This window comes from Amblyomma mixtum, chromosome 2 (assembly GCF_055824585.1).
Source record: "Amblyomma mixtum isolate Tamu chromosome 2, ASM5582458v1, whole genome shotgun sequence".
Classification (NCBI taxonomy): Eukaryota; Metazoa; Arthropoda; class Arachnida; order Ixodida; family Ixodidae; genus Amblyomma; species Amblyomma mixtum.
In genome coordinates, this window is record NC_143013.1 from 122,867,496 (window position 1) to 122,939,584 (window position 72,089).

Sequence of the window (72,089 nt, forward strand, 5' to 3'; positions counted from 1 at the left end):
TTGTGTCCACCTGTGTTATAGGGGACGTGGCCGTTCAAAGTGATATCTTGTTTTCTTTGCGAGTCACTCTTTGCACACTATAGATCTTCGTCGATTGTAGACCTGTTAGCTTAACCTGGCGACTTTTGGTGCGTGTTCTTCTCTATTCAAGTGGACATGTGGTGCTTAATTTTTAAGTTACGTTATTTGCTTAGCCAGTGTTAAGTCATCGATTTGCATTAGCGGTCTATCCAAGCGTTGGATCAATTGATGCCTCTGTCAATTAGTTCGCCACGCCTTGTTACTTTGACCTCTTAATTTTTCTTTCGCCTCGGACAACATAAAAAAAAATTTAAGTCAAAATAGGTGGCGTTGTGGTTCAAATATAGAAGCTTCTTCTTTGAGCGCATGGTTGTATTTTCGCATAGCTCTTAATTTGGTAACGCTAATGGTTTCTTCCTCGCTGCCAGAAAAGAAACTGAGAAGTGAAACGCATCCAGCGTAATAAACATGAAGTTTTTTCACGTTTTCCTGGAAATAATGTCGCCTGAATGCTGGAGCCCTCGGGGGCCTCTTTGTAGCCAACGTTTCTGCTCCAGAGTACGTCCTCTCTGTTCATGCAGTAGGTGACTTTTTATTAAGTGGCAGGAGGAGGGCGAGATATCACCCAAACGTTGTGCGAATGACTTGCTCTGTCCTTCTCACGCAGTTACAGTTTTTGATCTTCGAAGTCACAGCCAATATCCTAATTCTTGCGAGCGCCACCTTTATGCTTGGGAACCGCGCTTGTAAGTTCGCAGGCGGAAGAGTTCAGAATTGTGCGCTCGCGCTCCTTGAGGTGTTTGCCAGTCTGCCGTATTGGGAGTACACCCCCCCCCCCCGCTCTTCCCCCCTCCATGGTTTATTTGTGCGGAACATTATGAGATGTCGAACTTTAATATACTAGAGAGTAGCACAGGGTGACTTTTTTGTCAGTCTTACGTGCGCTCATCCGTACTAATACTGTCTACTAACCCTTTAAAGGAAGGCATTTAGGGCAAATTGAAGTTTGCCAGCTTTGATTTGTTTTTGTTCTGACGGCAAAGCGTATAGTTTCAGTGAGAACTGAGCGCTTATAAGCTCGGCTATGTTAAAGTTGTCGCAGCCGCAGGTCGCTTTTCTCCCGTGCAGTAAAGTGAATCATTTCATGTTCAAGGACGAGAGGCATTGAGAGACGGGGACGGGCGGCTTCCTGTCGGTCTATGTCTCTTTTTCCTTTCTTGTTTCACGCCATGCACAACGGTGACCAACTGGCCCATCTGGACTTCCGAACAAGAAAATCCGTTTTAAGCTTTACGTCACATCTTTGAGTTTATGCCACAATATTCTTTCACTCCCGGTCGCTGATTGCACTCGTTCTACGAGTTTGAACTCTGGCAGAAAAAACGTTTTTTTTTAAAATCAGAATCGCCCACCAACTAATGCATCCATTCCTGCTGAGAAATTATCAAAGTATCAGAGATTCACGCACTCGGCCTATAGTAAGAAACTGACAAATTTTCAAAGATGTTATACCGAGTATGACGTGCGAAGGCACTTTGTTTCGAAATAGCGTGACGATTGCGTAAACATTGCTTTAACTTGTGCTTCGAAATTTCCTCACTCTTACCTAGACATTGCATTACATTGTCGTCTAAGACAATCCCCTCTAATTTTTGTCCCAGCTCACCGTCTCCTAGCCACACCGTACTCAATCATTTTATCTCAAAGGTCAAAGCTTGAAGCTCACAGCTCGAAGCTTTAGAACTCCATCGGTTTTTTTCATTACTGCTACTGAAGCTGTGATTTTGCAGTAAAACTAAACGTTTATGTTGTTGTCCTGTATGTATATTTAATTTGCACTGCTGAAAAAATTAAGGCTGCACGAAATAGAAATACCTCAGTTAGGAAAGCATCTTATCACAAAGATTCATTAATGCATGAAACTGATACCTCTCAGTTTTGCACGAACAAAAAGAAAGTGTTGTTCTTAGCGTTCGTTTACAACAAGCAAAACGGCAGATATCCTAAGTGCCGAACTCAGCCGAAATAATAGTCTTAACTGGCAGCAGTTCATGCGTATCTAAATTAAGATCATTAGACTCACACCCCTTAATGGACTAAGTATTATTGCTGCCTGTTTGCGTATGTTGTTGCAATTATTTCTTACAGTTTGTACTTGTGATAAAGATAATGATCGAAATGCAATGGAAAGTTTTGTGAGCGCACTACCCCTTTCAACTTTTACCCGCGCTTGCCTCCGCAGATGAAGACTACGGTCACCATCACCATACATGCGGCGCACATCTGGTTCACCGCGACCGAACACTTCTGCAAGTCCACGGGATTCTGACGGACTGGCCAGAAGGCTTATGTTAACGACACACAGTAGTGTCGTCAATTCACACAAGCTCATATATTGCACGAGGAACATTTTGTCTGTTTTTGATCTTTGCACATTTTCATGTTCTTTTGAAAATACAGCAGAATGGTTGTGTTTGCGTCATCCAGTATAAGATGATCATAAAATTTGGAGCAAGTTTACCTCACCTAGGTCTGTAGTAGTTACCTTTTTTTGTAATTCTGCATTCTTTCATTTCAAAAGTGCGTCTTTGTTGTTCCGTATTAACCCAAATTCACCGCTCAGACGTGGTCATCGCATTGAAAAGTTGTACTAGGAGCTGCTATGCATGTTTATATGTCAGCAGTAAAGCGCAACAACATAGCGGGGCAATGATGTAACGCATGTTAACACACATTACACAGAACTCCAAACTTAAAACTCTCTTATATATATCTTCTGTGAAATGCGAAGTTAACGTAGTACAGTCGTAAGCACGTCTGTCTAGGGCGCTCGAAGGACCATCTTTTGGCTGCATGAGCGACGCCTAAAGGAAACGGCTTTTTTTTTCGATTGCCTGCATCTGAGCACGTGTGAGGACGCTGATGACACTTCCTTCACATTTTCCGCAACACTGGACCGCAGCTGGGATCGAAAACGATCGCCGGTGAATGCGCTTAAGGCCGAGAAACCAAAGCCCAAATAACTATTATCGGCGCGCGCGGCAACAAACGTTTTCCTGCAGCGTATATTTCGGGCTAACTCGGACGCATCTGTCCAGCATTTATCTCATTCTAAGGAATAGTAAATGGTCGCATCACAGATCCTACGTCCTGAAGTAGTCTTAAAGAAGACAGAAGCTTGAATCTCCTTTTCTTTACCCAAGCCACGAGCCTTTCTAATGACTTCAATACGACTAGAGAATTGAGACTTTCTGCCAAACTAATTCAGCACTGCGGCCCGCCGCGGTGGCTCAGTGGTACGGCGCTCGGCTCCTGACCCGAAAGACGCGGGTTCGATCCCGATCGCTGCGGCCGAATGTCGATGAAGGCGAAATTCTAGAGGCCCGTGTGCTGTGCGATGTCAGTGCACGCTAAAGAACCCCAGGTGGTTGAAAATTTCGGAGCCCTTCACTACGGCGGCCCTCATAGCCTAAGCTGCTTCGGGACGTTAAACACCAATAAACCAAACCTAAACCAATTGAGCACTGCCAAGAGTGGCGGCCATTGTGTTCTTGGAATATTATGGAGCACGGCTGCTGCTATCGCCGCCGCCGCTACCGCTGGGTTCAATTCTTCGCGGGTGCAGCTAAGGCAAATAAAGACGTCAGTACCTTGGTCTGTTTACGCCGTTGTCACATCTAATTGACTATATCAAGTGCAATCTTGGTGCTGTTAGTGTTTGCATGATATGTATACATTGCAATGTTGTGCCACATGTACAAGCGGTTCCCGTTCTACAGAACTCCGTCGTAATCGGCACTGTAACCGCAAAATGAGGTTGCCCACCTACCATCTCAGTCACGTGGGCTTGAACTGTTAGTGTGTCAGCAGACACACATCAGAAGCAGGACAACGAACGGCTTTTTCTGTGAATGTAGACTTGAGCACTTGGGCGCTTCTCCTATCCCTGCCCTTTGCGTCACGGCTAAATCAGACCGACAAGGAACTGGCCGAGTCGACGATTGTTCGTTTGGTCTACTATTCGACCCGTGTCAATGCAAGGAGCAGAACCTTGGCCACAGTAAAGTTCAGGTTCTTTATCTTCCTTGCACCAGAGGTGCCCCGCCAGAGACGGTTTGTTCACTTGAAGACTGAAGCTTGATCTTCGCACCAGGGGTGCCCCGTCAGAGGCGGTCTCACGATCAGTTGAGATGCAGGGGTAAGGCGAATACTTGAAGGTTTATATACAGCTATTTACATTGCATATACAAGTTTAGGCACTCAAGACGGCAAAAAGATACACAACAACAAAAAAATGGAACTGGCTAATACTAGAGGAGGCCCCTACTCGGCGTAGCCGAAGATGCATAGCATCTCACCTTAGCCCAGAACCCTGTTTCTGGCGCCGGAGCCCGGTTTTAAAGACCTCAAGGCCCGGCCCACATTTGGTAGCAGAATCATTTACACTCTTCATATGAATGGCTAATCGAGAGCATGGCCAGCCCTCCAACTACCGCAGGGTAAATCACCCTCTCCGCCACAAAATAAAAACAAAAACAAACAAAAATACACATTCGTGCCAGCACGTGCGCGAATCGGTACCGCGGGGCGTACTTCCCGGCGCGTTCGCGAGCGGCCGCGTTCCAAAAAAAGGAGACGCTTCGCTTTGAGCACACCCAGCCGCGTTCTGATGACCCCGTGTACACTACCGATCCCTTACACGCCCTTCCCAAAATTCTACAAAGGGCTCAAATGCCACTTTTAGAATTACAACAAAGAAGGGATCGGTACGGGTCACAAAACCACCCTGTGGGTGACATGCCGCAGCTACACAAGCACTGGCATCCACAAAACCAAAAGCAAAAAATGCACACGGGCACCAACACAACATTACGCAAGATGCTTAGGGGCACCAAGAAAACATAAGCAAAATGCACATTCCAATACACACAGTGGCATGCCTGCCGTGCTCTGTAACACGGCGTCCAAGTTGGTGGGTTGCACCCTGTTCACCACCTCCAAGTACACACTCGTCCTCGCGAATGGGCACACATGCACACACACACTCGCAACCGGAGCGTACATTGGCACTCATATTGGGTCCGTAAGCGGCCACGTGAGCCTCCTTAGACGCACCGCGCGTCCCTGTGTGCGCTCGAGCCAACACGTGTCTCGATCGACACGATTAACGCCTAATGGCCGCTATGCTCATTAGACTGGTGTCACAGCGGGGCAAGAATTCAAAAATTGCTGCTCTCCAGGATCGAAAACGTCCTGATCCTCGATAATTTCAAATACCTCAGCACGCGACACACTTGAGGGCAAGCTTTCTCCGTCGCGCCGGTTCGAACCGCGTACTGCGTGAGGAACATAGCGCCTGTCCAGTCTAATCATATCATGGCGACCACTCTTGCCACACGTGATTTGGCGTTCTGCAGCACGGAACGTACTGTTCCCCACGCCGACTTCCAAAGTGAATGCCACGTACCTGCCTCCTGTTACTCTGCCTCGCTTGGAGCCATTGGCACCCTTCCTGCACGGGCAAACCTTGAAATTGCCGCTCCCTGCTTGATCAGCGCCTGCCGACTTCGTGGCATCGTCTAACTCTGAGGCTGCATGAGATCCCTCGCAGTCAATTGACCCTAATTTGCCTTGTGGCAAGTCGCCACTCATTTCCGGGTCCTCAAATGACGTAGCCGGACACACATCGGGTGCGTTCGACAATTGCGCGGCGCTCAGCCCGGTAGGCCCGGCAGGCCCACCTCCGCACTCTGCCTCGGATGGAGCGTCCCTGCCATCACTAACGCTACGGGACACTTCACGCCCTATGACCGACACAGTGTGCGGTTGCGGCAACGCTAGGTTTCCTGGTGTCACTAGTTCACCGATCTGACGCCTGTCGTCGCTGGTCGTTTCACGACGAACCAGCTGCTCTTTTTCGCAGCTTGCGTGGGACCGAGTTCTTGGAATCGTCAGTGACCTCCAACAATCCTGAGCTCGCGTCCGCGTCCCAGGTGTCATTTGGTGTAGAGCTAACCTGTGCAGCTGGAACGTCGGAGTGCGCGTTCACCGCCTTTAATACCGCGACGCTGCGTTCCGTCACGATACTTCCTTCAACTGTGATTCCAGCTTCGCAGAAATCTGGCTCACTTTTTACTTCTGCCTGGCTGTTTTCTTGACCTGTGCTTGACAGGCATATGCCTTTGCCTTCCAGCACTGGCGGCCTCTCCGCTCGGTACTCGGAGCAGTTCTCCCTGGCTAGTTGACTAGCTCTCCTAGACTCTTTGAGCTTAGCCAGCTCGAGCTCTAGCTGCTGGCGCCTTGCTTCTAACACCTGCAAATCCGGAGGTTTTTCCTCGCATAGCGGCGCCTTTCCTCCATTCACTTTTGCAAGCTCTGTCTGAAAATAAGCCAAGCGCGCCTTCGCCAATTACACTCGATACCTCACATGGAGTGAGGGCCGGCATGGATAACCCTCCATACCGCCGTCTGTACTCCTCAACTGTCCTACCGGCTCGAACACATGCACAGGGACGTTAACAATGCGACGAAGGAAACTCACAGTTTCGACGCGTCGATCCGCATTGCCAGCTCCTTGGCGTCGGAGTCCACCGCCACTTTCACCAGACGCTGCGATGAGCTGTCGCACGCCGCTGGTCCTGTGCCCGCTGTCGTGACTTGCTGTGACCCGCCGGTGACCGTCAAGTTCTCGACGCGCTGCTTTCCTTCACCGGACGCAGTCTCGCCTCGCTGGACTACTCCCGTGGTCCTTGCCGCTGTCTCTTCCTGCAGGTCCGTTCTCGAACGCTGACCTGTTGCCTTGTCGTCGCCTTTTCCCCTGCCTTCAGTCTTCTTCCTGCGCCGTCTTCCGATGGCCGCAGGATCCTCGTCGACTGCGCCAGTAAATTTCACAGGTTCTCTATCTTCCTTGCACCAGAGGTGCCCCGCCAGAGACGGTTTGTTCACTTGAATACTGAAGCTTGATCTTCGCACCAGGGGTGCCCCGTCAGAGGCGGTCTCACGATCCGTTGAGACGCAGGGTTAAGGCGAACACTTGAAGGTTTATATACCGATATTTACAGCATACACAAGTTAAGGCACTCGAGACATATTAAGCAGCAAAAGGACAAACAACAAAAAGGCGGAACTGGCTAACACTAGGGGAGGCCCCTACTCGACGTAGCCGAAGATGCATAGCACCTGGACTTAGCGCAGAACCCTGTTTCTGGCGCCGGAGCCCGGTTTTAAAGACCTCAAGGCCCGGCCCACATTTGGTAGCACCCAATCATTTACACTCTTCATATGAATGGCTAATCGAGAGCATGGCCAGCCCTTCAACTACCGTAGGGTAAATCACCCTCTCCGCCACAAAATAAAAACAAAAACAAACAAAAATACACATTCGTGCCAGCACGTGCGCGAATCGGTACCGCGGGGCGGGGGGACACCCGTACTTCCCGGCGCGTTCGCGAGCGGCCGCGTTCCAAAAAAAGGAGACGCTTCGCTTTGAGCACCACCAGCCGCGTTCTGATGACCCCGCGTACACTACCGACCCCTTACAGCCACTCACAAACTTCGCGCTGACAGGCTGCCGGAAAACTGCTCGTTGCCTTATATCGAGGACAGGTACGAAGGCAAAGCCGCAGTTGTCGCCATCGCTGCGGTAGCCCGCCCACTATTCTACAGCGCAGGCAATCCGGCCATGTTATATGGCGGGTCCGTCTTCTCCGTCACCTTTTATTGGTCAACGCTTTCGACCAAGAGGGTTCCCAATGGCACACCGGCGGGTGGCTTGTCATTTCGCTGCTCAGCACGCGCTCTCGGGCTGTCTTCAAGGCAATAACAGGTGATTTAAAAACTGCGGCGAGGGATTTCGTACAACAACTCAAGTCAACTTTTTTTTCCCCAGAAATACCAACGGTGCACGCCGCCTACTCCACTTTCCTTGACGCAGACAGTGAAGGTTGGAGTTCCAATGCTGATAATCACTGAGGGGAAAGTATTAAGGCGCAAGCCATTAATGGCTCATGCTCGCAATGTCCGTCCGTGCGCTGTTATAGTGCCAACTGTGACCTCTCCTCCGCGCAGCGCCGCAAACTTCCTCCCCTTCTTAACAACCGGCGCGCCGGTGGGAGGCGTAGCTGTGCATAGCAACCGTGACGTCACACAGCAGCGGTAGAACGAGCGCGCGCGCGTCGGCGGTGGCAGCTGCACCACCGCCTCTCCTTGGCCAGACGTCTCGCTGCAGTCGAGTGATAGAGACGCATGGCTCCGAAGCGGCCCAGTGATTCCGCGCCAAGAGGTTCGGGGAAGCGGTAGTGGGTTGGCCACAAGCATTTTTCTGACATGTTAAATCGATCTTTTGAACGTAACCAAGTGGTGTGTGCACTGTTTCTGGATGTCAGCAAGGCTTTTGACAGCGTGTGTCACAGTGTGTTATTGTGTAAACTGTCCAAGTTAGGCTTCCGTGGAGCGTTTCTTTCGCTTTTGGAAAATTTTTTACTGCAGAGAACGCAATATATCTCCATTGGCCGAGCAAAGAGCGCTTCTTTGTTAATTAAAGCTGGCGTCCCGCAAGGTTCTATAATTAGTCCCCTGTTATTTAACGTCTACGTGAATGACCTTTCGAACTTTGTTCCTGTAGGCCTGTACCAGTACGCTGACGATACTGTACTTGTAACCCAGTCACCGAACTACTCTGACTCAATTTCTTCTCTTCAAGCTGCAGCAATAATTTCTATGGACTGGTTCTCAAACAACCTAATTAAAGTTAACAGCTCTAAGACTCAGCTTATATGCTTTCACAGCCCGATGAAGAAGGTAGATTTAAACCATCACCTTTTCTTGCACGGATCTGATTGTTCCCAATGTCAATGTGTACCCTTGAGCTATACAAATACAGTGAAATACCTAGGATTATACTTTGACAGTGCTCTTTCATGGAATTATCACTTGTCCCACGTTTGTAAAAAGCTCCGAACCGTCTCCTGTGTGCTTTACAACATCAGGTACTACATGCCGCTTTCAATACGCAAAGTTATCGTAAACGCCCTTGGTTATAGCATACTGCGCTATGGCATAACGATTTATGGTCACTGTGCAGTTCGCTGGAGAGAGAGAGAGAGAGAGAGAAAACTTTTATTGCTCTTTCAAGAGATTCGCGGAGATGAAGACTTCTTGGTCGTCCTGCTTGGGCGCTGGCGACTTGAGTCTTCGAGCAAGGGTGGGCCCTCAGTCCAGGGCTCCACTGAGTCGGAAGTGCAGGATTAATTCTCTCCTACGATCTTTATTAAAAAATATCGGCTATGATTTAGGCCTTCCCTCCAATTCTGATCTCTTTAAGGTATTTTCTCTACCTGATTTTGATCGCCTTTTGATGGAAACGATCGTCCTGAAATATTTTTGGCTTAGTGACGATAAGATTCCGTATGTTCCCACACGGTCTCTTCGACCGAAGGAACCTTTTTGTATTCCCCGACGGTTTACAAGATATGGAAGGCGTGTAAGAGATTATTACGTTCCCTTTCACTTTAACAGGTTACCTCCAAGTGTTCGCCTGGCAAACACTAAATACAAAATAAAAAAGATGCTGCGATACATTAATTAGAGGGTTTACGACATCATGCATGTGCTTTACCACCTGTCAAGTAAATCTTGTGATTTCATTGGTTACTGCTGTATTTATTGCACTGATCTGAGGTATTGTCATGCCACTTTGGTTTTTCTTCCTTGCGATTTAATCTGATGAGGATTTTTTTCCCTTCATGTAACATGAGTCTTGTGTCTATTTTGTTCTCACCCTCATACTAATTTGATGTCCGTTATTTTGAATGTGTTTTTTTTTGCCTGTGTGTATGTCTGCGCGGTTCCGCTGCCTGTCGGGCTCTGCCGCTATTGGCAGGCCGGATTTCTGTACATTTTTTTTAAATATTTGGCGCAATAAAGTATTATTATTAAAGTATTATTCACCAAGCACACTTTAGAATTTCGAAAGTGTCTGCGGCAATTTTTTGTGTGACAATCTACTACAATGCGTACACCCTAAAAGACGCCAAGAACCCTCTCCCGGTTCACTGCATCGAAACTGTGTGCTATTTTTCGGCTTTTGGAAAGGCCTTCATCTGCCGAGAAGAATCTAGGCTAAACCTAGGAAATAAGTGCTCGTTTTTCGACTGATGCGAGTATTTCTTTCACGTGAAGACATTTGAAATATGAAGACGTCACTATGAGCTTACCATCGAGTGCACTCTTACCATAGAAATTACCATCGAGTGCACTCTGTTCACGCGGTAATTTTATTCCAGCGCATCACCTCTTGTGAATTAGGAACCGGCGAGAAATGTGGAAGGCTTGAGTTGTTTCCTCCATTTTCTTCTTTCCGTGTTCTCTGATCCGGTGCATGTGCTTTAGGACTCACAGGTGCTTGCACATGTTTTAAGAGATTTGCGGTTAGGTATGGTGTCGCGACGGAGAAAATTTTTCAGTAATCACTATGAGAACTGGACTAAAAAATTTGCAATAATTTCCACTTTAGCAAGGAAACCGATACGGCTGCGCAGCGCCTGTCCTTATGTTGGCCCGGCAACTACGACACTTCTCGCGAAGCTCGTTTTGTAATCTACTCACGCGGTTATAACGGCCGAGGCAAAAAATCGAAGTATTCTTGCAAAAAATTCTACTGTGTATACGGAAAGGTGCATTGTCACGCAGCGATTTCAAACAAGCTACCGAGAATGGAATTTGTCTGGAATGCAGACGTTCCACTTGGTACCATCTGTGCTTTTATGAGATGCTGTTTTCATAGTATCGCACTTTGTACAAAAAACTGCTTGCAATACTACGCGAATTATGTGTATTTTTCTCTGTGTTAGGTTTGGCGGGAGGCTGCCCATCTTCTAATTACGTGCATTGTTCGCATGCTTTGACAATCGGCAGTCATTTGATTATATATCTCTGGATCATGGTGAAGCGTTCAGTTATCATTATGTTGTCTTCTTCGCGAAACTTTTTTGGCCCCTCAATGTTTCGTGTACCTCGTAAGATAAGACGATACAAAGTTTTATTGCCACTCAGTAACTTTATGATTCGAGTGGAAAAACTTTCTCTTCTTGAGCAAACATTTATATTGCCGCCAATGTTTGTAGCGTTTGTTCATTCTTCAAAGCGGCCGGCACGCCACTTTATCGCTCTGTTTGTGATGCAAGACGCACCAATGTTTATCTTGATTGATCAGTCAATTCTACGTTGTTCCAGTGTGTTCTAGTAACTTTCCAAGCTTTATCTCAAAAATTCGCTATCAGCTTTAAAAAGAGCATGGCCGAGAGCGGTCGGCATTCGGTTCGACGACCGCCGAGCACGCTTGTTGCTACGCCGCCGCCGAGTGGTTCAGTTCTTCGCGGGCGCAAGTGGGCCCAAATAAAGAGTTTCTGTTAGGAGCCATTCTCGCTGTTTTATTGTTCCCCGGACTGTAGTCACCAGTGCGTGTCATCTGGTGGAGGTGCTGACCTGCTATATAGGTATGCCCCTCACGATGGAACCTGGTGCACAGCCAACGCCCGTCGCTTCGCCAGCCCCGTGTGCCGCCGACATTTCGCGGAGAACCACACGAAGACGTAGAAGACTGGCTGGACATGTACAACGGGGTGGCAGCGCTGAACGCCTGGCACGACAGCGCTAAGCTTCGAAACGCTGTTTTTTGCATTGATGGCCCTGCCAAAATGTGGTCTGAAAACCACGAATCTTCCCTCACGACCTGGGCGACCTTCAAGAAGCTGATGCTGGGTATGTTTACTAGCGTCGTACGTAAGGAAAAAGCGGAGGTCTTGCTGCAGTCAAAAATTCGACGCCCAAACCATGACTGCGTATGTGGAAGATATAAAGCGCCTTTCTAGGCGCACCAACCCCGAAATGAAGAAAAGAAGCTCTCCTTCCTGATGCGTGGCGTGAAAGAGCAACTGTTCGCCGGTCTGATCCCGATGCTCTAAAAAGCATCGCCGAGTTTGTAGCTGAAGCTTCAACCATCGAAAGGACCCTTGACGCCAGGACCCGTCACTACAACCGACCACTTGAATTGCTGTCGGCAAGCCCCTTAGAAGATACCCCTGCAAGCTGGGACAACCTTCGTGATCTAATAAGCGAAATTGTTCGCGAACAACATCGCCGACTGCTGCCATCCCCAACACAGCCAACGCAGGAGACTCAGGTAGCATCACTCTGGGACATAATCCGTGAAGAAGTACCTCACGCACTTGGCTCCCCGCCACCAGCGACACGAACGAAAGCTACGGAAACGACCTACACTGCAGCACTACGCAGTCCACCGGCTCGATGAGACCCCCTAAGCCCTCGTCGATGCGCATCAGCTCTACAACAACGCCGGCCCCTAGAATTCCGCGCGCACACGTTCTAAGCGACGCAACAGCTTTAGGAAATGCGACGAGTGGCGGACTCCCGATAACCGCCCACTGTGTATCCGTCGTGGCCACGCCGGGCACATACTTCTCCACTGCCCGTACAGATGCATCGGCCTGCGAGGTTTCGCCATCGACGCGCCACTACCGCTCCCAGGCTAGCGACCTCGGGAAATCGATGACTACCTGCGCAGAGGCGAGTACTTGCCGTCAAGCCGTCTTTCCCACTCCCCGTCACCATCCGCCCACGTTTCGCATCACCGGGCCGCATCTACGCCGCAGGTGTCCGAGGATGGTCCCCTAGCCCCCGTAACGGAAACCAAACAAAGCAACCTGTGGACGTCAGGTTGCTTGCCGAGGAAACGACGAAGATCCTCCAGGGAACACGCCGTACGAAGATGCCTCATCCACTACGCTGACGCCGCTTACAACGACGACCCCGACCACGACGCGAACCACCTTCAAAACGACGCAGCCATCAAGAAAGGTTTCGACCACATGCCCCACCCATGATTTACATACCCGACAAAGCCGTGATCCGACGCCGAGGACGATGTGCAACTCCAGAGCCAGGACATCCGACTTAAAAGTGGTTATCGACGGCCGTAAAGTCACCCGTCTAGTCGACACAGGAGGCGATTATACGGTGATGATTGGACCATTCGGTGCGCAGCTGAGGGAAGAAACGACCGCTTGGGACGGCCCTCAAATTCGCACCGCATGGGGCCAACCTCATTACGCCATCAGGACGATGCACAGCGAAAGCAACTCTCAAGGGACATACTTATCCCGTGACCTTCGTAGTGCTATGGCAATGTTCCCGCAGTGTCCTGGAGGAACAAGTGAGTGTCCCACCCCGCTCAAGCGTCATCGTCACCGTAGGCGCCACGGAAGCGAATAACACTGAAGCCATTTGTGACGGGAACATGCAGTTGCTTCTCGACTGAGGAATCGGCATCGCAAGAGGCATCGAACATTTCCGCAAAGGACAAGCCGAAGTACTGCTGACTAACTTCAGCGAAGAATAACGGCACGTTAACAGAGGAACGGCGATTGCATTCTTCGACGAAACATCAGACGTACGAGATATCTTCGCCCCCTCCGACCCATCCGTAGATGATTCACCTTACCAAGAGAAGTCGCCAACTTTCCAAATAAACCCAGCGTAGCCCCGGTGCAGACAAGACCAGATCCGGAATCTCCTTCGAAGTTTCAGCGAGTGCTTCTGGTCATCACCGAAGGTCTGACAAACGCCGATTGCCAAGCATCGCATTATAACCGACCAGCACATCCGACATCCCCGTCAAAATCCCTACGGTGTGTCGCCACGAGAACGACAAAGCCATCCGAAACCAAATGAAAGAAGTGCTGCGCGGCGACGTTATTCAGCATTCAAAGAGCCGCTGGGCGCCACCGATTGTTCTAGTGAGAAAGAAAGACGGTGCACATTGATTCTGCGTTGTTTGCCGGGACTTTAACAACTTCAAAAAGAAGGACGTCTACCTCCTCCCCCGCAATGACGACACCCTGGACCTGCTCTGGAACGCGAAATATTTCTCATCGATAGACCTCAACAGCGGCTACTGGCAAACTGAGGTCGATGAAGGAGATTGCGAGAAGACCGCATTCATCACTCCAGGTGGCCTCTTCGTGTTCAAGGTGATACCATTTGGTCTCTGCTCCATACCAGCGATATTTCAGCGAGTAATGGATACAGTGCTGGCAGGCCTGAAGTGGCAGATTTGCCTGGTACATCTAGATGACGTCGCTGTCTACGCCTCAAACTTTGAGGATCATCTAAAATGGCTTCCAAGGCATTCCTTATTGTTATCACACTGAAACTTTTATTTGGCAAGCAAATTTCCTGGGCCCCTTCTGCCGCTGCTGTGATGTTGGCCCGGTCGATCAGCTTGCTCTGCTCTTTCCTGGTCCTGTAGTCACGCAAGAGGAACACATAATCTCTGTGCAAGAACATCGCCTTTGTATGCTTCATAACTTCTGATGATGACAATGACAAAACTTCATTCCATCAACGATCAAATCAAATCATATCTTTGAGTAGTCTCAGGTAATCGTCTTCTTCTCCTTGGCCCTGAGGTTTCGGGCAATAGCGACTTTCAAATCCCGTTGGGCCCTCTTATGGTTTTGAGGGTTTGAGCCGATGATGCTATCCACCCAATAATACTACTTGGCAAGTGAAGACCGTAGGAGCTGTGTTCCCAGGGCATTCGTATAATATATCAGCTATATCGTCCATTGAAACTGGTTTAATGAGAATATGACCCGGAATAAACGATAAACCATTTGCATGAATTGGGTTGAGTATCTGTCTGGAGTTGCCTCCTTGTTAACTTTGTCGGGGGGGGGGGGGGGGGGGGAGCGTGGATAGCACATTCTGTCATTTCGTTAGTGGTACATAAAAACGTTCTCCTTTTTAATATCAGGTTCGGGCAACCCACAGATCGGGCTAATCATGGGCTGCCTCATTCCGAGGATGGCAAGAATTCGCAAGGACCCATACAATTTCAGTTTGGCGGTGTACATTACGTATATTTATAATCTTGCTGCACGCTATACAATTCCGCCTGCTATCCGCAAAATTCCTAATACCAGTTTTTGTTCGCTAAAAATATATTTAGCCCCGGTGGATGTGATCGCGAGAGATATAGCCGCTACCTCCGCATGCTGAGGCCTAACGTTAACACTGGCGGCACATAGACGGCTGCATATAGACGGCTGCATTTCGCGCAAAAAGCATTTTAGTTCTTTCTCTTACACCCTGCAAAATCATGTAATCCACGAGGTTACACAATATAAATATTTAGGGGTAACGTTAACTCATGACTTAACATGGACTTCACACATTGCAGACATTTGCTCCTCGTCCTTTTCTAAGCTTTGTTTCTTAAGGCGGAAGCTTAAAGATGCCCCAAGTAAAGTTAAACTCCTTACTTACTCAACATTCATTAGGTCCAAATTAGACTACGCTTCGGTATTATGGGATCTATTCATAAAGAAAGACATATACAAGTTAGAGATGGTGCAAAGGAAAGCGGTTAGGTTTATTTATAACAAATACAGGAGGTTAGACTCACCTACAACACTAATGAAAACCAACCATATTCCATTACTTGAAGTACGCAGAAAAATTTCCCGTCTGTTGTTTATGCATAACCTTTTAACACATAAACTAAACATACCCCGCCCTGTAATTCTCAACCAATTGTCGCGCCGAACACACCATTCACGAATTCATTTGCTGGAACCCATTTTTGCAAACACTGACTCATTCAAGCACAGTTTTTTTCCACGGACTGTTTCCGACTGGAACTCTCTTCCCGAGGCCATTTTCCAGTCCTCAAACTTTAGTAAAGCTCTTGATAAGCATTTTCTCGAGTGAATGAGCGTTGTATTTCGTTATTCTACTCATTGTTTGTAACCCCATGTATTTTCTTAGTGTTTGTCATTTTCAATGCCTTGTATATCACCTCCTGCATGGGCCAGTCTATTGGCCTGCAGTATTATGAAATAAATAAATAAATAAACTTCCTATTGCTAAGGCCTCTCTATCCACGTTCTCTGCAGCATTGAGATGAGTGCCCCTTCTTACCCTGCATAGTGTGACAAGAGCCTCGGATCTATTTACTTTTCCCTCTTTTTGTTTCCCTGATTTTGTGTTTTCGGGTATGCGTTTGTCTACGTTAAGTTTTTATATCTTGTGTGGGATTCTATAATTCTACTTTCCCTGTTTACTGATGTGTCACCTTTCAAACGTGGCAAGGATTGTTTTGTAAGTACCTAAAGTGGTTTTTGAGGAAAGGAAATGGCGTAGTATCTGTCTCACATATCTCGGTGGACACCTGAACCACACCTTAAGGGAAGGGAGGAAGGTGGCAGTGAACAAAACAAGAGAGAAAGTTCTACCTTTTTTTGTTTTTCACAAGTGCTCTTTCTGTGAGAACAAATGCGCTTCTTTAAGCTCTATCATAGTGCTGTGAACGCCTAAGCGCTTTAATTTTTCCGCTGACATGCATACATGGAGGTTTAAAGCTTCTTTGTATGCTTGCTTGATAATGCTGTCTACCTGGAATGGCTCTGGTATTGAAATTTAGAGACGGTTTGCGATATACAACGCGACTCACTATGGCTCAATATATAATAATAATAATACTTTTATTCCTGCCTCAAAAAAAAGTGACAGAGGAGCTGCAGAAAAAGCTGTCATAGACAGCTTGACTGAGCCGCAGCCCCCTATACCGGACAGCAGTGACAGGCGACGAGAAAAAAATAACAAAAACAAAACAGAACAATTCAGAGAAAAACACATTATTAACATCAAGAAAAATCTTACCTGTAGTTTGTACATGTGTGCAATTTACATGGTCATCCAAACATCATTGCATAAGTTAAGTATCTTTTAGCCGTACAACAAAAGCACAATGAATCAGACAATGCAAATTAAAGAAAACAAAAAAACACCACTTAGTGCACTTTAAAGGAGAAAAATCATTTTGTAACACAGTCTATGTATAAGCAACGCAGCTCACTATGAGTACAGGTAAACAAGTTAAAATTTTCAGATTTGTATGCGTTTAGAAGAGAAGGAAGTGTATATTGCAGGCGCTGTTTACCAGTATTTATGCGTGGTGTAGGCACCAACCAGGCTTCAGGCTCTCTAAAAGGGTAACTCGCTTCTTTTTCTTTCAGATTTGCCAGACGTCGAATATGACTTATGTTATTTTTGGTTTCTAGTTTAAAACGAACACTCAGTCGATATTGATATAAATCAAAGATTTTGATTATGCCAGTTTCCCGAAAGAACGCTTTGCTGGGTGCTCCATAGTCCGCATTAAAGACGTAGCGAAGAAACTTTTTTGCAGAACATGAATTTTTTGTAATGAGGAATACGTTGCAGTGCCCCATACAATCTGGCAGTAGTTAATGTGGGCACAGAACAGTGTGTTATATAGAAGTAGTTAAATTGATTTAGGAAGAATGTATCTAATGCAGCCAATCGTGCCTGTTACCCTGGCTAACTGCTGGACAACATGATTTGCGTGATCTTCCCAAGACATGTGCGAAGAAAATTCTACACCTAGGCATTTGAAGTGATCAACAATTTCTATTTCTCTAGAGTTAAAGTTAATACAATCGTGTGGGGGGATCGGTTTGTTTCTTGGTCGAAATATTACAGCTTTAGTCTTTTGTTCATTCACGCGCATATAGTTTGATTGGGACCATCTTTCCAGTGTGATCATTGTCGTGTTGCACATTTGTATGAGGTCATGAATGTTACATCCGGAGAACAAAATTCTAGTATCATCGGCATATATGATGAACCTGACATTTGGGTTAATGTTCACAATATCATTAAGGTAAATGTTGAAAAGTAGGGGCCCAAGTATGCTTCCCTGTGGGACACCAGAATAAATTGGTTTTATTTCTGAATATGTATTATCTATGTTGACAGCTTGTTTCCTTTTTGACAAGTATGATTTTATAAGTCCCGCAGCCTGGCCCCGAATTCCGTAGTGCCATAGTTTCTCTAGAAGTAACTTATGATTAACCAAGTCAAAGGCCTTTGAGAAGTCTATGAATATTCCTATTACGAGCTCTTTGTGTTCAAACTGTGTCAGAATATATTCTTTTTGCTCTAAGAGTGCTAGTTCAGTCGATTTGTTTTTCCGGAATCCGAACTGATATGGTGTGAGCAAGTTGTATTTATCTAAAAATTTATTCAGTCTAGAGAGTAGAATTTTCTCCAATGCTTTGGAGAAAACAGGCAGTACAGAGATGGGTCTATAATTACCCAAGTCATTTCGGTCGCCCTTTTTAAATAAAACAGTTATTTTATCAATCTGCATTTTTTCTGGGAATACTGATGTAGCTAAACAAACATTAAAAATATGTGCCACAGCTGGAGCAATAATATCGGCTACATATTTTATGGGCTTTATCTGGATGTCGTCAATATCTCGACAACTGCTATTTTTTAGGCTAAGTATGACCGATGCTACTTCATCCGTCGTGACAGGTTCAAGAAATATTGTATTATCGTTATGAAAGTCTAAGTAATCGCATGCATTCCGTGCAGACCCATCCGTTCTCTTTTTCGTGAAAAAGTCGTTGAAAGCATTTGCCAGCTCTGTCCCTGAAAGTTCTTTATCATCGATTTTAAGATTCCGCACATGGCCACGTGACTGGTTACGTTGCAGCAATGAGTTTAAACGTGTCCAAACCACATCATGATGACCCTTCTCGACGTCTAGAAATGCAGAGTAGTATTCTGTTCGTGCTGATCGCAATTTCTTTGTTAATCTATTTCGGAATTGTTTAAATACCCTCAAATCATCAACTGTACGTGTGGTTAGAAATGTTCTATACAGCTTATTTTTCATTTTTATTTCTTTTCGTAACTCAGGGTTGATCCATGGTTTCCGAGTTTTTCGTGAGGCTTTATATGTTGTAGAGGGAAAGTACAAGTGATATAGTTGTTTGAAAATATCAAGGAACTTATTATAAACTTCATTAGCATCATCGAGGTCAGCTATGTGGGCTAGGTCAACTTGTTTAAGAGCATCGCGAAAAGCTTTCAGTGTAACACTGCTTATACGCTGGTACCTAATACCTTCTGGTTCTTTCAGTGTATGGGTTGGCTCATTCATGCACAAGAACACTGGGAGATGGTCACTGATAGGACATGATAAGGCACCGGTCTCAATTTTTGGATGGGCGAGATTGGTAATGAACAAGTCTAAAGTGGATTGACTTCCTGTTGTTACTCTGGTAGCGATTTCTATTACACTAATGAAACCATTTGAAGCCAAAACAGTCCTAAATTCTCTCGTAGAATAATTGTTACTGCTCATGTCGATGTTGAAATCGCCTCCAGCAATAAGCGTATAACCTCCATCAGCTACAAAAGACAAAAAGTGTTCATAGAATTTAAGAAAAACGGATACATCTCCACTGGGTGGGCGGTAACAGACAGAGTAAAAACATTTCTTTGAGCATAATGATAATATCTCGTAATCCGGCGTAATCACACTCTATGGGTCTAGCATTTCACCAGTTATATTTTCATTAAGAAGTAAAGCCACTCCCCCGCCACGCCCGACGGGTCTGTGAGATAGTAGGTTTTGTAATTGGTCATTTTGAAAACATTATGCGCGCTGGTGCTCCATGTTTCACTCAGCATTATCACTGAAAACATAAACCGAAATTCGCTAAAAAATTCATCTAGCAAGACCATTTTATTTTCTCCTGAGCGTGCGTTGACATGTATAGCTTTAACGGATGCGGATGAGAAAGAGGAAGCGATGTGGTTCAAGTCATGCGGAAGGTGATACGCGCACTGTGCCATTTTTCTTTTTCATTTTCCTTTGGTACTGAGCTTGCGCAGTGCTACGTAAGCTGGTCCAGATCGCTTGCTCCTTTGATATGTATGGCAGTCATTCCTTGATCTTTGCGAACGAGAATTTTCCCATTCGTATACCAGAAAAAACGATAACCTGTATCTTTTGCCTTCTGTTTCGCACTTCGAAGCAAGTCTCTGTAATACCGTGTCAGGTTTTCCTGAATGACAATGCTCGGTTCATTATCTTTTACTTTGCTTCTAGCGTTCAGCCACGAATCTCCACGAATATAGCGATGAATATAGCGCGACTCACTGATCTCTTCTATAGCAGTTTCTGTAAATAGTGCAGACTGGGGAACTTAGGGTTAATCGATGCCTTCCTGTGCTGCGTGGCATGCTACCGTGCGTCTAGCGAAATATAGATCCTTTCTTGGCGCATCTTTATTTGACCCAAAGGACCAAACCGGAATCGCACATGGTTCCTCTAATCGGCGCCATGATTAAAACTTAGAAGATGGGCAACACTCTAGGTCTCCTGCGATTGGGTCGAGAGCTGCAGAATCTGCGATGGCTCGTCTTGATTACATGTGTATAGGATGTGTGGTGTGACTGCCTTTTGGTGGCCACATAGAGAACAGACGTACTGAACTGCTCTGGGAACCATACGTAGTACAAGCACGAATTAAAGTGAGTCTGTTTGGAGCTGCCGCTGACTGATTTGTGCTTCACTTCGAGTTCTGTGTGGTTCTGGGAAGAATTTTTTTTTTCTTGAATTAGGTTGAAATTTCTTTGTTCTCAGCTCGGACAGAGTGGCCCAAGTCTGAGTCACGGAACGGGCCAAAGAGGTCGCCTAACGAGATCGTCGGAGGGCCACCTGGCGTCCGGCCCAGAAGAGGAGCCCACCGCGGGGAAGGGAACGTCACGCCAACCCGTGTCTAAGACCTCTTTTTAGGAACTTACCTCCTCCTCCTCCTCTAGGTCTCACTTCCCAGAAGACCACGCTAGGCCTGGCAGCATACAGCTGACTGTTTCCAAAGCGAAAAGTACAACCACAGTTCTGTCCACACTATCTGCATATTTTGGCTTACTCCTTCTAAGCAACCAATGCTAGTGAAATTTTTTTTAAGCGAAAACTTCACTTCGCTAGCTCCAAGCCATTCGCAGTGTCGCTTGCGCTCTGCTCTTGCCTGCAGTTTTGTTCGATTCAGTATATGCGTGTCACTGCTTCACCGAGGGCAGTTTGGCCGACCACAAGTGACTAATAAATCGTTCTTGGTCCAGTTCCAGGCGTGCTGCTGTGTTCTGAGTCCGCTCTTTACCAAGAAACCTTGAGAGAGGTCTAGTTGAGTTATTCTTCTACAGCTTTGTAGATTGCAGGAAACTGACGCCTTTTTTTTCTAGAAGGAAACGTGTACACGCATATAGCGGAGGCTCAACCTTAGAACCTCTTTATCTTTCTGGTGTAGCAGTGGACCAGTCGGGTACAGTGCATCCGGAGCTCGCCATGTTCGCGCTATATTAAGCATCTGCGCCTTCAAAAGGTATACAACAACAAGTCCTACCACGACGACTACTCATTTCAACTGAAAGTAGTTTATCCCGGGCTCTCAGAAGAGAATCTATCGACCAATATGTGCTCCTGCAGGGTACACGCGCTACTTTACGAGCGTACTCGAAGGTTCACTGGTATATCGCTATCGACAGAAGCCCTTCTTAGTCAGGTGAGGTTAAAGGTGCACTGAAGAGGAATCTGAACTTGTCTTTTTGCTGCGTGAACTCGATCTACACGTTCCGAGCTTTCTTAGAAACTGCGATTTACTGCCCTGTGTGGCCGATTTCCCCAATTAAATCGAATTAACATCCGGCTCCCGCCTTTTTTTTTTAATTCTGCCTCGTACGATGGGCGGAGTCGACCAACGCGTGGAGCGCCTTTCACCCAGTCCCGTGGCGGCTTGCCGCTCTGCCATCGGCGGAGTAATACGTAGTAGTCCGTAGTAGCAAATAGCCCGCGCGTATTTTTATTTCTGCGGGCTTATTTTGCGGCTATATTATCTGCGAATGAAACTATTTGTTCATGAAAACCTAAAAAAACTAAATAAAGCGAAAGCAAAGCCTCCACGGGACTGGCTGAAAGGCGCTCCACGCGTTTGTCTACTCCGCCCACCGTACGAGGCACAATTAAAAAAAGAAGGTGGGAGCCGGACGTTAATTCATTTTAATTGGGAAATTCGGCCGCACAGGGCAATAAGTCACTGTTTCTAATAATGCTAGGAACGTGTGGATCGAGTTCCAGCGGCAAAAAGACATGTTCAGAATCCTCTTCTGTGCACCTTTAAGAAGCGTCGCGATAAAATTGCTGCATCAGCACAAACATTTGGGTGGACTGCGGTAAAATCATGTGGAAGGCAATGCCACTAAGTAACACTGCTTTGGAAAGCGTACGTTGAAGGAACCCCGGATTATTCACTGTCAGTTTATTTATTTGTGATACCCTCAGGGTACAAAGTACATTTCAGAGGGGAAGGGCATTTGATAACAAGAAAAATAAACAAAGCACAATTCATACAGAACTATAGAACAACTGAGGCAAGATAAAATGAAGTGAGCAAAATTAACTCGGAATAGATTAATAAAGTAGTTTAAGAACAATACAAGCAGGTGGAGAACACAACACTACAATAAAATACAAAAGTGATCATTATGTAATGAGAGTGGTAAGTATTCTTCTAAATTGAGTTGAATCAGTGATGCTAGTTAATAATGCTGGTAGGGAATTCCATTCTTTATAGGTTAGCGGAAAATATGATTGCGCACATGTCACTCTGTTACAATGAGGCACTGTGACCTTGTGTTGATGATCACGACGGTGAGAAATGAACGGTGCCGGTTGAATCCATCGAGAGCGAAGTTGAAAATTGGAGTAGAAAATCTTATGGAATAGACAGATGCGGAAGTGCTTACGGCGGGTAGCTAGGGGCAGGAGGTTTAAAGACCTTTTCATTTGGGTGACGCTAGATGTACGATGGTAATTGCCTAAAATCAATCTAGTTGCACGATTCTGGACAGTTTCCAGAACCTGTGTCAGTGAGACCTGTCGAGGGTACCATATGGATGAAGCGTATTCCATTTACGGTCGTACGTAGGTCGTGTATAATAATGATTTTAATGAAGATGGAGCAACTGTAAAATTCCTTCGAAGATAACCTAGCGTTTTGTTTGCTTTAGATGCTATATGTTCTATATGAAATTTCCAGGACAGGGTGTTAGTTATATGTATGCCAAGATACCGGTACGATCTTACACTTTCAAGGGGATGACTGTCAAGAAAATAAGGAGGACAAGTAAACGTGAAACTCTCATAGATTTTGATTTTTTAATATTTAGTTCCATTTTCCAATTATGACACCAGTCTAGTATGTTATTAAGATCCACCTGGAGAGAGCGAATATCGGAATCGTTCTGCCAAGAATGTCTGTTGCAAGTGTAAAAACACCGAAAGAAGTGCAGGGAAAGTGCCTTCTATTCAGTCTGTGCCTCCTCAAGGGATATTCTTTCCTCGGAACTCCAGAGGTAGCGTGGTATCTACCTTTGGATGTCATTCTTTCCTTGGAGAAAATGTGTTGTCACCCCAGGAATATACCCAATTCAAACAAGCACTTCCTTTATCTACTTGATATAAAATACATTAACTCTGGCTTTGATTGAGCCGCTCATCTCATCGACCGTTCTTCTCTAGGCCAGCTCCCAAAACTGCTTTCTTGTTGCATTCGTAGATAACCGGTAACCTTGAAGTCAATCAGGCTGCATGTGCTGTAAATAAATGGAATTGAACGCTACAAGCCGCGATACTCCAATCTCCTGCGAGCTATGCACAGTGTAAAAGTGCTCACAGGAGACTGAGATCCCCACAGACGTCTTATATGCGCCTCCTGTAGTACCTACGTGTGGCTTACACGGCAAAGGTACTCTTATCGCCTTCAGCAGAAGGCATCCTCCACATCGGCATAGCTCTGCAGGATCAAAGAAGATGCCATATGTATCCCTGGGCCGAAGACCTGGACAATGGCTGATATCCACAGACTCAAAGCTGCTCAGCAAAGCATTTCAAGCAAGCTTAGGAAGACCATTCAGGAGTCAGTCTCCTGTGACATTGGATACTTACATCACATAGCCAGTGTAACAGAGCAGTGTATGATTCAATTGCAATCCAACCCACTGAGACGTTTAGGGGCAAGAAGAGAGAGACGAAGCGCCGCGCAAATGTCTCCCGTTTAGAAAATTTGGAACTTTTTTTTTTTACAGAACCTGACTCGTCTTTAATGGCGACAAAACACGCTTATAAAAAGGGATTGCCTTTCGAACTTGCCATCTCGTCCACCATTCCTCCATCGTGGTGGTCCGCACCAAAAATGTTGACTTCCGCATACACTTTCTCGCCATCAAGAATCTGTATACCACCATCTGCGACTGAACGCCGTATTTCTAAGCATCTTCCGATACCGTGTAGGTCAAGCGACCAGACTCGATAGTTATAACTGTGATTCATTTGAGACAGTGAAGTGTATTTCGTTAGAATGCTGAGCTTATGAATTCGTTCCAGCGTGCTATGAGCACAAAATATTCAACTTGACAAAAGTGCCGCTAGCAGTGAGTTAATTTTTAGGCCCCTCAGACTCCACTTCATAGCAGCACCGCGCACAGAGCTTTTTAATGAAGTATCTGGAGGACAATAAACTATCTGACAAACTTTGAGAACTTTCGTCCCCCCCAAGAAATGTATTTGCGGTGCAAGGACCTTATTGTTTGTTAACCACAGCGCATTGTATTTCTATAGTAACCTGCAAATTTTCTTGCCTTCACCTTCAATGCGTATCAATCCGGATTAAATGACCGCCTCACTTTGTTCTTTCTTCGTACGTTTAATTCAACGTTTTCTCTGCTCTTCTCTTTCCGATTTTCTCTCCCCCAAACAAGATTTCTTATCAGCCCGTTAAAACGCCTGCTAAAGTATCTATTCTTCATTGAGGCCCCTCTCTCTCGCTCAAGAGCGTGCCGTATTCGCGAGTGTGGGTGCATTGGCCTGCAGCCCAGCAGCGTCAGATGGGGCGACTATGCAGTAAAAACGTCAGTTCCAACCATATTCGGTGGTACTTCGTGAAAAGCAGAGTTAAATAATGAAAATCCCAGTCCTTCCTCTGTTTCACTGCTCTAGAAACATCGGCCTCTTCCAGTATATTCCTCAGAAATCGTGCTTTTGGTCACCTAAAGGGGCTTTAAATTATGCCCGCTTCTAACCGTCGACATCATCACCCTGACTAGGCGAACACTGTAGTGCAAATGCCACTCCCATATCTCTCCAATTAGCCTTGTCCGTTGCCACCTGCGGCCCCCTTATCCCCACAAACTTCTTAAATCTAATGCGCCCACCTAACCATCTGCTGCCCGCTGCTACGCTTGCCTTCTTTTGGAACCCACTGCGTTACCCTTAAGGACGAGCTGTTATAGGCCTTTCCTTTACATTCCCGGCCAAAGCCAATTTCTTCTCGATTTCGACTAGCATGACATTAACACGGGTTTGTTCCCTCACCCAATCTGCCCGCTTCCGGTCTCTTAACATTACACTTATCATTTTTCTTTTCACTGCTCGCTGCGCTGTGCATAACTTAAACAGGCCCCTTTTCGTTAGCCTCCATATTTCTGCCCCGTAGGTGAGTGCAGGTAACATACAGATGTGGTATAATTTTCTCTTGAGGCATACTGGTGAACTATCTATCAATCATGGTGTAAGCGCACCTGCCATATGCGTTCCATCCCATTCTTGTTCTTCTAATTTTTTGCCTCTCAGCATCCTGACCTGCGGTCACTACTTGCCCTAAGTAGACATAATCCTTTACCACTTCCAGCACGTCGCAGCCAATTTTCAACTGCCGTTCCCTTGCGAGACTTTTAAACATTACTTTGATTTTCTGCATGTTAATTTTTAGTCCCACCGTTCTGCTCCCTCTGCCTAACTCATTCTTTAAAATATGAATGGTATTAGAAGAGCCGTAAGACGAGGCATATAAACGACTCTGTTTCTCAAGCGTGCGGCTGATTTATGTTCATCATCTTCTTCAGTCGGACTACGCCTACTGCAGGGCAACTACCTCTCCTACGTCTCTCCAATTACCCTGTTCTTTGGCAGGGGTGGCCGCCGTATTCCGGCAAAGTGCTTAATGTTATCCGCCCACATAACTTTCTGCCCCCTCTGCTACCCGTGCCTTCTCTTGGAACCCACTCTGTTGTATTTAAGAAGCTGCGGTTATCTTGCCTTCTCATTCCGTGCCCTACCCGAGTGGCTGATTACCTGGAGCCTAAATGCTTGAGAAAAAAAAAACCGTTCGTTATCTGTATAATTTTTATACAAAAAATGCCACTTCTGGCAACGATGTGGCGTAGTCTAAAAGCTTTCCAGTGCTCGCTAGCCGCTGTCCGAAATACCTTATAACGCTTCTCTGGGCACAACAGTACCGCGCGACCGCTACACAAAAGCGATTTGCTAACGCTTCACAGAAATCAATAAAAAGGTCATAACCTCTAAGCTGCAGTACATTTTGCTAAATAGCAACTGGTTGTTTACCTGCCATCATGGTTTATTATTATTTCCTACAAATTGTGAGAGTGGTGTCGGATATTTTTATAATTTGCCGATTTCTTCCTGATCGACACCCCCCCCCCGAACGTTTCGATTCCGAAAAGATCACACGATGTGAAATTTTCTTCCACTTTGCCGACCCCTGCTTCCACTTCGGTTCGCCGCTAGGGACTTCAGGTTTCTGTGAGCATGTATTCCTGATTTGTCAGCAGCAACGACAGTTGTGACACCAAGTAACGTCCCTCTCATCTATCCGTCCGGCGGTCGTTCATGTTCTCCTCTGGTAGAGGTACACATACGAAGAGTGAGGGATCTGAAATGTTGCGTTGAAAATTCATACAGGAGGAACACATAAGACATAAGTTCGACACTGAGTCGTGAAATTTTGAATGAAAAGTTAGCACAATTGTAATTAACGAAGGAGCTTCCCTGACGAAAAATTGTAATCACGAAGGGAATCGCCCACTAGTTTGGGGGAGAATCGCACACTGGTTTTGGGGCGTATCCATTGGCGCTTCCCTTAAGCGAGTGAGACGGAACAGAAGAAATTTATCAAGTGATTCAGTTTCACCACATGACTCACAAAGGTTCGAAAGAGAGAACTATGATCGGCGCACGTCAAGACTTAAACCTGGTATTGCGCAACGCCAAACGGTCATGGACACCTGGCGTTGTCGTTAACTGCACAAGCTAGCGCTCCAAGGAAAGTTGTTTTTAGCATTTCAAAAGATTGCACATACCCACACCGGGGGATCGGCCAAGGGGGGGAGGAGGTTGTGTTGCTGTTGTTGTTGTTCCAAAGGCTAAAAATGATGATCATGATGTCTTCAGGCCTAATGGTACATACCCACGGCGGGGGATTGGAAATCCAGGCCTCTTTCTCTTCGTCTTCTTCTACGCATGCAGCGTGGATCGCATGCATCCACTCGCCTCGCTACCTCCTGATTGCCTCATTTGCGTAGCAAACGGGTGGGCCTCGAACATATTTACATCATTCCGCTTTCTTAGATATACGTGGACCTCTCAATTTGCATTCTTCATTATGCCCTTTATAGCTCAGGAATCTATCGAAATTTGGCACTATGCATATCACTTCGTGAGCGCGCACTGTTCTTCATAAAGATCATCATCAGTGCGAGAACCACTCGTGCTTCCGGGCGACATACTGGACAACCTGGGTGTCTGATCTCCCAGAACTTCGAACCGCAGTGGCCTGCTGAGCTGCCCCCCCCCCCCCCCCCGGCATTGGATTCATTGCGCTGAAAGGTCAGCCTTCACGGTCGGAACTGTGAGCGAGGCGTTTGTGTCGGGAACAACGTCCGGCCAACCCATACGTTTTGTCGGTAGGACAATCTATATGCTCCGTAACCCTACCGCTAGCGTTCAGCCATGTTCAGCTCGGATCGGAATTACACGGTAGTTTATCAGATACGAGTTGCGTGCGCGCCAGTCATTCATGTTGTAACCAATAACCTTCAGTTTCTTCAACCGGTCAGTGAAAACGTTCATCATGGGTTTCTGGGAGTAGCAAGCTCTCAAATGCGCCCGCATCGCTCTCATTTGGCCTGTAGCGGCCACTTCCCCTGGGTGTTTCTGATTTGCTGCTCATGCAAGGCTGTTTCAAGATTCTTCGCATACCCTTAGATCTCAGTTTTGCCAGACTTATACCTCCTCGATATAGCCAGAGGTCTCAAACGTACGGATCGAGCAGATGTTAGCGGACGCCTTTTCGTACCGTCTCTCACGTCGCTTTAAGCGTGACGATGATTCTTTTTACGACGGCAAAACTGCGGGCTAGTAGTTATTCGTTTTAACTAGGCACTGCAAAGAGCTACGACGAGAGATAGGCTGGACTAATGCAGCGCAAACTTTCCAGTAGGTTTAAGACGGAAACACCCTAGTATCTGCAGAGGCTGGTGAAGAGCGATTGGAAAAAGGGGGAAGGGGGGCACAATGCGCAAGCGATTGATACGAAAGAAACAGCAGTATCTGTTTCTCATAAGAAAAGGGAAGGCCGAAAAGGCATATACGAGAATACGCCTGGAAATAAATGGTTCACTATTAGTAGGAACAGAGTAGTTAACGGGACACAGCGAAGAGGGACACACACACATAGCGCCCCTAGTGTGCCCCTCTTCGTTCCATGCTTTTACTTGCACTGATCCTACAAATATGCATTACAAACTAGCTCGTCACACCGCTTTTCTGAACCTCAGTGTATGTGGGATAGTTCTGTTTTATTTTCTGGATCTTATTAAAGAATTCTCTTTATGACCTATTTAGTCTCAAACTTTGTGAAACTATATTAAGGTAGAGAGAACAACAGATACCAGAGGACCTAAAATAGTGAAAAAGCAAGATCTTGACTTGAGGGTTTGCTTCGTGGAAGCGAAGACGAGTTTTTGGTGTGAGGTTAAATTTTTTAGTTTTGGCGTGTTCGTTTTTTCGGAGTCGCAGCCGGTTAATAAACAATTTGAATGCGTGAGCTGGTTAATGTTTATAGACACTGCATATATCTTTCAATAGCTTTTTTCTTTGTTTAGAATATGTGAAATAAAAAAAAAGGTGACAGTGATCGGACACGAATGCTTTAGCACGTTCCTTCTGATCGCGCCAAAGCAGTGCATAACTAATAATGGTCATCACCATTCTCTGCAGCGTTCTCCCCTGTGTCCGTGAGGGTTTAAACGAAACACCTTCGGTCATCCAAGCGCAGCGGAAGCTTCCAGTGAATCACGCGAGGGCATAAAACGAGAGTGAGCGAGCAAAATAAGTAGTGTTTACGAAAGCGTTCAGATCGGCTAAATGATAGAAGTTGGGGGCGTAAATCAGCGTCCTCAATCACTCGATTCACTACCCTAGGCTACAGATTATCTTTTTGAAGGCTGTGCACACTGATGTGCAGCAAATGCGCAGCTTCTTCTCGAAGTGTGCTCCAGCTCGCACCTATTCCTTTGTTTAAAGTGAATTCCGTTGTCATATTATTGCAACTGGGGTGCCTTTTTGATTTGCAGATAGCGACCGTAGTGAATATATCTCAGAAGACTAAGCTGAGTAGCACGCCCTTGGGCTCTAGAGAGTTTTTCACCGATGAAGTCATTTTCATTGCGAAAGCAACACTACGCGACTCTCCGAGCCATTTCGCGGAGCTGACAAAAGGCCATACTGTGCGTGCTCGAGGAGCAGTGATGTCACACAGCGCACAGCTGGCGCACCGCCGCCGTCGCTGCGCGGTTTACTCAGAGGTGCCACCGCAGCGCTCGGCAGTTGCGCATGCGCAGTAGCGGCGCATAGCTAGCGTGGCGGGGCCAGCGCCGCCAAAACAGTGGCTATTCCATACAACCACAAGGTGTCCCCCAACCTAAAAAGGGTGTGCAATAGGTACGGCGTCTCGATGGTTTTCTCGGCACCGTGTAAATTTTCCAAGATGTGCCCTAAGGTCACCCGCAGTGACCCTGCAACATCTGCAAAACACGCCAAGCCCTTCTTTGTTGGGTGTGCCATGAGTGTGGTCCATGAGATGCCGCTGTCTTGTGGCAAAGTGTACTTTGGCCAGACTGAGCGTTCTGTTAAAGAACGTGACAGGAAACGTGAAAGAATGATTGAAAACGCATCGACTCAAGCACGAATCGACTAGACCATTGCCGTTCTTGCAAAAATCGAAACATTCAGAACTATGAGCCACGGCTTGATAAGATCAAAATTGTGACGACGAGCAAAGATATATTAGCTCGAGAAATATCGGAAGCCTTTTTTATCAAGGCGAGAGGCGGCAGGTGTGTCGGAATCACCTGTGTCTCCCTGCATACCAGCGAATTCACATTGCTTAGAAATAGGGGAAGAAATGCAGTCTCCTTTTCTTACTCGACTTTGACTTATTTGCTGGTAGAAAAAAAGAAAGAAAAATAGTGCGACTTCACTTTCCTTCTCCCCTTCTACCGTTTTCTTGACTTTTCGTTTTGTGGCCAGTCATAGATGCGCATGTGCTCATCTTCAACGAAAATACGCGTCAGTAAACATGGTTGGAGTCAGCGCCTGTCCTTGCATGTCTTTCAGTGCTTTTGTCTAAAATGTAGCGCTACTTAAATTTCAAGAAAGGAAACATCACGTGTTTTATTAATATACTTGAGCTTGCATAGTATTGCTTTGCGGGAGATTATTTCCTTTTTTTTTCGAAGCCTTTATCATTGAAATAATTAAGGCACTGATGTGTATGCGCCCACTTACCAGCGATGCGTACAGACTTCTGGTTCTAGCTGACTAGTGCTGCGCTCGACAGTCTATACGACTTCTTACTCATTTGACCGCAAATGGCGCAACAGTAGCGATCGCGGCTACACGACTGTGTGTCTCTTTGCCGTGCGTCACGCCATCCAGCAGCTGTTTCTATGCCACGTCATCGGCTTCGTGTGGTTTCCTGACACCGAAGAAAGTGTCTCGATCCGCGGAATAAATTATCGCGGCTGTGTAAAAAACCGCGCGCTCTCATGCTTAAACGTAAATGAACGTAACGGCGACCACTACTGGTCCTCATGGTACCGATAATAGAGGAGCAATAAATTACGATGGACCCTAACGTCCTAACCCCGCCGCGGTTACTCAGTGCTTACGGCGCTCGGCTGCTGGCCCGAAAGACGCGGGTTCGATCCCCGCCGCGGCGGCTGAATTTTGATGGAGGCGAAATTCTAGAGACCCGTGTACTGTGCGATGTCAGTGCACGTTGAAGATCCCCAGGCGGTCGAAATTTCCGGAGCCCTTCACTACGGCGTCCCTCATAGCTTTAGTTCCTTATGGACGTAAACCCCCCAGAAACCAGACCCTAACGTCCACCAAACAGCCTTCACAAGACAACTTCGATCAGAGCTGTTTGCTATGCAATTTCCCACGGTCCCGCCGTCTGGCGCTTAATGATTACCGTGATTTCATTGCACCAAGGGCAGCTTGGTTAATGCGCGTCATGTTAGTCTTGCGTTTAGTTTAAGCGAGGCGGCGTCAGAGACCCGTATTTCTAAGCAGTTCCTGCGGCCACACCGCCAGGGAAGAATCCGAGGGCAGGGTAAAGGTTGTACACGCCAAAAAATTCGTGAGCACCCATGGCTCCCGGAAGTTAAATCCCGCGCATCTCCTATACGAGGAATTTGCTTAACCCGCTGTGCTACCCCTGCGGTCGGCAATGGCTTCACCGCAGGCGCTTTACCCATGCTTCACAAGACGGAGGCACAAAAAAGTTCCGAATCTTAGTCTGCCCTCACAAGCTTTCAACTGAAGTGCTTTTATTGCCGCTGCATAAACTTTACCGTGTTCTCTGAGACGTGCCGTTAACTGGTGAGGGCGCTTCTTAAGCAGGCCAGTTTTCTTTAATTTTTATAGTCGTAGTTGCTGAACGAAAGCGCACCAGAGCTTGCAATGGGTCACGACTGAACAATAAGCTTTTTTCTTGAACTTACCTTGACCCGTAAATCGGTACCATATGGTAATGCAATATTCCCAGTAAAGGTGATCAGATGCATCTACCCATGCCAACGTGTGCCTTCTATAATGGGTCCTTTGTGTTGAGGCCAAGCACCGTCTAAACGACACGCATAAAGCGCATGTGCCTTGTAGTACGCTCTTCATTTTTCAAGATTTGGTAGCCATCACTGACACACGGCGCCCGGCTGAACAAGTCTCAGTTTGTCAATATAAGCTGGAAATACGTTCAAGCACAAGTGTGATTTGATTTGTTCAGAAGCCGAGTATGGTGAAATATATCAGTAGGATCTCCAAAGGATTTTACAATGCCTGCTGTGCGCCTCTGGATAATCAGCTGCTCTAGCAAGAACAGTGCATGCTTGTGGAGTAAACGTAATGGCAGCTACCCAAGGTCCCTGTATCGAACAGCGCGAATAGAATCAGGCACAAGAGACGAGGAAAGAGACGAACACACGGCTGTATTCCTCGTCACGTGTGCCTGTTGGCGTTCCTGCTGCTCGATACAGAATACTAAACCAACTAACCCCCAAAAATGTTCTGCCTCAAGAATTCATTTGATAAACCATACTTCTCCCAAAAAGACCTTTCTTGGAGCACAAAAGAACTGCGAGAACATCTTGATATACACCTTGTGCGGACTCACGCCGCATACTCACAATAACAAAATATTAATTTCTAGCGACGCAGCTATTCTCCCGAACCTTAGCTGCAGCGGCAGCCATCTATACATCAGTAACTGCGAGCACACGCGGAGTGGCCAAGACTGCGCTTGTAAATACTTCATTGCAGGTGCTCCGCACTCAACGCTCTGCCAATCTAGCTCCGCTCAGTGGAACAGGTTATGGCAAGCACGTAAAAGAAAAAGCAACGCCAAACATGTATCCTCAGAAAAAGAAGTTCACAGGCGTGGGCTCTACTTTACTTTATTTCCGACGTCCCATGTTTCGCGCTTGTTACGTGTCGCCGTGAAGTTGCATGCAGTGCCGTATTATGTACTAGTATTCAGGCTATTATGCATTGCCGTAGAAGTCGGGATGGGCGCTGTTGGTGGCTGATTCTGAGAGCAGTAACAGAACCCACCCCCTAACTATTTTCGAGAGCTGTGTAATAGATATTTGTCCTTCTTTATTAGGGACACACAAACGATAGGTGGCAGGCTTATACAATTCCGCGCCCGTGTTATCTTTGCAGGCTAGGGCTGGGCCATACTCTGCCGTCGAGACGGTATGTCTTCTGGACCATGTGCTCCCGACAAGGAACGTGGCCTTTCCAAGCGAGACGGAGAGATGCCTAATTTGTCCAATCCTAAGAGACGCAGGCCCAGCGCGACCGTCGTCGTAGAGCAAAAGAACGAATCTCACCCTCCTCTAGGTACCCAGGAGGCAGTCAAAACGGGATCTTCAACTAAGAGGCCTTGCAGGCCGTCAACTAGTACTGCTGACAACCGCAGTCGACACTCATTAGTTGGCAGCTCCACCAGGCGCCTTAAGAGTGCAACCATCAAAGCGGAAACAGCAAGGCCAGCCGCAGACGACCCCGCTTCGAAACCCGCAAAGCCAAGCGATGCTGAGAGCCGTAAAGCGCCGGATCCTGAACGCGTCGCAGAGAATCAGACATCGCAGCAAGCTGGGGATAAATCTTCATATCTAAAGCACTCACGGCAAAAAACCAGCCAAGTGGCCTCCGGCGTGCAAGAGGCTCCCTCGGGTGGAGAAACAAAGCAGGGGGACGTGATCGTCACGTTGATTGCCATCCAACCTCCTACCGCTCATCCCTCGACGTCTGCCAAAAAAGTCGCGGCAGCAACTAGCCTGGCTTACCCGGAGAGCGCAGATGCCCCACCAGGCGACCCGGCACCCGAAGGCTTAGTGCCGGAGAATGAACCTGCGGAGGACCCGGCACCTCGCGCCAAGGGTTCTAAGGCGATTCCAAGGAAGAGCACCATGGTGAGCCCAAATTTGCTGGGGCTGAAACACTTCATTTTGGCCGACATGGTGAGTTGCCCATTTGAACATATCATGCGGAGGTATCTTCTAGTATCGGGGCATGGTAGGAATGGAGCTGCATCGGATTTTATACGGCCAGCGCCCTGATGCAGCGGACTAAAATTGGATGGTGTCACACACTCACGCCAACAATAGGTTCATTTCACTTCAGAGCAGGGCGCTTTAGGATAAACATTTGGAAGGAGAGGGTTTCTTCCAGCAAGAGAAAACTCGCCACTTGGCGTTTCGTTTAGGGTCGGGAAAGAAAGTGAAATGTAAACAGGGAAACTTAAGGGCCTTCTTGACCACATCGTTAAAGAACAAAAATTCTATATTGTTTAGATTGCCTGCTATGGTGTCTATAACGAGAGCCCAATATTCTTGCAATTTTGACGCCCAAGCATTTTGGAAACTGTTGCATTGGGTCTATATGGTATGCATGAATTATAACCTTCAAGAATAATCCGGTACCTTCTATTTTATGATGACATGAAGTTTGACTAAGTAAATTTTGTATTCGAGCTCATTTCACCCACTAATCCTCTTAATAAAATACGGGAGTGGCCCCACCAAAGTTTTCACTGTCCTTAGGAATTTCTCAGCGTGAGAGAATTTCAAATTTTGGGGGTCCTCAGATTTTCAATATTGGTGGATCTCTATCATAGGCCCATTGGTGGTCAGGTGATGTTGATTGCGGTACCACCTTTTAATGGCATTCATTATCGCGGGGAGTCCTCGTACGAATCCTGGTACAGTGGCGCAGCTATTAAGCGCCACTGACGAGGATGGTGGCTACTTCAAACACAACCACCGGTTGGGCTTGTGCGACCAAGCTTGCTCATTCGGAGCTCCCGTAAGACTCATGTGCAGCGCCACAATGGGCGGGTTGGAATTGCATCGAGTTTAGCAACGGTGCGTGGTTTGCTCACAATCCGTTTGCACACAGCTCAACATCACGTGACCTCTTTTCGCCACTATAATAATTTCTATACAAAGAAGTAGGAATGTTCTTCTGAGAGGGTATACTAAACTCTTTCGTATTTATACTTACTATAACTGTACAACACTTTATTGTTATATATTTCATCACTTTTGACATCAAATCTGGCCGCCTTCGACTGCAAATGTCACAGTAATACCTTAATATCTAACACCATCAAAGTCAAAATACCACTGGTATCTTAGGCCGAAGTTACCTAAGTTAAGCTTGGTCCTGCACAAACACTGTCTTGTCCTCGTGTTTCCTAATGTGCAAGATTTTCTTTACCCCATCAGGACACTGGAATGCAGGAAAGGGCACATAAGCAGACTGTCATATTAAATAACAACTCTGCAATTTCGGGTCGAGTAATACAAAGCTCCTCTCGGTCTTTAGGTGAGAAGTCCACGTGAGACCTTCGGCAGCAGCGCAGGAGTGCTCCTGAAGAGGGAGATTCTGATCAGCCTCGTTGCTATAGCGACCATGCTGTTTTTGTTAGTCGCCCTCTTCTTCCTAATCCCCACGACGACACCGAAAGTAAAAGACGGCTTCTGCGTGACAGACGACTGCCTTTCACACGCAAGCCTTCTCAAAGGGACTCGAAGCACAAAGTTTGACCCGTGCCACGACTTCAGTGCCCACGTCTGCTCAAACTGGTCACCGCCAAAACACAGGGAAGAAATTAGAGATTTTGACACCTCCGCTATGGTAGACATGGTCTACTCATGGCTCCTGGACCTGAGCACGACTCTGCAAAAAGGGTCCAAGGCGTTCCCCGTGGCCAACAAGGCACTGGCTATGCTAGAGTCTTGTATGGGCAACTCCTCCACGTACGGAACAAACTTGAAGGCTTTCCGGCAATTTCTGAATGATCTCAGACTGCCTTGGCCGAATCCACCAAAACAAGGTACCGATGCGCTTGGCGTGCTCGTAAATCTGGCCTACAATTGGCAGGCTTCCTTCTGGTTCAAGGTGAGGGTGTCTTTTATGCATAAAGGCGCATACAAAGGCAAGCGCAGCATTATTTTGACGCCTTCTCCTCTGATTGCCATCTCCCGCAAGCAGCACCACGCTGTCATGAGAGACGGAAAGAACGCGTACGTCAAGTACTGGATGGACTTCTACGTAGCACTCTTCGGCGACATAAAAACAGCCAGCAAAGAACGGGCGCTGCAGACAGCCAAAATGGAGGGTGACATTTCTGAGTCCATCAAAGAGGCTTTACACGCCTCACCAAAAGATTCGGCTGTGTTTCCGATAAGCGAGCTCGAAGTGTTCACGAACGGCATAAGCTCCCGCCGATGGTTGCAGCTGCTGAAGAACGCAACCGCCTTGAATCCAGAACTGACTGAGCATGACGCTGTTGTTACTACCAATGTGCTTATCCTGCAGACAGTGGGCAACCTGTTCAAGAAATACACCAACGCTCAGATCTTGGATTTCCTAGGGTGGCAATTTGCCCAGCACTATGCACCTGTGTCAGACAGCGGCCTTCTGGTGGCGCGTTACGGCGACCGCAGGACAGCCAGAAGCTTGCGACCCGCCTTCTGCGGATTCCACATCGAGGTGCCTTATAGGGTGCTTATCCTATCCCTGCGCTTTGCGTCGCGCCTAACGCACACCGACAAGGAACAAGTCGACGCCGGCTTCGACCGCCTTGTATCGACGGCTGTGTACTTGCTCATCGATTCGATTTGGTTGGACCCAGAGAGCAGATCCTTGGCCACTGACAAACTTCGCGCTGCCAGTTTGCGGCTGTGGCCTCCCGCCAAATTCCTCAACGATACAAACCTTGAGGAGTTATTTCGAGCGTTTCCGGAAAAAAGAAGAGTCGTTTGGCGAATACTTCATCAACTCGCGCCGGAGCATTCGAACAATTAATAGAACGCCGGAGTTCGACACAGTGCTTGAGATGCCGGAGAACTATGGCCTGCCGTATTTCGAGTACGATTACGTAGAAAACACCGTAGGTGTCGCGATCGGTGCGGTGGCCCGTCCGCTATTTTACAGCCAAGGCACTCTGGCCATGTTCTATGGCGGATTTGGCTTTTCGCTCGCCTTAGATTTGGTCAAGGCGCTCGACCAGGAGGGCCTCCAATGGCACCCCGATGGACGGCTAGTCGACTCGTTCCTCAGCGCACACTCGCAGGCTGGTTTCAAAGCCAAAAATAGATGTTTTAACAACAGCGAGCTGGCCGGGAGCAGAAGTTTGTTTCCAGAAATACCGGCGCTGCAGATAGCCTACTCTGCGTTCCTCGACGCATCCAGCGAAGCCGGGAACACAACGCAGATAAGCACCGAGCTTAACGAAGAGAAGGTATTTTTTATGACCATCTGCCTCATGACGTGCACCCGACAGGACGTCAAGAACCCCTTCTCGGTTGACTGCAACAAACTTGTGCGCCACTCTGCGGCTTTCGCAAAGGCATTCCGCTGCCCGGAAGGGTCTGGGATGAACCCGAGAAATAAGTGCAGCTTTTTCGACTGATGCAAGATTATTGTGATGTAAGCATTTTTAAGCTTTGCGTCGGAACTGTGAGTTTGTGTGCATACCAAAGAACATTGACTACCATGTGTAATCTTGTGTAATCTATAAGGAAGTGGTGAGAACTTTGGAAAACTGCGGACATTTCTATCTTTCTTTTGTATTCTGACTCATCTCATGTGATATTTTGATAGCCTTGTGATAGCCTTGCTCTCGGGTATCAAGCGGCGACAGAGATAATTTGCGAACAGCCCTAATCAAAGCTGAACTCATAAGGTTGAAATATCCCTCTTACGCAAAGAAACCAAGGCGGCAGCCAAGCTTTGTACCTAGCTATATTTGGTCTTGTATGTTTGGTAGGTTCTAGAAACGTTCTTTTGTATTTTACCATTGCAGTCATAGTGGCCAAGGCGAAAAAGTGACGTACTCTTGCTAAGTATTCTACAGTCGGTTTGCAAAAGAGCGTCTTGCTGCGCTGAGATTTCACTGCATCTACCAAATCGTGTCCACTTGTGTTATAGGGGACGTGGCCTTTCAAAGTGATATCTTGTGTTCTTTGCGAGTCACTCTTTGCACACTATAGATCTTCGTCGATTGTAGACCTGTTAGCTTAACCTGGCGACTTTTGGTGCGTGTTCTTCTCTATTCAAGTGGACATGTGGTGCTTAATTTTTAAGTTACGTTATTTGCTTAGCCAGTGTTAAGTCATCGATTTGCATTAGCGGTCTATCCAAGCGTTGGATCAATTGATGCCTCTGTCAATTAGTTCGCCACGCCTTGTTACTTTGACCTCTTAATTTTTCTTTCGCCTCGGACAACATAAAAAAAAATTTAAGTCAAAATAGGTGGCGTTGTGGTTCAAATATAGAAGCTTCTTCTTTGAGCGCATGGTTGTATTTTCGCATAGCTCTTAATTTGGTAACGCTAATGGTTTCTTCCTCGCTGCCAGAAAAGAAACTGAGAAGTGAAACGCATCCAGCGTAATAAACATGAAGTTTTTTCACGTTTTCCTGGAAATAATGTCGCCTGAATGCTGAAGCCCTCGGGGGCCTCTTTGTAGCCAACGTTTCTGCTCCAGAGTACGTCCTCTCTGTTCATGCAGTAGGTGACTTTTTATTAAGTGGCAGGAGGAGGGCGAGATATCACCCAAACGTTGTGCGAATGACTTGCTCTGTCCTTCTCACGCAGTTACAGTTTTTGATCTTCGAAGTCACAGCCAATATCCTAATTCTTGCGAGCGCCACCTTTATGCTTGGGAACCGCGCTTGTAAGTTCGCAGGCGGAAGAGTTCAGAATTGTGCGCTCGCGCTCCTTGAGGTGTTTGCCAGTCTGCCGTATTGGGAGTACACCCCCCCCCCCCCCGCTCTTCCCCCCTCCATGGTTTATTTGTGCGGAACATTATGAGATGTCGAACTTTAATATACTAGAGAGTAGCACAGGGTGACTTTTTTGTCAGTCTTACGTGCGCTCATCCGTACTAATACTGTCTACTAACCCTTTAAAGGAAGGCATTTAGGGCAAATTGAAGTTTGCCAGCTCTGATTTGTTTTTGTTCTGACGGCAAAGCGTATAGTTTCAGTGAGAACTGAGCGCTTATAAGCTCGGCTATGTTAAAGTTGTCGCAGCCGCAGGTCGCTTTTCTCCCGTGCAGTAAAGTGAATCATTTCATGTTCAAGGACGAGAGGCATTGAGAGACGGGGACGGGCGGCTTCCTGTCGGTCTATGTCTCTTTTTCCTTTCTTGTTTCACGCCATGCACAACGGTGACCAACTGGCCCATCTGGACTTCCGAACAAGAAAATCCGTTTTAAGCTTTACGTCACATCTTTGAGTTTATGCCACAATATTCTTTCACTCCCGGTCGCTGATTGCACTCGTTCTACGAGTTTGAACTCTGGCAGAAAAAACGTTTTTTTTTAAAATCAGAATCGCCCACCAACTAATGCATCCATTCCTGCTGAGAAATTATCAAAGTATCAGAGATTCACGCACTCGGCCTATAGTAAGAAACTGACAAATTTTCAAAGATGTTATACCGAGTATGACGTGCGAAGGCACTTTGTTTCGAAATAGCGTGACGATTGCGTAAACATTGCTTTAACTTGTGCTTCGAAATTTCCTCACTCTTACCTAGACATTGCATTACATTGTCGTCTAAGACAATCCCCTCTAATTTTTGTCCCAGCTCACCGTCTCCTAGCCACACCGTACTCAATCATTTTATCTCAAAGGTCAAAGCTTGAAGCTCACAGCTCGAAGCTTTAGAACTCCATCGGTTTTTTTCATTACTGCTACTGAAGCTGTGATTTTGCAGTAAAACTAAACGTTTATGTTGTTGTCCTGTATGTATATTTAATTTGCACTGCTGAAAAAATTAAGGCTGCACGAAATAGAAATACCTCAGTTAGGAAAGCATCTTATCACAAAGATTCATTAATGCATGAAACTGATACCTCTCAGTTTTGCACGAACAAAAAGAAAGTGTTGTTCTTAGCGTTCGTTTACAACAAGCAAAACGGCAGATATCCTAAGTGCCGAACTCAGCCGAAATAATAGTCTTAACTGGCAGCAGTTCATGCGTATCTAAATTAAGATCATTAGACTCACACCCCTTAATGGACTAAGTATTATTGCTGCCTGTTTGCGTATGTTGTTGCAATTATTTCTTACAGTTTGTACTTGTGATAAAGATAATGATCGAAATGCAATGGAAAGTTTTGTGAGCGCACTACCCCTTTCAACTTTTACCCGCGCTTGCCTCCGCAGATGAAGACTACGGTCACCATCACCATACATGCGGCGCACATCTGGTTCACCGCGACCGAACACTTCTGCAAGTCCACGGGATTCTGACGGACTGGCCAGAAGGCTTATGTTAACGACACACAGTAGTGTCGTCAATTCACACAAGCTCATATATTGCACGAGGAACATTTTGTCTGTTTTTGATCTTTGCACATTTTCATGTTCTTTTGAAAATACAGCAGAATGGTTGTGTTTGCGTCATCCAGTATAAGATGATCATAAAATTTGGAGCAAGTTTACCTCACCTAGGTCTGTAGTAGTTACCTTTTTTTGTAATTCTGCATTCTTTCATTTCAAAAGTGCGTCTTTGTTGTTCCGTATTAACCCAAATTCACCGCTCAGACGTGGTCATCGCATTGAAAAGTTGTACTAGGAGCTGCTATGCATGTTTATATGTCAGCAGTAAAGCGCAACAACATAGCGGGGCAATGATGTAACGCATGTTAACACACATTACACAGAACTCCAAACTTAAAACTCTCTTATATATATCTTCTGTGAAATGCGAAGTTAACGTAGTACAGTCGTAAGCACGTCTGTCTAGGGCGCTCGAAGGACCATCTTTTGGCTGCATGAGCGACGCCTAAAGGAAACGGCTTTTTTTTTCGATTGCCTGCATCTGAGCACGTGTGAGGACGCTGATGACACTTCCTTCACATTTTCCGCAACACTGGACCGCAGCTGGGATCGAAAACGATCGCCGGTGAATGCGCTTAAGGCCGAGAAACCAAAGCCCAAATAACTATTATCGGCGCGCGCGGCAACAAACGTTTTCCTGCAGCGTATATTTCGGGCTAACTCGGACGCATCTGTCCAGCATTTATCTCATTCTAAGGAATAGTAAATGGTCGCATCACAGATCCTACGTCCTGAAGTAGTCTTAAAGAAGACAGAAGCTTGAATCTCCTTTTCTTTACCCAAGCCACGAGCCTTTCTAATGACTTCAATACGACTAGAGAATTGAGACTTTCTGCCAAACTAATTCAGCACTGCGGCCCGCCGCGGTGGCTCAGTGGTACGGCGCTCGGCTCCTGACCCGAAAGACGCGGGTTCGATCCCGATCGCTGCGGCCGAATGTCGATGAAGGCGAAATTCTAGAGGCCCGTGTGCTGTGCGATGTCAGTGCACGCTAAAGAACCCCAGGTGGTTGAAAATTTCGGAGCCCTTCACTACGGCGGCCCTCATAGCCTAAGCTGCTTCGGGACGTTAAACACCAATAAACCAAACCTAAACCAATTGAGCACTGCCAAGAGTGGCGGCCATTGTGTTCTTGGAATATTATGGAGCACGGCTGCTGCTATCGCCGCCGCCGCTACCGCTGGGTTCAATTCTTCGCGGGTGCAGCTAAGGCAAATAAAGACGTCAGTACCTTGGTCTGTTTACGCCGTTGTCACATCTAATTGACTATATCAAGTGCAATCTTGGTGCTGTTAGTGTTTGCATGATATGTATACATTGCAATGTTGTGCCACATGTACAAGCGGTTCCCGTTCTACAGAACTCCGTCGTAATCGGCACTGTAACCGCAAAATGAGGTTGCCCACCTACCATCTCAGTCACGTGGGCTTGAACTGTTAGTGTGTCAGCAGACACACATCAGAAGCAGGACAACGAACGGCTTTTTCTGTGAATGTAGACCTGAGCACTTGGGCGCTTCTCCTATCCCTGCCCTTTGCGTCACGGCTAAATCAGACCGACAAGGAACTGGCCGAGTCGACGATTGTTCGTTTGGTCTACTATTCGACCCGTGTCAATGCAAGGAGCAGAACCTTGGCCACAGTAAAGTTCAGGTTCTTTATCTTCCTTGCACCAGAGGTGCCCCGCCAGAGACGGTTTGTTCACTTGAAGACTGAAGCTTGATCTTCGCACCAGGGGTGCCCCGTCAGAGGCGGTCTCACGATCAGTTGAGATGCAGGGGTAAGGCGAATACTTGAAGGTTTATATACAGCTATTTACATTGCATATACAAGTTTAGGCACTCAAGACGGCAAAAAGATACACAACAACAAAAAAATGGAACTGGCTAATACTAGAGGAGGCCCCTACTCGGCGTAGCCGAAGATGCATAGCATCTCACCTTAGCCCAGAACCCTGTTTCTGGCGCCGGAGCCCGGTTTTAAAGACCTCAAGGCCCGGCCCACATTTGGTAGCAGAATCATTTACACTCTTCATATGAATGGCTAATCGAGAGCATGGCCAGCCCTCCAACTACCGCAGGGTAAATCACCCTCTCCGCCACAAAATAAAAACAAAAACAAACAAAAATACACATTCGTGCCAGCACGTGCGCGAATCGGTACCGCGGGGCGTACTTCCCGGCGCGTTCGCGAGCGGCCGCGTTCCAAAAAAAGGAGACGCTTCGCTTTGAGCACCCCCAGCCGCGTTCTGGTGACCCCGTGTACACTACCGATCCCTTACACGCCCTTCCCAAAATTCTACAAAGGGCTCAAATGCCACTTTTAGAATTACAACAAAGAAGGGATCGGTACGGGTCACAAAACCACCCTGTGGGTGACATGCCGCAGCTACACAAGCACTGGCATCCACAAAACCAAAAGCAAAAAATGCACACGGGCACCAACACAACATTACGCAAGATGCTTAGGGGCACCAAGAAAACATAAGCAAAATGCACATTCCAATACACACAGTAGCATGCCTGCCGTGCTCTGTAACACGGCGTCCAAGTTGGTGGGTTGCACCCTGTTCACCACCTCCAAGTACACACTCGTCCTCGCGAATGGGCACACATGCACACACACACTCGCAACCGGAGCGTACATTGGCACTCATATTGGGTCCGTAAGCGGCCACGTGAGCCTCCTTAGACGCACCGCGCGTCCCTGTGTGCGCTCGAGCCAACACGTGTCTCGATCGACACGATTAACGCCTAATGGCCGCTATGCTCATTAGACTGGTGTCACAGCGGGGCAAGAATTCAAAAATTGCTGCTCTCCAGGATCGAAAACGTCCTGATCCTCGATAATTTCAAATACCTCAGCACGCGACACACTTGAGGGCAAGCTTTCTCCGTCGCGCCGGTTCGAACCGCGTACTGCGTGAGGAACATAGCGCCTGTCCAGTCTAATCATATCATGGCGACCACTCTTGCCACACGTGATTTGGCGTTCTGCAGCACGGAACGTACTGTTCCCCACGCCGACTTCCAAAGTGAATGCCACGTACCTGCCTCCTGTTACTCTGCCTCGCTTGGAGCCATTGGCACCCTTCCTGCACGGGCAAACCTTGAAATTGCCGCTCCCTGCTTGATCAGCGCCTGCCGACTTCGTGGCATCGTCTAACTCTGAGGCTGCATGAGATCCCTCGCAGTCAATTGACCCTAATTTGCCTTGTGGCAAGTCGCCACTCATTTCCGGGTCCTCAAATGACGTAGCCGGACACACATCGGGTGCGTTCGACAATTGCGCGGCGCTCAGCCCGGTAGGCCCGGCAGGCCCACCTCCGCACTCTGCCTCGGATGGAGCGTCCCTGCCATCACTAACGCTACGGGACACTTCACGCCCTATGACCGACACAGTGTGCGGTTGCGGCAACGCTAGGTTTCCTGGTGTCACTAGTTCACCGATCTGACGCCTGTCGTCGCTGGTCGTTTCACGACGAACCAGCTGCTCTTTTTCGCAGCTTGCGTGGGACCGAGTTCTTGGAATCGTCAGTGACCTCCAACAATCCTGAGCTCGCGTCCGCGTCCCAGGTGTCATTTGGTGTAGAGCTAACCTGTGCAGCTGGAACGTCGGAGTGCGCGTTCACCGCCTTTAATACCGCGACGCTGCGTTCCGTCACGATACTTCCTTCAACTGTGATTCCAGCTTCGCAGAAATCTGGCTCACTTTTTACTTCTGCCTGGCTGTTTTCTTGACCTGTGCTTGACAGGCATATGCCTTTGCCTTCCAGCACTGGCGGCCTCTCCGCTCGGTACTCGGAGCAGTTCTCCCTGGCTAGTTGACTAGCTCTCCTAGACTCTTTGAGCTTAGCCAGCTCGAGCTCTAGCTGCTGGCGCCTTGCTTCTAACACCTGCAAATCCGGAGGTTTTTCCTCGCATAGCGGCGCCTTTCCTCCATTCACTTTTGCAAGCTCTGTCTGAAAATAAGCCAAGCGCGCCTTCGCCAATTACACTCGATACCTCACATGGAGTGAGGGCCGGCATGGATAACCCTCCATACCGCCGTCTGTACTCCTCAACTGTCCTACCGGCTCGAACACATGCACAGGGACGTTAACAATGCGACGAAGGAAACTCACAGTTTCGACGCGTCGATCCGCATTGCCAGCTCCTTGGCGTCGGAGTCCACCGCCACTTTCACCAGACGCTGCGATGAGCTGTCGCACGCCGCTGGTCCTGTGCCCGCTGTCGTGACTTGCTGTGACCCGCCGGTGACCGTCAAGTTCTCGACGCGCTGCTTTCCTTCACCGGACGCAGTCTCGCCTCGCTGGACTACTCCCGTGGTCCTTGCCGCTGTCTCTTCCTGCAGGTCCGTTCTCGAACGCTGACCTGTTGCCTTGTCGTCGCCTTTTCCCCTGCCTTCAGTCTTCTTCCTGCGCCGTCTTCCGATGGCCGCAGGATCCTCGTCGACTGCGCCAGTAAATTTCACAGGTTCTCTATCTTCCTTGCACCAGAGGTGCCCCGCCAGAGACGGTTTGTTCACTTGAATACTGAAGCTTGATCTTCGCACCAGGGGTGCCCCGTCAGAGGCGGTCTCACGATCCGTTGAGACGCAGGGTTAAGGCGAACACTTGAAGGTTTATATACCGATATTTACAGCATACACAAGTTAAGGCACTCGAGACATATTAAGCAGCAAAAGGACAAACAACAAAAAGGCGGAACTGGCTAACACTAGGGGAGGCCCCTACTCGACGTAGCCGAAGATGCATAGCACCTGGACTTAGCGCAGAACCCTGTTTCTGGCGCCGGAGCCCGGTTTTAAAGACCTCAAGGCCCGGCCCACATTTGGTAGCACCCAATCATTTACACTCTTCATATGAATGGCTAATCGAGAGCATGGCCAGCCCTTCAACTACCGTAGGGTAAATCACCCTCTCCGCCACAAAATAAAAACAAAAACAAACAAAAATACACATTCGTGCCAGCACGTGCGCGAATCGGTACCGCGGGGCGGGGGGACACCCGTACTTCCCGGCGCGTTCGCGAGCGGCCGCGTTCCAAAAAAAGGAGACGCTTCGCTTTGAGCACCACCAGCCGCGTTCTGATGACCCCGCGTACACTACCGACCCCTTACAGCCACTCACAAACTTCGCGCTGACAGGCTGCCGGAAAACTGCTCGTTGCCTTATATCGAGGACAGGTACGAAGGCAAAGCCGCAGTTGTCGCCATCGCTGCGGTAGCCCGCCCACTATTCTACAGCGCAGGCAATCCGGCCATGTTATATGGCGGGTCCGTCTTCTCCGTCACCTTTTATTGGTCAACGCTTTCGACCAAGAGGGTTCCCAATGGCACACCGGCGGGTGGCTTGTCATTTCGCTGCTCAGCACGCGCTCTCGGGCTGTCTTCAAGGCAATAACAGGTGATTTAAAAACTGCGGCGAGGGATTTCGTACAACAACTCAAGTCAACTTTTTTTTCCCCAGAAATACCAACGGTGCACGCCGCCTACTCCACTTTCCTTGACGCAGACAGTGAAGGTTGGAGTTCCAATGCTGATAATCACTGAGGGGAAAGTATTAAGGCGCAAGCCATTAATGGCTCATGCTCGCAATGTCCGTCCGTGCGCTGTTATAGTGCCAACTGTGACCTCTCCTCCGCGCAGCGCCGCAAACTTCCTCCCCTTCTTAACAACCGGCGCGCCGGTGGGAGGCGTAGCTGTGCATAGCAACCGTGACGTCACACAGCAGCGGTAGAACGAGCGCGCGCGCGTCGGCGGTGGCAGCTGCACCACCGCCTCTCCTTGGCCAGACGTCTCGCTGCAGTCGAGTGATAGAGACGCATGGCTCCGAAGCGGCCCAGTGATTCCGCGCCAAGAGGTTCGGGGAAGCGGTAGTGGGTTGGCCACAAGCATTTTTCTGACATGTTAAATCGATCTTTTGAACGTAACCAAGTGGTGTGTGCACTGTTTCTGGATGTCAGCAAGGCTTTTGACAGCGTGTGTCACAGTGTGTTATTGTGTAAACTGTCCAAGTTAGGCTTCCGTGGAGCGTTTCTTTCGCTTTTGGAAAATTTTTTACTGCAGAGAACGCAATATATCTCCATTGGCCGAGCAAAGAGCGCTTCTTTGTTAATTAAAGCTGGCGTCCCGCAAGGTTCTATAATTAGTCCCCTGTTATTTAACGTCTACGTGAATGACCTTTCGAACTTTGTTCCTGTAGGCCTGTACCAGTACGCTGACGATACTGTACTTGTAACCCAGTCACCGAACTACTCTGACTCAATTTCTTCTCTTCAAGCTGCAGCAATAATTTCTATGGACTGGTTCTCAAACAACCTAATTAAAGTTAACAGCTCTAAGACTCAGCTTATATGCTTTCACAGCCCGATGAAGAAGGTAGATTTAAACCATCACCTTTTCTTGCACGGATCTGATTGTTCCCAATGTCAATGTGTACCCTTGAGCTATACAAATACAGTGAAATACCTAGGATTATACTTTGACAGTGCTCTTTCATGGAATTATCACTTGTCCCACGTTTGTAAAAAGCTCCGAACCGTCTCCTGTGTGCTTTACAACATCAGGTACTACATGCCGCTTTCAATACGCAAAGTTATCGTAAACGCCCTTGGTTATAGCATACTGCGCTATGGCATAACGATTTATGGTCACTGTGCAGTTCGCTGGAGAGAGAGAGAGAGAGAGAGAAAACTTTTATTGCTCTTTCAAGAGATTCGCGGAGATGAAGACTTCTTGGTCGTCCTGCTTGGGCGCTGGCGACTTGAGTCTTCGAGCAAGGGTGGGCCCTCAGTCCAGGGCTCCACTGAGTCGGAAGTGCAGGATTAATTCTCTCCTACGATCTTTATTAAAAAATATCGGCTATGATTTAGGCCTTCCCTCCAATTCTGATCTCTTTAAGGTATTTTCTCTACCTGATTTTGATCGCCTTTTGATGGAAACGATCGTCCTGAAATATTTTTGGCTTAGTGACGATAAGATTCCGTATGTTCCCACACGGTCTCTTCGACCGAAGGAACCTTTTTGTATTCCCCGACGGTTTACAAGATATGGAAGGCGTGTAAGAGATTATTACGTTCCCTTTCACTTTAACAGGTTACCTCCAAGTGTTCGCCTGGCAAACACTAAATACAAAATAAAAAAGATGCTGCGATACATTAATTAGAGGGTTTACGACATCATGCATGTGCTTTACCACCTGTCAAGTAAATCTTGTGATTTCATTGGTTACTGCTGTATTTATTGCACTGATCTGAGGTATTGTCATGCCACTTTGGTTTTTCTTCCTTGCGATTTAATCTGATGAGGATTTTTTTCCCTTCATGTAACATGAGTCTTGTGTCTATTTTGTTCTCACCCTCATACTAATTTGATGTCCGTTATTTTGAATGTGTTTTTTTTTGCCTGTGTGTATGTCTGCGCGGTTCCGCTGCCTGTCGGGCTCTGCCGCTATTGGCAGGCCGGATTTCTGTACATTTTTTTTAAATATTTGGCGCAATAAAGTATTATTATTAAAGTATTATTCACCAAGCACACTTTAGAATTTCGAAAGTGTCTGCGGCAATTTTTTGTGTGACAATCTACTACAATGCGTACACCCTAAAAGACGCCAAGAACCCTCTCCCGGTTCACTGCATCGAAACTGTGTGCTATTTTTCGGCTTTTGGAAAGGCCTTCATCTGCCGAGAAGAATCTAGGCTAAACCTAGGAAATAAGTGCTCGTTTTTCGACTGATGCGAGTATTTCTTTCACGTGAAGACATTTGAAATATGAAGACGTCACTATGAGCTTACCATCGAGTGCACTCTTACCATAGAAATTACCATCGAGTGCACTCTGTTCACGCGGTAATTTTATTCCAGCGCATCACCTCTTGTGAATTAGGAACCGGCGAGAAATGTGGAAGGCTTGAGTTGTTTCCTCCATTTTCTTCTTTCCGTGTTCTCTGATCCGGTGCATGTGCTTTAGGACTCACAGGTGCTTGCACATGTTTTAAGAGATTTGCGGTTAGGTATGGTGTCGCGACGGAGAAAATTTTTCAGTAATCACTATGAGAACTGGACTAAAAAATTTGCAATAATTTCCACTTTAGCAAGGAAACCGATACGGCTGCGCAGCGCCTGTCCTTATGTTGGCCCGGCAACTACGACACTTCTCGCGAAGCTCGTTTTGTAATCTACTCACGCGGTTATAACGGCCGAGGCAAAAAATCGAAGTATTCTTGCAAAAAATTCTACTGTGTATACGGAAAGGTGCATTGTCACGCAGCGATTTCAAACAAGCTACCGAGAATGGAATTTGTCTGGAATGCAGACGTTCCACTTGGTACCATCTGTGCTTTTATGAGATGCTGTTTTCATAGTATCGCACTTTGTACAAAAAACTGCTTGCAATACTACGCGAATTATGTGTATTTTTCTCTGTGTTAGGTTTGGCGGGAGGCTGCCCATCTTCTAATTACGTGCATTGTTCGCATGCTTTGACAATCGGCAGTCATTTGATTATATATCTCTGGATCATGGTGAAGCGTTCAGTTATCATTATGTTGTCTTCTTCGCGAAACTTTTTTGGCCCCTCAATGTTTCGTGTACCTCGTAAGATAAGACGATACAAAGTTTTATTGCCACTCAGTAACTTTATGATTCGAGTGGAAAAACTTTCTCTTCTTGAGCAAACATTTATATTGCCGCCAATGTTTGTAGCGTTTGTTCATTCTTCAAAGCGGCCGGCACGCCACTTTATCGCTCTGTTTGTGATGCAAGACGCACCAATGTTTATCTTGATTGATCAGTCAATTCTACGTTGTTCCAGTGTGTTCTAGTAACTTTCCAAGCTTTATCTCAAAAATTCGCTATCAGCTTTAAAAAGAGCATGGCCGAGAGCGGTCGGCATTCGGTTCGACGACCGCCGAGCACGCTTGTTGCTACGCCGCCGCCGAGTGGTTCAGTTCTTCGCGGGCGCAAGTGGGCCCAAATAAAGAGTTTCTGTTAGGAGCCATTCTCGCTGTTTTATTGTTCCCCGGACTGTAGTCACCAGTGCGTGTCATCTGGTGGAGGTGCTGACCTGCTATATAGGTATGCCCCTCACGATGGAACCTGGTGCACAGCCAACGCCCGTCGCTTCGCCAGCCCCGTGTGCCGCCGACATTTCGCGGAGAACCACACGAAGACGTAGAAGACTGGCTGGACATGTACAACGGGGTGGCAGCGCTGAACGCCTGGCACGACAGCGCTAAGCTTCGAAACGCTGTTTTTTGCATTGATGGCCCTGCCAAAATGTGGTCTGAAAACCACGAATCTTCCCTCACGACCTGGGCGACCTTCAAGAAGCTGATGCTGGGTATGTTTACTAGCGTCGTACGTAAGGAAAAAGCGGAGGTCTTGCTGCAGTCAAAAATTCGACGCCCAAACCATGACTGCGTATGTGGAAGATATAAAGCGCCTTTCTAGGCGCACCAACCCCGAAATGAAGAAAAGAAGCTCTCCTTCCTGATGCGTGGCGTGAAAGAGCAACTGTTCGCCGGTCTGATCCCGATGCTCTAAAAAGCATCGCCGAGTTTGTAGCTGAAGCTTCAACCATCGAAAGGACCCTTGACGCCAGGACCCGTCACTACAACCGACCACTTGAATTGCTGTCGGCAAGCCCCTTAGAAGATACCCCTGCAAGCTGGGACAACCTTCGTGATCTAATAAGCGAAATTGTTCGCGAACAACATCGCCGACTGCTGCCATCCCCAACACAGCCAACGCAGGAGACTCAGGTAGCATCACTCTGGGACATAATCCGTGAAGAAGTACCTCACGCACTTGGCTCCCCGCCACCAGCGACACGAACGAAAGCTACGGAAACGACCTACACTGCAGCACTACGCAGTCCACCGGCTCGATGAGACCCCCTAAGCCCTCGTCGATGCGCATCAGCTCTACAACAACGCCGGCCCCTAGAATTCCGCGCGCACACGTTCTAAGCGACGCAACAGCTTTAGGAAATGCGACGAGTGGCGGACTCCCGATAACCGCCCACTGTGTATCCGTCGTGGCCACGCCGGGCACATACTTCTCCACTGCCCGTACAGATGCATCGGCCTGCGAGGTTTCGCCATCGACGCGCCACTACCGCTCCCAGGCTAGCGACCTCGGGAAATCGATGACTACCTGCGCAGAGGCGAGTACTTGCCGTCAAGCCGTCTTTCCCACTCCCCGTCACCATCCGCCCACGTTTCGCATCACCGGGCCGCATCTACGCCGCAGGTGTCCGAGGATGGTCCCCTAGCCCCCGTAACGGAAACCAAACAAAGCAACCTGTGGACGTCAGGTTGCTTGCCGAGGAAACGACGAAGATCCTCCAGGGAACACGCCGTACGAAGATGCCTCATCCACTACGCTGACGCCGCTTACAACGACGACCCCGACCACGACGCGAACCACCTTCAAAACGACGCAGCCATCAAGAAAGGTTTCGACCACATGCCCCACCCACGATTTACATACCCGACAAAGCCGTGATCCGACGCCGAGGACGATGTGCAACTCCAGAGCCAGGACATCCGACTTAAAAGTGGTTATCGACGGCCGTAAAGTCACCCGTCTAGTCGACACAGGAGGCGATTATACGGTGATGATTGGACCATTCGGTGCGCAGCTGAGGGAAGAAACGACCGCTTGGGACGGCCCTCAAATTCGCACCGCATGGGGCCAACCTCATTACGCCATCAGGACGATGCACAGCGAAAGCAACTCTCAAGGGACATACTTATCCCGTGACCTTCGTAGTGCTATGGCAATGTTCCCGCAGTGTCCTGGATGAACAAGTGAGTGTCCCACCCCGCTCAAGCGTCATCGTCACCGTAGGCGCCACGGAAGCGAATAACACTGAAGCTATTTGTGACGGGAACATGCAGTTGCTTCTCGACTGAGGAATCGGCATCGCAAGAGGCATCGAACATTTCCGCAAAGGACAAGCCGAAGTACTGCTGACTAACTTCAGCGAAGAATAACGGCACGTTAACAGAGGAACGGCGATTGCATTCTTCGACGAAACATCAGACGTACGAGATATCTTCGCCCCCTCCGACCCATCCGTAGATGATTCACCTTACCAAGAGAAGTCGCCAACTTTCCAAATAAACCCAGCGTAGCCCCGGTGCAGACAAGACCAGATCCGGAATCTCCTTCGAAGTTTCAGCGAGTGCTTCTGGTCATCACCGAAGGTCTGACAAACGCCGATTGCCAAGCATCGCATTATAACCGACCAGCACATCCGACATCCCCGCCAAAATCCCTACGGTGTGTCGCCACGAGAACGACAAAGCCATCCGAAACCAAATGAAAGAAGTGCTGCGCGGCGACGTTATTCAGCATTCAAAGAGCCGCTGGGCGCCACCGATTGTTCTAGTGAGAAAGAAAGACGGTGCACATTGATTCTGCGTTGTTTGCCGGGACTTTAACAACTTCAAAAAGAAGGACGTCTACCTCCTCCCCCGCAATGACGACACCCTGGACCTGCTCTGGAACGCGAAATATTTCTCATCGATAGACCTCAACAGCGGCTACTGGCAAACTGAGGTCGATGAAGGAGATTGCGAGAAGACCGCATTCATCACTCCAGGTGGCCTCTTCGTGTTCAAGGTGATACCATTTGGTCTCTGCTCCATACCAGCGATATTTCAGCGAGTAATGGATACAGTGCTGGCAGGCCTGAAGTGGCAGATTTGCCTGGTACATCTAGATGACGTCGCTGTCTACGCCTCAAACTTTGAGGATCATCTAAAATGGCTTCCAAGGCATTCCTTATTGTTATCACACTGAAACTTTTATTTGGCAAGCAAATTTCCTGGGCCCCTTCTGCCGCTGCTGTGATGTTGGCCCGGTCGATCAGCTTGCTCTGCTCTTTCCTGGTCCTGTAGTCACGCAAGAGGAACACATAATCTCTGTGCAAGAACATCGCCTTTGTATGCTTCATAACTTCTGATGATGACAATGACAAAACTTCATTCCATCAACGATCAAATCAAATCATATCTTTGAGTAGTCTCAGGTAATCGTCTTCTTCTCCTTGACCCTGAGGTTTCGGGCAATAGCGACTTTCAAATCCCGATGGGCCCTCTTATGGTTTTGAGGGTTTGAGCCGATGATGCTATCCACCCAATAATACTACTTGGCAAGTGAAGACCGTAGGAGCTGTGTTCCCAGGGCATTCGTATAATATATCAGCTATATCGTCCATTGAAACTGGTTTAATGAGAATATGACCCGGAATAAACGATAAACCATTTGCATGAATTGGGTTGAGTATCTGTCTGGAGTTGCCTCCTTGTTAACTTTGTCGGGGGGGGGGGGGGGGGGGGGAGCGTGGATAGCACATTCTATCATTTCGTTAGTGGTACATAAAAACGTTCTCCTTTTTAATATCAGGTTCGGGCAACCCACAGATCGGGCTAATCATGGGCTGCCTCATTCCGAGGATGGCAAGAATTCGCAAGGACCCATACAATTTCAGTTTGGCGGTGTACATTACGTATATTTATAATCTTGCTGCACGCTATACAATTCCGCCTGCTATCCGCAAAATTCCTAATACCAGTTTTTGTTCGCTAAAAATATATGTAGCCCCGGTGGATGTGATCGCGAGAGATATAGCCGCAACCTCTGCATGCTGAGGCCTAACGTTAACACTGGCGGCACATAGACGGCTGCATATAGACGGCTGCATTTCGCGCAAAAAGCATTTTAGTTCTTTCTCTTACACCCTGCAAAATCATGTAATCCACGAGGTTACACAATATAAATATTTAGGGGTAACGTTAACTCATGACTTAACATGGACTTCACACATTGCAGACATTTGCTCCTCGTCCTTTTCTAAGCTTTGTTTCTTAAGGCGGAAGCTTAAAGATGCCCCAAGTAAAGTTAAACTCCTTACTTACTCAACATTCATTAGGTCCAAATTAGACTACGCTTCGGTATTATGGGATCTATTCATAAAGAAAGACATATACAAGTTAGAGATGGTGCAAAGGAAAGCGGTTAGGTTTATTTATAACAAATACAGGAGGTTAGACTCACCTACAACACTAATGAAAACCAACCATATTCCATTACTTGAAGTACGCAGAAAAATTTCCCGTCTGTTGTTTATGCATAACCTTTTAACACATAAACTAAACATACCCCGCCCTGTAATTCTCAACCAATTGTCGCGCCGAACACACCATTCACGAATTCATTTGCTGGAACCCATTTTTGCAAACACTGACTCATTCAAGCACAGTTTTTTTCCACGGACTGTTTCCGACTGGAACTCTCTTCCCGAGGCCATTTTCCAGTCCTCAAACTTTAGTAAAGCTCTTGATAAGCATTTTCTCGAGTGAATGAGCGTTGTATTTCGTTATTCTACTCATTGTTTGTAACCCCATGTATTTTCTTAGTGTTTGTCATTTTCAATGCCTTGTATATCACCTCCTGCATGGGCCAGTCTATTGGCCTGCAGTATTATGAAATAAATAAATAAATAAACTTCCTATTGCTAAGGCCTCTCTATCCACGTTCTCTGCAGCATTGAGATGAGTGCCCCTTCTTACCCTGCATAGTGTGACAAGAGCCTCGGATCTATTTACTTTTCCCTCTTTTTGTTTCCCTGATTTTGTGTTTTCGGGTATGCGTTTGTCTACGTTAAGTTTTTATATCTTGTGTGGGATTCTATAATTCTACTTTCCCTGTTTACTGATGTGTCACCTTTCAAACGTGGCAAGGATTGTTTTGTAAGTACCTAAAGTGGTTTTTGAGGAAAGGAAATGGCGTAGTATCTGTCTCACATATCTCGGTGGACACCTGAACCACACCTTAAGGGAAGGGAGGAAGGTGGCAGTGAACAAAACAAGAGAGAAAGTTCTACCTTTTTTTGTTTTTCACAAGTGCTCTTTCTGTGAGAACAAATGCGCTTCTTTAAGCTCTATCATAGTGCTGTGAACGCCTAAGCGCTTTAATTTTTCCGCTGACATGCATACATGGAGGTTAAAAGCTTCTTTGTATGCTTGCTTGATAATGCTGTCTACCTGGAATGGCTCTGGTATTGAAATTTAGAGACGGTTTGCGATATACAACGCGACTCACTATGGCTCAATATATAATAATAATAATACTTTTATTCCTGCCTCAAAAAAAAGTGACAGAGGAGCTGCAGAAAAAGCTGTCATAGACAGCTTGACTGAGCCGCAGCCCCCTATACCGGACAGCAGTGACAGGCGACGAGAAAAAAATAACAAAAACAAAACAGAACAATTCAGAGAAAAACACATTATTAACATCAAGAAAAATCATACCTGTAGTTTGTACATGTGTGCAATTTACATGGTCATCCAAACATCATTGCATAAGTTAAGTATCTTTTAGCCGTACAACAAAAGCACAATGAATCAGACAATGCAAATTAAAGAAAACAAAAAAACACCACTTAGTGCACTTTAAAGGAGAAAAATCATTTTGTAACACAGTCTATGTATAAGCAACGCAGCTCACTATGAGTACAGGTAAACAAGTTAAAATTTTCAGATTTGTATGCGTTTAGAAGAGAAGGAAGTGTATATTGCAGGCGCTGTTTACCAGTATTTATGCGTGGTGTAGGCACCAACCAGGCTTCAGGCTCTCTAAAAGGGTAACTCGCTTCTTTTTCTTTCAGATTTGCCAGACGTCGAATATGACTTATGTTATTTTTGGTTTCTAGTTTAAAACGAACACTCAGTCGATATTGATATAAATCAAAGATTTTGATTATGCCAGTTTCCCGAAAGAACGCTTTGCTGGGTGCTCCATAGTCCGCATTAAAGACGTAGCGAAGAAACTTTTTTGCAGAACATGAATTTTTTGTAATGAGGAATACGTTGCAGTGCCCCATACAATCTGGCAGTAGTTAATGTGGGCACAGAACAGTGTGTTATATAGAAGTAGTTAAATTGATTTAGGAAGAATGTATCTAATGCAGCCAATCGTGCCTGTTACCCTGGCTAACTGCTGGACAACATGATTTGCGTGATCTTCCCAAGACATGTGCGAAGAAAATTCTACACCTAGGCATTTGAAGTGATCAACAATTTCTATTTCTCTAGAGTTAAAGTTAATACAATCGTGTGGGGGGATCGGTTTGTTTCTTGGTCGAAATATTACAGCTTTAGTCTTTTGTTCATTCACGCGCATATAGTTTGATTGGGACCATCTTTCCAGTGTGATCATTGTCGTGTTGCACATTTGTATGAGGTCATGAATGTTACATCCGGAGAACAAAATTCTAGTATCATCGGCATATATGATGAACCTGACATTTGGGTTAATGTTCACAATATCATTAAGGTAAATGTTGAAAAGTAGGGGCCCAAGTATGCTTCCCTGTGGGACACCAGAATAAATTGGTTTTATTTCTGAATATGTATTATCTATGTTGACAGCTTGTTTCCTTTTTGACAAGTATGATTTTATAAGTCCCGCAGCCTGGCCCCGAATTCCGTAGTGCCATAGTTTCTCTAGAAGTAACTTATGATTAACCAAGTCAAAGGCCTTTGAGAAGTCTATGAATATTCCTATTACGAGCTCTTTGTGTTCAAACTGTGTCAGAATATATTCTTTTTGCTCTAAGAGTGCTAGTTCAGTCGATTTGTTTTTCCGGAATCCGAACTGATATGGTGTGAGCAAGTTGTATTTATCTAAAAATTTATTCAGTCTAGAGAGTAGAATTTTCTCCAATGCTTTGGAGAAAACAGGCAGTACAGAGATGGGTCTATAATTACCCAAGTCATTTCGGTCGCCCTTTTTAAATAAAACAGTTATTTTATCAATCTGCATTTTTTCTGGGAATACTGATGTAGCTAAACAAACATTAAAAATATGTGCCACAGCTGGAGCAATAATATCGGCTACATATTTTATGGGCTTTATCTGGATGTCGTCAATATCTCGACAACTGCTATTTTTTAGGCTAAGTATGACCGATGCTACTTCATCCGTCGTGACAGGTTCAAGAAATATTGTATTATCGTTATGAAAGTCTAAGTAATCGCATGCATTCCGTGCAGACCCATCCGTTCTCTTTTTCGTGAAAAAGTCGTTGAAAGCATTTGCCAGCTCTGTCCCTGAAAGTTCTTTATCATCGATTTTAAGATTCCGCACATGGCCACGTGACTGGTTACGTTGCAGCAATGAGTTTAAACGTGTCCAAACCACATCATGATGACCCTTCTCGACGTCTAGAAATGCAGAGTAGTATTCTGTTCGTGCTGATCGCAATTTCTTTGTTAATCTATTTCGGAATTGTTTAAATACCCTCAAATCATCAACTGTACGTGTGGTTAGAAATGTTCTATACAGCTTATTTTTCATTTTTATTTCTTTTCGTAACTCAGGGTTGATCCATGGTTTCCGAGTTTTTCGTGAGGCTTTATATGTTGTAGAGGGAAAGTACAAGTGATATAGTTGTTTGAAAATATCAAGGAACTTATTATAAACTTCATTAGCATCATCGAGGTCAGCTATGTGGGCTAGGTCAACTTGTTTAAGAGCATCGCGAAAAGCTTTCAGTGTAACACTGCTTATACGCTGGTACCTAATACCTTCTGGTTCTTTCAGTGTATGGGTTGGCTCATTCATGCACAAGAACACTGGGAGATGGTCACTGATAGGACATGATAAGGCACCGGTCTCAATTTTTGGATGGGCGAGATTGGTAATGAACAAGTCTAAAGTGGATTGACTTCCTGTTGTTACTCTGGTAGCGATTTCTATTACACTAATGAAACCATTTGAAGCCAAAACAGTCCTAAATTCTCTCGTAGAATAATTGTTACTGCTCATGTCGATGTTGAAATCGCCTCCAGCAATAAGCGTATAACCTCCATCAGCTACAAAAGACAAAAAGTGTTCATAGAATTTAAGAAAAACGGATACATCTCCACTGGGTGGGCGGTAACAGACAGAGTAAAAACATTTCTTTGAGCATAATGATAATATCTCGTAATCCGGCGTAATCACACTCTATGGGTCTAGCATTTCACCAGTTATATTTTCATTAAGAAGTAAAGCCACTCCCCCGCCACGCCCGACGGGTCTGTGAGATAGTAGGTTTTGTAATTGGTCATTTTGAAAACATTATGCGCGCTGGTGCTCCATGTTTCACTCAGCATTATCACTGAAAACATAAACCGAAATTCGCTAAAAAATTCATCTAGCAAGACCATTTTATTTTTTCCTGAGCGTGCGTTGACATGTATAGCTTTAACGGATGCGGATGAGAAAGAGGAAGCGATGTGGTTCAAGTCATGCGGAAGGTGATACGCGCACTGTGCCATTTTTCTTTTTCATTTTCCTTTGGTACTGAGCTTGCGCAGTGCTACGTAAGCTGGTCCAGATCGCTTGCTCCTTTGATATGTATGGCAGTCATTCCTTGATCTTTGCGAACGAGAATTTTCCCATTCGTATACCAGAAAAAACGATAACCTGTATCTTTTGCCTTCTGTTTCGCACTTCGAAGCAAGTCTCTGTAATACCGTGTCAGGTTTTCCTGAATGACAATGCTCGGTTCATTATCTTTTACTTTGCTTCTAGCGTTCAGCCACGAATCTCCACGAATATAGCGATGAATATAGCGCGACTCACTGATCTCTTCTATAGCAGTTTCTGTAAATAGTGCAGACTGGGGAACTTAGGGTTAATCGATGCCTTCCTGTGCTGCGTGGCATGCTACCGTGCGTCTAGCGAAATATAGATCCTTTCTTGGCGCATCTTTATTTGACCCAAAGGACCAAACCGGAATCGCACATGGTTCCTCTAATCGGCGCCATGATTAAAACTTAGAAGATGGGCAACACTCTAGGTCTCCTGCGATTGGGTCGAGAGCTGCAGAATCTGCGATGGCTCGTCTTGATTACATGTGTATAGGATGTGTGGTGTGACTGCCTTTTAGTGGCCACATAGAGAACAGACGTACTGAACTGCTCTGGGAACCATACGTAGTACAAGCACGAATTAAAGTGAGTCTGTTTGGAGCTGCCGCTGACTGATTTGTGCTTCACTTCGAGTTCTGTGTGGCTCTGGGAAGAATTTTTTTTTTCTTGAATTAGGTTGAAATTTCTTTGTTCTCAGCTCGGACAGAGTGGCCCAAGTCTGAGTCACGGAACGGGCCAAAGAGGTCGCCTAACGAGATCGTCGGAGGGCCACCTGGCGTCCGGCCCAGAAGAGGAGCCCACCGCGGGGAAGGGAACGTCACGCCAACCCGTGTCTAAGACCTCTTTTTAGGAACTTACCTCCTCCTCCTCCTCTAGGTCTCACTTCCCAGAAGACCACGCTAGGCCTGGCAGCATACAGCTGACTGTTTCCAAAGCGAAAAGTACAACCACAGTTCTGTCCACACTATCTGCACATTTTGGCTTACTCCTTCTAAGCAACCAATGCTAGTGAAATTTTTTTTAAGCGAAAACTTCACTTCGCTAGCTCCAAGCCATTCGCAGTGTCGCTTGCGCTCTGCTCTTGCCTGCAGTTTTGTTCGATTCAGTATATGCGTGTCACTGCTTCACCGAGGGCAGTTTGGCCGACCACAAGTGACTAATAAATCGTTCTTGGTCCAGTTCCAGGCGTGCTGCTGTGTTCTGAGTCCGCTCTTTACCAAGAAACCTTGAGAGAGGTCTAGTTGAGTTATTCTTCTACAGCTTTGTAGATTGCAGGAAACTGACGCCTTTTTTTTCTAGAAGGAAACGTGTACACGCATATAGCGGAGGCTCAACCTTAGAACCTCTTTATCTTTCTGGTGTAGCAGTGGACCAGTCGGGTACAGTGCATCCGGAGCTCGCCATGTTCGCGCTATATTAAGCATCTGCGCCTTCAAAAGGTATACAACAACAAGTCCTACCACGACGACTACTCATTTCAACTGAAAGTAGTTTATCCCGGGCTCTCAGAAGAGAATCTATCGACCAATATGTGCTCCTGCAGGGTACACGCGCTACTTTACGAGCGTACTCGAAGGTTCACTGGTATATCGCTATCGACAGAAGCCCTTCTTAGTCAGGTGAGGTTAAAGGTGCACTGAAGAGGAATCTGAACTTGTCTTTTTGCTGCGTGAACTCGATCTACACGTTCCGAGCTTTCTTAGAAACTGCGATTTACTGCCCTGTGTGGCCGATTTCCCCAATTAAATCGAATTAACGTCCGGCTCCCGCCTTTTTTTTTTAATTCTGCCTCGTACGATGGGCGGAGTCGACCAACGCGTGGAGCGCCTTTCACCCAGTCCCGTGGCGGCTTGCCGCTCTGCCATCGGCGGAGTAATACGTAGTAGTCCGTAGTAGCAAATAGCCCGCGCGTATTTTTATTTCTGCGGGCTTATTTTGCGGCTATATTATCTGCGAATGAAACTATTTGTTCATGAAAACCTAAAAAAACAAAATAAAGCGAAAGCAAAGCCTCCACGGGACTGGCTGAAAGGCGCTCCACGCGTTTGTCTACTCCGCCCACCGTACGAGGCACAATTAAAAAAAGAAGGTGGGAGCCGGACGTTAATTCATTTTAATTGGGAAATTCGGCCGCACAGGGCAATAAGTCACTGTTTCTAATAATGCTAGGAACGTGTGGATCGAGTTCCAGCGGCAAAAAGACATGTTCAGAATCCTCTTCTGTGCACCTTTAAGAAGCGTCGCGATAAAATTGCTGCATCAGCACAAACATTTGGGTGGACTGCGGTAAAATCATGTGGAAGGCAATGCCACTAAGTAACACTGCTTTGGAAAGCGTACGTTGAAGGAACCCCGGATTATTCACTGTCAGTTTATTTATTTGTGATACCCTCAGGGTACAAAGTACATTTCAGAGGGGAAGGGCATTTGATAACAAGAAAAATAAACAAAGCACAATTCATACAGAACTATAGAACAACTGAGGCAAGATAAAATGAAGTGAGCAAAATTAACTCGGAATAGATTAATAAAGTAGTTTAAGAACAATACAAGCAGGTGGAGAACACAACACTACAATAAAATACAAAAGCGATCATTATGTAATGAGAGTGGTAAGTATTCTTCTAAATTGAGTTGAATCAGTGATGCTAGTTAATAATGCTGGTAGGGAATTCCATTCTTTATAGGTTAGCGGAAAATATGATTGCGCACATGTCACTCTGTTACAATGAGGCACTGTGACCTTGTGTTGATGATCACGACGGTGAGAAATGAACGGTGCCGGTTGAATCCATCGAGAGCGAAGTTGAAAATTGGAGTAGAAAATCTTATGGAATAGACAGATGCGGAAGTGCTTACGGCGGGTAGCTAGGGGCAGGAGGTTTAAAGACCTTTTCATTTGGGTGACGCTAGATGTACGATGGTAATTGCCTAAAATCAATCTAGTTGCACGATTCTGGACAGTTTCCAGAACATGTGTCAGTGAGACCTGTCGAGGGTACCATATGGATGAAGCGTATTCCATTTACGGTCGTACGTAGGTCGTGTATAATAATGATTTTAATGAAGATGGAGCAACTGTAAAATTCCTTCGAAGATAACCTAGCGTTTTGTTTGCTTTAGATGCTATATGTTCTATATGAAATTTCCAGGACAGGGTGTTAGTTATATGTATGCCAAGATACCGGTACGATCTTACACTTTCAAGGGGATGACTGTCAAGAAAATAAGGAGGACAAGTAAACGTGAAACTCTCATAGATTTTGATTTTTTAATATTTAGTTCCATTTTCCAATTATGACACCAGTCTAGTATGTTATTAAGATCCACCTGGAGAGAGCGAATATCGGAATCGTTCTGCCAAGAATGTCTGTTGCAAGTGTAAAAACACCGAAAGAAGTGCAGGGAAAGTGCCTTCTATTCAGTCTGTGCCTCCTCAAGGGATATTCTTTCCTCGGAACTCCAGAGGTAGCGTGGTATCTACCTTTGGATGTCATTCTTTCCTTGGAGAAAATGTGTTGTCACCCCAGGAATATACCCAATTCAAACAAGCACTTCCTTTATCTACTTGATATAAAATACATTAACTCTGGCTTTGATTGAGCCGCTCATCTCATCGACCGTTCTTCTCTAGGCCAGCTCCCAAAACTGCTTTCTTGTTGCATTCGTAGATAACCGGTAACCTTGAAGTCAATCAGGCTGCATGTGCTGTAAATAAATGGAATTGAACGCTACAAGCCGCGATACTCCAATCTCCTGCGAGCTATGCACAGTGTAAAAGTGCTCACAGGAGACTGAGATCCCCACAGACGTCTTATATGCGCCTCCTGTAGTACCTACGTGTGGCTTACACGGCAAAGGTACTCTTATCGCCTTCAGCAGAAGGCATCCTCCACATCGGCATAGCTCTGCAGGATCAAAGAAGATGCCATATGTATCCCTGGGCCGAAGACCTGGACAATGGCTGATATCCACAGACTCAAAGCTGCTCAGCAAAGCATTTCAAGCAAGCTTAGGAAGACCATTCAGGAGTCAGTCTCCTGTGACATTGGATACTTACATCACATAGCCAGTGTAACAGAGCAGTGTATGATTCAATTGCAATCCAACCCACTGAGACGTTTAGGGGCAAGAAGAGAGAGACGAAGCGCCGCGCAAATGTCTCCCGTTTAGAAAATTTGGAACTTTTTTTTTTACAGAACCTGACTCGTCTTTAATGGCGACAAAACACGCTTATAAAAAGGGATTGCCTTTCGAACTTGCCATCTCGTCCACCATTCCTCCATCGTGGTGGTCCGCACCAAAAATGTTGACTTCCGCATACACTTTCTCGCCATCAAGAATCTGTATACCACCATCTGCGACTGAACGCCGTATTTCTAAGCATCTTCCGATACCGTGTAGGTCAAGCGACCAGACTCGATAGTTATAACTGTGATTCATTTGAGACAGTGAAGTGTATTTCGTTAGAATGCTGAGCTTATGAATTCGTTCCAGCGTGCTATGAGCACAAAATATTCAACTTGACAAAAGTGCCGCTAGCAGTGAGTTAATTTTTAGGCCCCTCAGACTCCACTTCATAGCAGCACCGCGCACAGAGCTTTTTAATGAAGTATCTGGAGGACAATAAACTATCTGACAAACTTTGAGAACTTTCGTCCCCCCCAAGAAATGTATTTGCGATGCAAGGACCTTATTGTTTGTTAACCACAGCGCATTGTATTTCTATAGTAACCTGCAAATTTTCTTGCCTTCACCTTCAATGCGTATCAATCCGGATTAAATGACCGCCTCACTTTGTTCTTTCTTCGTACGTTTAATTCAACGTTTTCTCTGCTCTTCTCTTTCCGATTTTCTCTCCCCCAAACAAGATTTCTTATCAGCCCGTTAAAACGCCTGCTAAAGTATCTATTCTTCATTGAGGCCCCTCTCTCTCGCTCAAGAGCGTGCCGTATTTGCGAGTGTGGGTGCATTGGCCTGCAGCCCAGCAGCGTCAGATGGGGCGACTATGCAGTAAAAACGTCAGTTCCAACCATATTCGGTGGTACTTCGTGAAAAGCAGAGTTAAATAATGAAAATCCCAGTCCTTCCTCTGTTTCACTGCTCTAGAAACATCGGCCTCTTCCAGTATATTCCTCAGAAATCGTGCTTTTGGTCACCTAAAGGGGCTTTAAATTATGCCCGCTTCTAACCGTCGACATCATCACCCTGACTAGGCGAACACTGTAGTGCAAATGCCACTCCCATATCTCTCCAATTAGCCTTGTCCGTTGCCACCTGCGGCCCCCTTATCCCCACAAACTTCTTAAATCTAATGCGCCCACCTAACCATCTGCTGCCCGCTGCTACGCTTGCCTTCTTTTGGAACCCACTGCGTTACCCTTAAGGACGAGCTGTTATAGGCCTTTCCTTTACATTCCCGGCCAAAGCCAATTTCTTCTCGATTTCGACTAGCATGACATTAACACGGGTTTGTTCCCTCACCCAATCTGCCCGCTTCCGGTCTCTTAACATTACACTTATCATTTTTCTTTTCACTGCTCGCTGCGCTGTGCATAACTTAAACAGGCCCCTTTTCGTTAGCCTCCATATTTCTGCCCCGTAGGTGAGTGCAGGTAACATACAGATGTGGTATAATTTTCTCTTGAGGCATACTGGTGAACTATCTATCAATCATGGTGTAAGCGCACCTGCCATATGCGTTCCATCCCATTCTTGTTCTTCTAATTTTTTGCCTCTCAGCATCCTGACCTGCGGTCACTACTTGCCCTAAGTAGACATAATCCTTTACCACTTCCAGCACGTCGCAGCCAATTTTCAACTGCCGTTCCCTTGCGAGACTTTTAAACATTACTTTGATTTTCTGCATGTTAATTTTTAGTCCCACCGTTCTGCTCCCTCTGCCTAACTCATTCTTTAAAATATGAATGGTATTAGAAGAGCCGTAAGACGAGGCATATAAACGACTCTGTTTCTCAAGCGTGCGGCTGATTTATGTTCATCATCTTCTTCAGTCGGACTACGCCTACTGCAGGGCAACTACCTCTCCTACGTCTCTCCAATTACCCTGTTCTTTGGCAGGGGTGGCCGCCGTATTCCGGCAAAGTGCTTAATGTTATCCGCCCACATAACTTTCTGCCCCCTCTGCTACCCGTGCCTTCTCTTGGAACCCACTCTGTTGTATTTAAGAAGCTGCGGTTATCTTGCCTTCTCATTCCGTGCCCTACCCGAGTGGCTGATTACCTGGAGCCTAAATGCTTGAGAAAAAAAAAACCGTTCGTTATCTGTATAATTTTTATACAAAAAATGCCACTTCTGGCAACGATGTGGCGTAGTCTAAAAGCTTTCCAGTGCTCGCTAGCCGCTGTCCGAAATACCTTATAACGCTTCTCTGGGCACAACAGTACCGCGCGACCGCTACACAAAAGCGATTTGCTAACGCTTCACAGAAATCAATAAAAAGGTCATAACCTCTAAGCTGCAGTACATTTTGCTAAATAGCAACTGGTTGTTTACCTGCCATCATGGTTTATTATTATTTCCTACAAATTGTGAGAGTGGTGTCGGATATTTTTATAATTTGCCGATTTCTTCCTGATCGACACCCCCCCCCCGAACGTTTCGATTCCGAAAAGATCACACGATGTGAAATTTTCTTCCACTTTGCCGACCCCTGCTTCCACTTCGGTTCGCCGCTAGGGACTTCAGGTTTCTGTGAGCATGTATTCCTGATTTGTCAGCAGCAACGACAGTTGTGACACCAAGTAACGTCCCTCTCATCTATCCGTCCGGCGGTCGTTCATGTTCTCCTCTGGTAGAGGTACACATACGAAGAGTGAGGGATCTGAAATGTTGCGTTGAAAATTCATACAGGAGGAACACATAAGACATAAGTTCGACACTGAGTCGTGAAATTTTGAATGAAAAGTTAGCACAATTGTAATTAACGAAGGAGCTTCCCTGACGAAAAATTGTAATCACGAAGGGAATCGCCCACTAGTTTGGGGGAGAATCGCACACTGGTTTTGGGGCGTATCCATTGGCGCTTCCCTTAAGCGAGGGGATAATTGGAAAAGAAGGAGAGGCCTTAAGCGAGTGAGACGGAACAGAAGAAATTTATCAAGTGATTCAGTTTCACCACATGACTCACAAAGGTTCGAAAGAGAGAACTATGATCGGCGCACGTCAAGACTTAAACCTGGTATTGCGCAACGCCAAACGGTCATGGACACCTGGCGTTGTCGTTAACTGCACAAGCTAGCGCTCCAAGGAAAGTTGTTTTTAGCATTTCAAAAGATTGCACATACCCACACCGGGGGATCGGCCAAGGGGGGGAGGAGGTTGTGTTGCTGTTGTTGTTGTTCCAAAGGCTAAAAATGATGATCATGATGTCTTCAGGCCTAATGGTACATACCCACGGCGGGGGATTGGAAATCCAGGCCTCTTTCTCTTCGTCTTCTTCTACGCATGCAGCGTGGATCGCATGCATCCACTCGCCTCGCTACCTCCTGATTGCCTCATTTGCGTAGCAAACGGGTGGGCCTCGAACATATTTACATCATTCCGCTTTCTTAGATATACGTGGACCTCTCAATTTGCATTCTTCATTATGCCCTTTATAGCTCAGGAATCTATCGAAATTTGGCACTATGCATATCACTTCGTGAGCGCGCACTGTTCTTCATAAAGATCATCATCAGTGCGAGAACCACTCGTGCTTCCGGGCGACATACTGGACAACCTGGGTGTCTGATCTCCCAGAACTTCGAACCGCAGTGGCCTGCTGAGCTGCCCCCCCCCCCCCCCCCCCGGCATTGGATTCATTGCGCTGAAAGGTCAGCCTTCACGGTCGGAACTGTGAGCGAGGCGTTTGTGTCGGGAACAACGTCCGGCCAACCCATACGTTTTGTCGGTAGGACAATCTATATGCTCCGTAACCCTACCGCTAGCGTTCAGCCATGTTCAGCTCGGATCGGAATTACACGGTAGTTTATCAGATACGAGTTGCGTGCGCGCCAGTCATTCATGTTGTAACCAATAACCTTCAGTTTCTTCAACCGGTCAGTGAAAACGTTCATCATGGGTTTCTGGGAGTAGCAAGCTCTCAAATGCGCCCGCATCGCTCTCATTTGGCCTGTAGCGGCCACTTCCCCTGGGTGTTTCTGATTTGCTGCTCATGCAAGGCTGTTTCAAGATTCTTCGCATACCCTTAGATCTCAGTTTTGCCAGACTTATACCTCCTCGATATAGCCAGAGGTCTCAAACGTACGGATCGAGCAGATGTTAGCGGACGCCTTTTCGTACCGTCTCTCACGTCGCTTTAAGCGTGACGATGATTCTTTTTACGACGGCAAAACTGCGGGCTAGTAGTTATTCGTTTTAACTAGGCACTGCAAAGAGCTACGACGAGAGATAGGCTGGACTAATGCAGCGCAAACTTTCCAGTAGGTTTAAGACGGAAACACCCTAGTATCTGCAGAGGCTGGTGAAGAGCGATTGGAAAAAGGGGGAAGGGGGGCACAATGCGCAAGCGATTGATACGAAAGAAACAGCAGTATCTGTTTCTCATAAGAAAAGGGAAGGCCGAAAAGGCATATACGAGAATACGCCTGGAAATAAATGGTTCACTATTAGTAGGAACAGAGTAGTTAACGGGATACAGCGAAGAGGGACACACACACATAGCGCCCCTAGTGTGCCCCTCTTCGTTCCATGCTTTTACTTGCACTGATCCTACAAATATGCATTACAAACTAGCTCGTCACACCGCTTTTCTGAACCTCAGTGTATGTGGGATAGTTCTGTTTTATTTTCTGGATCTTATTAAAGAATTCTCTTTATGACCTATTTAGTCTCAAACTTTGTGAAACTATATTAAGGTAGAGAGAACAACAGATACCAGAGGACCTAAAATAGTGAAAAAGCAAGATCTTGACTTGAGGGTTTGCTTCGTGGAAGCGAAGACGAGTTTTTGGTGTGAGGTTAAATTTTTTAGTTTTGGCGTGTTCGTTTTTTCGGAGTCGCAGCCGGTTAATAAACAATTTGAATGCGTGAGCTGGTTAATGTTTATAGACACTGCATATATCTTTCAATAGCTTTTTTCTTTGTTTAGAATATGTGAAATAAAAAAAAAGGTGACAGTGATCGGACACGAATGCTTTAGCACGTTCCTTCTGATCGCGCCAAAGCAGTGCATAACTAATAATGGTCATCACCATTCTCTGCAGCGTTCTCCCCTGTGTCCGTGAGGGTTTAAACGAAACACCTTCGGTCATCCAAGCGCAGCGGAAGCTTCCAGTGAATCACGCGAGGGCATAAAACGAGAGTGAGCGAGCAAAATAAGTAGTGTTTACGAAAGCGTTCAGATCGGCTAAATGATAGAAGTTGGGGGCGTAAATCAGCGTCCTCAATCACTCGATTCACTACCCTAGGCTACAGATTATCTTTTTGAAGGCTGTGCACACTGATGTGCAGCAAATGCGCAGCTTCTTCTCGAAGTGTGCTCCAGCTCGCACCTATTCCTTTGTTTAAAGTGAATTCCGTTGTCATATTATTGCAACTGGGGTGCCTTTTTGATTTGCAGATAGCGACCGTAGTGAATATATCTCAGAAGACTAAGCTGAGTAGCACGCCCTTGGGCTCTAGAGAGTTTTTCACCGATGAAGTCATTTTCATTGCGAAAGCAACACTACGCGACTCTCCGAGCCATTTCGCGGAGCTGACAAAAGGCCATACTGTGCGTGCTCGAGGAGCAGTGATGTCACACAGCGCACAGCTGGCGCACCGCCGCCGTCGCTGCGCGGTTTACTCAGAGGTGCCACCGCAGCGCTCGGCAGTTGCGCATGCGCAGTAGCGGCGCATAGCTAGCGTGGCGGGGCCAGCGCCGCCAAAACAGTGGCTATTCCATACAACCACAAGGTGTCCCCCAACCTAAAAAGGGTGTGCAATAGGTACGGCGTCTCGATGGTTTTCTCGGCACCGTGTAAATTTTCCAAGATGTGCCCTAAGGTCACCCGCAGTGACCCTGCAACATCTGCAAAACACGCCAAGCCCTTCTTTGTTGGGTGTGCCATGAGTGTGGTCCATGAGATGCCGCTGTCTTGTGGCAAAGTGTACTTTGGCCAGACTGAGCGTTCTGTTAAAGAACGTGACAGGAAACGTGAAAGAATGATTGAAAACGCATCGACTCAAGCACGAATCGACTAGACCATTGCCGTTCTTGCAAAAATCGAAACATTCAGAACTATGAGCCACGGCTTGATAAGATCAAAATTGTGACGACGAGCAAAGATATATTAGCTCGAGAAATATCGGAAGCCTTTTTTATCAAGGCGAGAGGCGGCAGGTGTGTCGGAATCACCTGTGTCTCCCTGCATACCAGCGAATTCACATTGCTTAGAAATAGGGGAAGAAATGCAGTCTCCTTTTCTTACTCGACTTTGACTTATTTGCTGGTAGAAAAAAAGAAAGAAAAATAGTGCGAATTCACTTTCCTTCTCCCCTTCTACCGTTTTCTTGACTTTTCGTTTTGTGGCCAGTCATAGATGCGCATGTGCTCATCTTCAACGAAAATACGCGTCAGTAAACATGGTTGGAGTCAGCGCCTGTCCCTGCATGTCTTTCAGTGCTTTTGTCTAAAATGTAGCGCTACTTAAATTTCAAGAAAGGAAACATCACGTGTTTTATTAATATACTTGAGCTTGCATAGTATTGCTTTGCGGGAGATTATTTCCTTTTTTTTTTCGAAGCCTTTATCATTGAAATAATTAAGGCACTGATGTGTATGCGCCCACTTACCAGCGATGCGTACAGACTTCTGGTTCTAGCTGACTAGTGCTGCGCTCGACAGTCTATACGACTTCTTACTCATTTGACCGCAAATGGCGCAACAGTAGCGATCGCGGCTACACGACTGTGTGTCTCTTTGCCGTGCGTCACGCCATCCAGCAGCTGTTTCTATGCCACGTCATCGGCTTCGTGTGGTTTCCCGACACCGAAGAAAGTGTCTCGATCCGCGGAATACATTATCGCGGCTGTGTAAAAAACCGCGCGCTCTCATGCTTAAACGTAAATGAACGTAACGGCGACCACTACTGGTCCTCATGGTACCGATAATAGAGGAGCAATAAATTACGATGGACCCTAACGTCCTAACCCCGCCGCGGTTACTCAGTGCTTACGGCGCTCGGCTGCTGGCCCGAAAGACGCGGGTTCGATCCCCGCCGCGGCGGCTGAATTTTGATGGAGGCGAAATCCTAGAGACCCGTGTACTGTGCGATGTCAGTGCACGTTGAAGATCCCCAGGCGGTCGAAATTTCCGGAGCCCTTCACTACGGCGTCCCTCATAGCTTTAGTTCCTTATGGACGTAAACCCCCCAGAAACCAGACCCTAACGTCCACCAAACAGCCTTCACAAGACAACTTCGATCAGAGCTGTTTGCTATGCAATTTCCCACGGTCCCGCCGTCTGGCGCTTAATGATTACCGTGATTTCATTGCACCAAGGGCAGCTTGGTTAATGCGCGTCATGTTAGTCTTGCGTTTAGTTTAAGCGAGGCGGCGTCAGAGACCCGTATTTCTAAGCAGTTCCTGCGGCCACACCGCCAGGGAAGAATCAGAGGGCAGGGTAAAGGTTGTACACGCCAAAAAATTCGTGAGCACCCATGGCTCCCGGAAGTTAAATCCCGCGCATCTCCTATACGAGGAATTTGCTTAACCCGCTGTGCTACCCCTGCGGTCGGCAATGGCTTCACCGCAGGCGCTTTACCCATGCTTCACAAGACGGAGGCACAAAAAAGTTCCGAATCTTAGTCTGCCCTCACAAGCTTTCAACTGAAGTGCTTTCATTGCCGCTGCATAAACTTTACCGTGTTCTCTGAGACGTGCCGTTAACTGGTGAGGGCGCTTCTTAAGCAGGCCAGTTTTCTTTAATTTTTATAGTCGTAGTTGCTGAACGAAAGCGCACCAGAGCTTGCAATGGGTCACGACTGAACAATAAGCTTTTTTCTTGAACTTACCTTGACCCGTAAATCGGTACCATATGGTAATGCAATATTCCCAGTAAAGGTGATCAGATGCATCTACCCATGCCAACGTGTGCCTTCTATAATGGGTCCTTTGTGTTGAGGCCAAGCACCGTCTAAACGACACGCATAAAGCGCATGGGCCTTGTAGTACGCTCTTCATTTTTCAAGATTTGGTAGCCATCACTGACACACGGCGCCCGGCTGAACAAGTCTCAGTTTGTCAATATAAGCTGGAAATACGTTCAAGCACAAGTGTGATTTGATTTGTTCAGAGGCCGAGTATGGTGAAATATATCAGTAGGATCTCCAAAGGATTTTACAATGCCTGCTGTGCGCCTCTGGATAATCAGCTGCTCTAGCAAGAACAGTGCATGCTTGTGGAGTAAACGTAATGGCAGCTACCCAAGGTCCCTGTATCGAACAGCGCGAATAGAATCAGGCACAAGAGACGAGGAAAGAGACGAACACACGGCTGTATTCCTCGTCACGTGTGCCTGTTGGCGTTCCTGCTGCTCGATACAGAATACTAAACCAACTAACCCCCAAAAATGTTCTGCCTCAAGAATTCATTTGATAAACCATACTTCTCCCAAAAAGACCTTTCTTGGAGCACAAAAGAACTGCGAGAACATCTTGATATACACCTTGTGCGGACTCACGCCGCATACTCACAATAACAAAATATTAATTTCTAGCGACGCAGCTATTCTCCCGAACCTTAGCTGCAGCGGCAGCCATCTATACATCAGTAACTGCGAGCACACGCGGAGTGGCCAAGACTGCGCTTGTAAATACTTCATTGCAGGTGCTCCGCACTCAACGCTCTGCCAATCTAGCTCCGCTCAGTGGAACAGGTTATGGCAAGCACGTAAAAGAAAAAGCAACGCCAAACATGTAACCTCAGAAAAAGAAGTTCACAGGCGTGGGCTCTACTTTACTTTATTTCCGACGTCCCATGTTTCGCGCTTGTTACGTGTCGCCGTGAAGTTGCATGCAGTGCCGTATTATGTACTAGTATTCAGGCTATTATGCATTGCCGTAGAAGTCGGGATGGGCGCTGTTGGTGGCTGATTCTGAGAGCAGTAACAGAACCCACCCCCTAACTATTTTCGAGAGCTGTGTAATAGATATTTGTCCTTCTTTATTAGGGACACACAAACGATAGGTGGCAGGCTTATACAATTCCGCGCCCGTGTTATCTTTGCAGGCTAGGGCTGGGCCATACTCTGCCGTCGAGACGGTATGTCTTCTGGACCATGTGCTCCCGACAAGGAACGTGGCCTTTCCAAGCGAGACGGAGAGATGCCTAATTTGTCCAATCCTAAGAGACGCAGGCCCAGCGCGACCGTCGTCGTAGAGCAAAAGAACGAATCTCACCCTCCTCTAGGTACCCAGGAGGCAGTCAAAACGGGATCTTCAACTAAGAGGCCTTGCAGGCCGTCAACTAGTACTGCTGACAACCGCAGTCGACACTCATTAGTTGGCAGCTCCACCAGGCGCCTTAAGAGTGCAACCATCAAAGCGGAAACAGCAAGGCCAGCCGCAGACGACCCCGCTTCGAAACCCGCAAAGCCAAGCGATGCTGAGAGCCGTAAAGCGCCGGATCCTGAACGCGTCGCAGAGAATCAGACATCGCAGCAAGCTGGGGATAAATCTTCATATCTAAAGCACTCACGGCAAAAAACCAGCCAAGTGGCCTCCGGCGTGCAAGAGGCTCCCTCGGGTGGAGAAACAAAGCAGGGGGACGTGATCGTCACGTTGATTGCCATCCAACCTCCTACCGCTCATCCCTCGACGTCTGCCAAAAAAGTCGCGGCAGCAACTAGCCTGGCTTACCCGGAGAGCGCAGATGCCCCACCAGGCGACCCGGCACCCGAAGGCTTAGTGCCGGAGAATGAACCTGCGGAGGACCCGGCACCTAGCGCCAAGGGTTCTAAGGCGATTCCAAGGAAGAGCACCATGGTGAGCCCAAATTTGCTGGGGCTGAAACACTTCATTTTGGCCGACATGGTGAGTTGCCCATTTGAACATATCATGCGGAGGTATCTTCTAGTATCGGGGCATGGTAGGAATGGAGCTGCATCGGATTTTATACGGCCAGCGCCCTGATGCAGCGGACTAAAATTGGATGGTGTCACACACTCACGCCAACAATAGGTTCATTTCACTTCAGAGCAGGGCGCTTTAGGATAAACATTTGGAAGGAGAGGGTTTCTTCCAGCAAGAGAAAACTCGCCACTTGGCGTTTCGTTTAGGGTCGGGAAAGAAAGTGAAATGTAAACAGGGAAACTTAAGGGCCTTCTTGACCACATCGTTAAAGAACAAAAATTCTATATTGTTTAGATTGCCTGCTATGGTGTCTATAACGA